This window comes from Protopterus annectens, chromosome 12.part0 (assembly GCF_019279795.1).
Source record: "Protopterus annectens isolate FY-2018-M chromosome 12.part0, PAN1.0, whole genome shotgun sequence".
Classification (NCBI taxonomy): domain Eukaryota; kingdom Metazoa; phylum Chordata; order Ceratodontiformes; family Protopteridae; genus Protopterus; species Protopterus annectens.
In genome coordinates, this window is record NC_056746.1 from 1,105,511,603 (window position 1) to 1,105,583,691 (window position 72,089).

Genomic DNA, 72,089 nt, shown 5'->3' on the forward strand with positions numbered 1-72,089 from the left:
TTTACAAATCTTGTTAATCAGTACAGAAACAGTGGCAACTCGTATTATCCATCTTCCTGGATATGTTAAAAGCTTTTGTTACCATTTCCCATCAAAAGTTACTTAATGAATTAGCCACCATTAATCTCTCCCAATCAACAGTCACTTGGTTTCATAGCTACTACTCTGAATGTTAACAGGCAGTGAAGTGGCAAGATGAAATTTCAGCCCAACTCCCTGTCTCTGTAGGTGTCCCAGAAGGCTCAATTCTTGGGCTATTTCTCTTCTCTATATTCACCAGTAAACTCAGTTCTGCTTCCAACCAGGCCACAATTGTGCAATATGCAGATGATTCCACTGTCATCTGCGAAGCCCATACCCTCCCCAGAACACCTACTTAGAATTCAAACAACTTTCACAGACAAAGAGCAATATCTCGCAAAAAAACAACTAATGCTAAACCCAAACAAGACAAAACTCATGCTTTTCACTAATAACAGATCTCCATTGCCTAAACCTCTCTTCTACATCCCTTATTTTAATAATATCACTATTTATCACTCCCTAATATATGACAAGCACATAGCCCTTGCCATTAAAAAGATTATCATCATTAATTACAAGAAGCCAAAAAAAACTTTCTTACAATCAGAAACATTGGAAAACACTTTTTGAAATCCTAGGACAAAATTGATTTATTACCAAGGGACTTCACCATCAATATTACTTTATATAATTAAGGGAAACAAGGCAATTATTATAGAAATACCCACAATAACAGTGTACAGGTCATGGCAAACACATATAAGATGAACATTAAGGTGACATCAGTGTATATATTGTACATAGTGCAAGACAGAATGTTTATTTAGGTAGACTAGAATATCTGGCTGCAATGTTTTAATGTCACATTTTCAATATGTTGTATACTATCTTTATGTAAATGTCTGTTTTACAGCTCATTAAGGGCAGCTTGATTATTAGACAATTCTGTACAATTGTTACCCTAACATTGATGATTTATGTTATGTATATCGTATTTGGATGACTGAAACCTGATATTCCAAGTAGCTTGTATGTATATTTTCTGTGTCATTCTTTTCTTGTATTTAAATAGAAGCGAAATGCAATAAAAATTATATTTGAAAAAAAAAAAAAAAGATTAGCACCAAACTTGGCAAACTGTATAGAGTCAAACCTTTCCTCACTCCATTCACTAGACAATCTATTGCTAGAACTCTCCTACCCACCATACTGTCTGCTTCTCCCATCTTCACTAATCTGAAAAAATCTGACCTAACTAAATTAAAGGCCTGCTACCACAAAATTGCAAGTTTTCCACTAACCTCCCCAACCAAACTCACCACTGCACAGCACTAAAACAAGGAAATTGGCTTGAATTGCCAAATCTGCTATCACTTAACCAACTCACTTATAGCTCACATTATTGTCCACCGACCCAGCAACTGTCCATCCCTCAAAAATCTATTACAGCTGTATTCTACCAACTGTACCCTGTGATCCTCTGATAAACTATGACTAAAACTCACCTAAGCCAACAATAGCTTTGGAGACTCTCTTTTCTCAAACCAGGTAGCAAAAGCCTGGAACTGACTACCCCACCTTATACATAACACTACTACAACTTCCAAATTCAAACTCCTACTCAAGGAGCACCTAAATAACAAGTGGCTTTACACCTGCACTAACCCTGGGTGATCTACTCTCCATCCTAACTACACTCACACTCCCACTTAACCCCCTAACCTAAACATTCCCCCATATTCCCTTATACCTTCCAGTTGCATCTTGTGTAAATATATTTTTATATTTGTAATAGTGTACTCTGCATGTATCCATTTGTAAAATCTCACTTGTGCTATATAGCTTTTGTGTACCTGTACTATTGTACTTTTGTGACCTTTTGTGAAGATGACTAACATTTCTCACACCTAGCATATTGTCAACCTTTGTCAAAATGCTTTTCACTATCTGATATGTAACATGCTGTTACATACATATGTTTTTTCTCATTGTATAACTAATCTATGGAGCTTTTCCCCCCTGGGCCTCCTCTGGAAATGGGCTACTAGCCCTGTCAGACCATCCCAGTAAACACATGTAAAATAATAATAATAACAGTAATAATAATAATAATAATAATAATAATAATAATAATAATAATAATTGATTACCCAGTCAAAGACACAGCGAATACACTTGCAGAAGAAATTTGTGCCAGGTATATAAAAGGCACAGACATAGTCAGATGGTGATAGACACAAGGTAAAATATCCAGTTTATTCTTACAGATATGATAAATGCTGGTAAAAAAAATTAAAAAATCAAGTTCCATGGGAACAGACATGCTTGGAGGTGTCCAATATATAATGAAGAAACACTAACTAAGCTTCTTTCAGTATTGTTAAATAAAATGCAGATATGCAGATATGTGGACACTGTTCTTTGGAAACAGGGTGTAGTGGTTCCTATTCACAAAGGGAGACTAACCAGTCACACGCAGACATTTAATAATATAAATGTCATTAGTCTGACCAAACGTAAGGACCTACTCCAGTTCAATAATGAATAATTATGGGGGTTGAGGGTTGGCATAACAGTTAAGGAGTTTTCCTCACAGACACAGGTAAAGGGTTTGATTTTTACCTTTGAGAGTAGGAGTTTGAATGGCTAGGCTTTAAATGGCCTAGAAGAGTAGCTAGCTTAGTACTTACCTTTGAAGCTAAGAACCTGTAATATTGTTTTGCTGGGGGAACAGCTTGCATTTTGTATCTTGTGGTATGCTTTGAAGAGGTAACAGCAGCACCTGATGAAGGGAAGACAGCGTGTATTGCTTATCTTGACCTTGCTAAGGCTGTCAACACTAATCCACATAAAGGAATAATGGACATATTAAGGGAATTAAATGTAAATTTTCATGTAGCTCACTGGGTAAAACACTGGCTAAGCAGCAGGCTTAGAGTAAGTAGGACTGGAGTTACCTGACTGTCATGATGGGGATTACAAATGGTGTACTATGGGGCTGTGAACTGGGGCAACTTCTTTTCTGGACCACTCTTCTCAGACATACATGTGGGAAATGGTCAAGGCAAATTCCAAACAGAGAGGTCCCAGTACCGACCCTGTGGGACACTACTAGTAATAGGCCCTATCCATTGGGTGACATAGGGATTTATGCCTAAATTTGTGAGTTTTTCTGTAATACCCAAGTGTGGTATTGTGCCAAATGCCTTTGTCAGGTCAAGGTAGGCAGTATGTACCATTTTGCTCTCATTCATGGCTCTAGTAATCTTCTTGAAGAAGTCCGCCAAGTTTAGTAGGCATGACCTGGCCTTGATGAAACTGAACTGGGATGGATCCAGTGTTTGAAGATTTCCTTTATCTTTGTTTATCAGGTCCACAATAATTTTTTCATTGGCCTTGCATATAAGACTAGTCAGATGTATGGGTCTGTAGTTCCCTGGGTATGTTGATTGTCTTTGTGCAGAGGGATGACAGCTGCAGTTATTTACATGCTTGTATAAGGTTTCTGTAAACACTTCTGCATAGGCCGTTGTGTTCCCTGAGTTTGGGGTGTTTGGCATTTAACTATATCTTAATAGGAGACAGTTAGCCTAGGAAAAGTTCTTAAAGGTTCTGAGATTTGCTGGGAATTCAGCCTTTATATTTATTTCAAGGTTTACTACTTTGTCATCTGATCTGACTAGTGTGGCATTACAGAAGCCCGGGGGGGGGGGGGGGGCAGCATTCGCAAATAGTTCTGAGTACCAGATACAGGATATTTGTTCCTTCTATTAGGTGTGCAGACTAGCTGTTCCAGGGTGTTTGCATTAACAAAATCCAGGAATCTTTGAGCCTGCCAATTAGTGGTTGTGTATGTTTCCCAGTTTATGGTGGGATAGTTGAAATCATGCATGAATATGGTGTTGGGCTAAATTGTGAGTGACTCTAGTACATTCAAGTATATGGTATGATTATTCTAAATCATAGATGTGGACTTATACCTGGCAAGGATATTGTATTGTACTTTACCTAAGATTATCTGGACATAGAGTAGCTCAAACATGTCATATTGTTGACCAATCTTGAGGTGTGCTTACCTTTTATGTAGATGGATACACCTCCACCTCTTGTCCCTTTTTGTGCAGTAGCTGGTCTAAATGTGTGGACGACATTATAACAAATGTCAACACTCTCCAGGGTGATGCGTGCTTTCAGGGAGTGGAACTTCTTTTTGAGACTCCTAGCATTGAGCAGAAACACTTTTAGTTTATCTTGTATAAAGTTTACTATGTTGGAAGGTTTATCAGATTGGCATTGCCTAAAAAATGGCACTGTAGGGGTGGATAATCTTTTGGCCAATATCCAAAAGCCTAGTTGGGACAGGTGCAGATCACCTCTGGCAAAAAAGCGTGGTTTCTCGATCATGTTCTCCCAAGCTGACAAATATTGGACCCTCTTAGAATGATGCCAGTAACTAAGCCAATTGTTAAAATTAATCATCTTCTGTTTATATTGTGGTATCATCCTTGGAGAAGGTAGAATGATGCTCAGTACTAAGCTCATACCTGCCTGGGACACATAATCTGTCTGTCTTCAAATATTCCATGGAGGTACGTCTCAGGTCATTAACAGCAACATGGACTATGACAGAGTCATACTGGTATTTATGGTTTAATGTCCTGAGTGCATGAGCTGGCGGATCCTTGCCGCTGATAGGTAATTGACCATGACTATCTCCTTGTTCAGCCTGGTGAGGAGGGCACCGGTGCATCTCACAATAGATTATCTAATAACCGATATATTCGTTTGTGTGGCAGTTTGTCTTAAGAGGTTAGAGGGCGAGACATTGTGAGAAATGGTTGTATCCATCCTTGGGAATGTTGTCTTTGTAGCGTGATTGGGAGGTTGCTGAGGGCAGTGTATGGGAGGCCTTTGTGGTTCGGGTAGATTGCCATTTAAGAACCTCAGAATATGTGAGTATGTGTGTCTGAACCATATTAGGTGTATTGTGTGTTCTACTGGCAACCTGTTTGGAGATATTATTGTCTGCATGTGACAGCTTTGCCTCCAAAGACAAAGTGTAATTACATCTCTCGCATACTGTGTCAGTCTGCTTAAGAAGAAGGTAGCTGTCAGTAAACATGAGATAATTGCTACATTGTCTAAACATGCACTTTTCCACCTGGCTGGCTACAGAGACAGTAGAAAAGTGCACATCCATGATTGTGGATCCTGTTGTTTGTGATTTGTGGAGGTGGTGCTATCAAGGTTTAGGTTTTTTGGCTGGGAAGAGAGGTCTTGGACCGATCGTAAACTTTCTTGGGGGAATGCTTCTCAGCAGGCAAACTAGCTGTTATACACTCAGCTAAATACTTGAAAAAATAGCAGAGGAAGTTTTATAAGGAAAGTTACAAGTCTAGGTGCCTACTTCTACACAGGGCATTGTAAACTACTACTGTACGGCTCAGCACAGGTTACAGGAGATGAGTCAGAGCAGAATCCAATTAATAAACAGTAAAAATGCAATGTGAGTGTGTGTGTGTGTGTGTGTGTGTGTGTGTGTGTGTGTGTGTGTGTGTGTGTGTGTGTGTGTGTGTGTGTGTGTGTGTGTGTGTGTGTGTGTGTGTGTGTGTGTGTGTGTGTGTGCGTGCGTGTGTTTGTGAGTGTGTGTATACCAACGCTTACAGTATGCCAAGTATTTCATTTGCAGATTGAGCTACAGGCTATACAAGTGGTGAGACAAACAACATCAGGGAAACACACACCAGTTGGTGGTTACACTCTTACAGAATGAAAGAAAAACTCTGAGGGAATTTGAATCCGCAGTCCTCACCTCTTAACATGTAAAGCACTTCATCTGCAGGTTGAGCAACAGAAACAGGAAGACAAACACCATCAAAGCACACAGCAGTTGGTGGTTGCACACTTGCAGAATGAATGAATACCCCAACAGTGACCTATCAGCACACCACTGTTGGGCTCTAGTCTTTCATCCACAGGCATAGCTACCATTGTAATTCATTACAGGGAAAGGCAGACATGACTGACAAAGTGTGTGATAACACAATGAGGAAGGGGAACACAATGGTAGAGGAGACATCAGACAGTAGGAAGACAATACTGAAGGGAAGATAGAACAGCTAACAAGGGTAGGCATGGACACCACAGGGAGGAGAATATTAGGATAAGGGATAGGATGGATTGTGGTGTCAAGAGCTGCAGTCTCTGCCAGCTGCAACCCACTGAGGATTACTCACCACTCTGGCTGCAATCAGATGGTGGAAATAGTGCTGGACAGGGACATGACTCAACAAGTTCCTGGAGAAGATTCTCCATCTGGCCATTCCAGAAATCCAACTTCCTGTTAATATTCTTCCCCCAGTGTCTGCCATGTACCAATGGGTGCTAAAACTGCCACCTCTACTGACACTACTATCAGTGGCTACAACTGTACCAGGATCTGGTGCAGGGCTACCTGAAGTGGGTGGTGCAGGTAGGGCAAGAGGTTTGGAGGTGACTGTGGCAGTCTGTGACCTGGGTGTGCTGGGTGCTTATGTTGGTGGTGACACTGTTGCTGCTACCTGTGGGAGGCCAACAGGCCTTGCAGGAAGGATGGATGCATGTTATGATGCTGCTGTATGTAACAGTAAAATAAATGGACAAAAAGAAAAAATAAGCAAAATAAATGTATGTAATAGAAAGGATAATGACAACGAGGGTGGGGAGTGAGAAGAACAAATACAATGAAAAACTGAAGCTGGTATATATTTTCACCATAATACACTTAAACATTATATTCTTAAAGGACCAAAAAAGCAGTTTTCAGTTTAAGAAGGTTGTTAGCATGCACAACTAAGAGGGGAAGGTGAACCAACAGTCATAATCACCTATATTCTGACATCTAGACCATTAATGTAATAAGCTGTTTGGACCAACCAAAAGGGGTCAGTTCTCCACAGATGCAGTAATGATGTCTGACACAAATGTACATATACAAAAACACCGTGCTACACAGACATACATTTCACTTACAGGTTATGAGCAAAAAATAAAAATTATATTGAGAAATATGTCCACCCACCAAAAAATGTTGCTCATACATATTTCTCCCATCTAATGGCGTAGTTAGCATTAGACATAAACTTCAGCTGAAGTATTTCATGATAACACAAATAGGATGGAATGAAACCCCCCAGGCATCCTTACAATGTGTGAGTATAACCCTTACACCCTGACCCTGCTGCCCATGTATATGACAGGATACATGCACAAGCACAGTAATAGCATTCTACAGTCATAGTGCTTCCTTTGACTTATGGAAGTTATCACAGAACTGGCAGTGATGTCTGAGGTACACTGTTTGGGAATGAATCACTACTACTGAAATGCCAAATCCCTGTACGTGACCATTTGTGCAAATTTGCTTACCATGGTGTGACAAAGCTTTCTGAATATGTACCTTTATTTTAGAAATGGAGGCTTAGTTTTTATCTTAAGTTTGTCATATAGCTCTTAAGCAGTTTAATCTTGCTTATATGGTATACAATTTGTGGCACTTAATGTGCTGAGGCTTTGGGAGATCTCTGAGATAGTGTAGTTTGTGCCGTTGTAATCACACTAGAAATAGTAGCTGTCATAGACAATACCGGGGATTCAGGAACATCACTCCTATGATAGCACCAAGCCAGCACTATAGGCATTGCATATGTGGTGAGCCTCAGTGCTTATTACTTATATATATGGACAGGCCACTGTGTGTGATGAGCATTTCCTCCTCATGGCTACAGCATAGACCCATGGCAGGATTATGTTAGATCACCTTGTGGCCAGATTGCAATACAGACAGCTTAGGTAAACATTAGATGTTCACGAGCACCTTTGGTAGTTGTCATGAGTTCGTGTGCACAAACAGGAAAACAACATTGACAATGTCGATGTAATGTACAGCAATATATATTTGCAGAGAAATGTTCCCTGACAAGGAAAATGTCATAGGATTATAGGATCATAGGATCATAGGAGGTTACTAGGCTAATGGCCCCATGGCCCTTACAAGCCTAGCCAAGTTCAACCCATGTTTCCAAGGGGTGTCTGGTTTAAGCAGACACTAAAATCAATGCACCTATTGCCCTCATCCAAGAGGGATACAGGTGGAACCCTCGGGGTGAATTTCAAGTTACCCATCCAAATCATCCAAATTACACTTAAATAGGGCCAATGAGGGGCTTCTTTGTTTGACATGAATAGGAAACTTGTTCCAAAAGTGGGGCAACCTCTGTGAAACACATCTGTTTCTCCAGCAAGTTCTGTTGATATCACATACCAGGTTAAGAACCTTTGACTAAGTGACCCATGTGCCATTTGACTTGCGAATGTGCAGTAGTTCCATTAAAGCTGGGTCAGAGATTGCTCTGTATGCAAGGCACAGGTTAACTCTGAGCAGTCTGTATGACACAGAGTAAAGTGACAATGAGTTCAATCTGTCCGCATAAGACAGATCTTGAAGGCGATGAATTTTCTTTGTAAGGAACCTTTGTGGTTTCTACAATTGTTGCAGGTGTTTGTGTACTCTATTGTTGGCCTGATGAGGGAAGAGTCCATGGAGGTTATAAACTCTTTTTTTTTCTGGAGGCAATGCCCTTACTTATGAGATGAGCAATATAAAATGCCCTTCTTATCACTGTGGAGACATGGTGATCGAACTTAAGGTTGCTGTCAACCTGTGTGCCCAGATCTCTCACAACTGACTGTGTGCTTAGGGCATTGCTATTGATGTGTTAGTTTGCAGGAGCATCACCCTTGCTGAAGGGGATGATGATGCATTTTTTTGCATTAAGTTTAATACCTTGACTTTGGCACCAGTCATTAGTTTGCCTAAGAACTTCTTGCATGATGTTGACATCACTAGAGGTTTCAATGATCACTCCCAGTTTGCAGTCATCAGCAAATGTTGTCAGCCACAGTCCTTTAGTTTTAGGCTATACTTTGGAGAAGTAGATTCCAAACAGTAGGGTCCCAGAAATAATCCTTGTGAAACACCACTGGTTACAGGTCTGCAGGAGGAGGTGGAGTCTCCTATTTTGACCAGATGAGTTCTGTCAGTGAGCCAGTTTGCAACCCACCTGACAATATATGGATTGATACCCAGCTGGGTGAGATTATTAATGATGCCTGAGTGGAGGACTGTGTTAAAGGCCTTGGCTAAGTCTAGGTAAGCTGTGTGCACAGACTTGCTCTCGTCTAGGGTTTTGACTGTCTTGAAGAAATCCACCAAGTTTAACAGGCATGATCTCCTCTTGGGGTCAAGCATTTGGAGATTTCCTATATCTTTGTTAATAAGGTCTCTCTCTTTTTTTAATTTGTCCAAATCTTTTGGGTTTCTATTACCATGACGTGAATGGGCCCCATTCCTAAGTCAAAGTGCGGTTAAAGTTTATTTTATTTTATTTATTTATTTATTTCCAGTTTGATTACTGGGGAAGTCCACTGGGCCAGAACGTGCCCATTTTCAGTGGAGGCCCGGGGAGAAAAGCTCCATAAGCAATGCGAAAACAATCTAAGTTACGTAATATTGAAGGTAAAAAATACATGTATAAATGCATTCATACAGTTAGTAAAAAAAAGCAAATGCATACAGTATACCTCATAAACATCATTAAGGAAAGTAGATAAAACAGATTTTCAGTAGTTTCCCATCAGAGCAGCAAGTTTCAACTGTCTGTAATATCGAGATCTGAGGTTACTTGATATTTACAATATTTACATACAAGGAGTAGAGAGAGAGAATTACTTAAACTGAGAAGTATCTTAAGTTTGTTTTAGGAGCAATAGAAAAATAATAGTTCTAGGGTAGTGTGACGTGAGGAGTATAGAGGGTTCAATGGGTAGTTATTTAAATTTAAGTGGGATGAAAGCAGGAACATTTATGTTTAGAAGACAGGCAAGAGAAAAGTTGGGTTTTGAAAGATTCTGAGTTAGATGTTGTTCTAAGTGAAGGAGGGAGAGAGTTCCATTTCCTGCCTAGAGAGAAGGAGAGAAGGAGTTGGCCAGCAGGGTGTTTGGGTTTGTGGATAGAGATTAAATTTTGGTGTTCAGATCTTAGAGATCTATTTGTGATGTACAGAGGAAGGATGTTTGTTAAGGCTGGGCATTTATCAGGGTAGAATATTAATTTGTTAGCAGTGGTTAGTTGGAGATAGTCTAGGTGGTTAGATAGTTCTAGCCTGTTCAGAGTTTGTAGGGAAAGGCAATGGTGAGTAGAGGTTTTAGATTTGGTTGCAAATTTAGAGATTTTATTATAGCAAATTTCGAGTTTAGAGGAGTTGGAAGAAGACAGGTTAGTTAGGAGTGGAGCTCCATATAGTAAAGATGGTAGAAGATAGGTACTTGCTAAGGTATGCCTAGAGGAGTTGGAGAGAAAGCAGTTGTTCCTATAGAGCATACCTAGCTTTTGGTGGGTTTTCTTTATGTTTTGTTGTATGTGGATATCAAATTTAAGGTGCTCGTCTATGGTGATGCCAAGGAGTTTTGCAGACGGGACCACCTCTATAGTAGAGTTGGTTTGGCTTAGGATTTTGAAAGCATTTTTGTCAAAAGGGAAAGCCCTGGAGGGAGGGAAAAGAAGAATTTTAGATTTATTAGAGTTGAGAGAGAGATGATTTTGGTGCATCCAGTTCTCAGTAGTGGAAAAAGCTATTTGGGTTTTTGTCAGTAGTTCAGGAAGGTTAGAGGTGGCACAGACTAAGGTAGAGTCATCAGCGTATTGGATAACTGTTGTGTCTGGGATGGCAGTGTGAAGGTTATTTATGAAGATGTTGAAAAGCATGGGTCCAAGGATGGATCCCTGGGGGAACGCCAGTGGGTGTAGGTAAGAAGGAGGAGGTAGAGTTTTTCCATCTGACAGCTTGAGATCTGTCTGATAGGTAGCTGGAGAACCAGGATAGAGTATCAGGGGAGAGATGAAGGTTGGCTAGATGAAAGAGAAGGTGTTTGTGAGAGATGGTGTCAAAGGCTTTAGAAAGATCTAGCAGTACAGTGGAAACTAGTAATCCAGAATCCCTGGCTTGATTGACTGTTTCTAAGAAGGATAATAAGGCAGTAATGGTGCTGTGGCCAGGGCGGAAACTGTGTTGGGTGGGTGTTAGGAGGTGGTTCTGGGTTAAGAAAGGCATGAGTTGGTGGTGGACACATTTTTCTAGAATTTTTGATATAGGTGAGAGTAGGGCAATTGGGCAGAAGTTGGAGATATTAGTATTTTTGCCTCCTTTATGAAGAGGTAGAATGTAGGCTGAGCGCCAAAGAATAGGAACGTATGACTATTTTAAAGATCTATTAATTAAGATGCTGATAGGGAGAGCAATACCTTCAGCAGCAAATTTAAGGAAGGAGGAGGGGATGTTGTCAGGGGCATTAGAGCATGGCTTTAGTTTGGATAACAGCCTTTTTATAAATGTGATTGAAACAGGATTCAGCTGGAAATTGAGAGGACAGTTAAAAGGGTTGTTAGGTGTAAAGGAAAGAGAGTTGGATGTATTATTGTTTGGAAAGGATTTAGTTAGCTTAGCTATAGATTCAGTAAAGAATTTGTTGAAGTGAGAGCTTAGTTCTGTGTCAGTTATACCAGGGTCAGGGCAGGGGTTATTCCTGGATCCTGGATGGAGAAGGGAATTAACTGATTTCCAGAATTGTTTTGGGTTCTTATTATAGTTGGACTGAAGTTTATTGTAGTAGTTTTTTTTGTCCAGGGTGATTAGTTTTTTTGCTTGGTTGCAGAGTTGGTTCATGAAATTAGTATTGTTTCAGTCTTTGATGTCAGCCAGAAGTGCTCTTTGCAGCACCCGTAATGTGCCCAGTAATGACTCCTTCTGCAATTCATATGGAGTTATATGTATTGGTAACATATCTAAATATGATTGTAAATTCTTTTTTATAAGACCCGTTGCTCCTACTACTATTGGAACTGTCTGGGTATCTTTTTTCCACATTGCTCTCATTTCTGCCTGCAAATCCTGATATTTTATGACTTTGACTTTGTTTCTGTCTGTACACAAGACACTGTAGTCACTGGGTGTAGCAATTTAAATGATCAATGCTACTTTTGTCTTCTTATCATGGACCACTATATCTATTTTTCAAGCATCTATCTTTTGAACTGTTGGTAATGGGTGATCCCATGTGATGTAAACCATCATTTTATATGATGCTTTGTGGTTCACGTTTCCAGTGTTTCTCAGCTACTTCAGTGCCATAATGTTTACACAATCCCCAGTGCAACAGTCTTGCTGCATTATTATGCCTTTCAGTATACAGTCCTTCTGCCATTAGTATGTCACAACCAGCAATGAGGTGTGGGACTGTTTCCAGTTCTGTTTTACAAAACCTACATTTGTCTGTTTCTCCCACATGTTCAATGGGCTTTGTAAACCAATGTATACGTAGCCCACTACCTTGGGCCACCAATATTAACCTTTCATCTTTTGGTTTGAATTTGCCTCTCCTTAACCATTCCTGCATTCGATTCTGATCAACATAAGGTTCTTCCAGAAGTTTTCTATACTTGCAACTATATTTATGCATTTTCCACATTTCTTGCCTTTTCATCTGATCTTTCACCTTATATTCTTTCGTTTATTTTTGGCAAATTCAGTTGCCGTCTGTTTTTTTTTATCTGCTTCTGGTTTGATTTCCATTCCTGCTTGACGTCAATATGATTTTGCTAGATTAAGCAGGGAAGTCAACTTAGATTTACTCTCCTCATGTTTCAAAACTTTCACTATGTTTGGGTCCTGTGAGGTCAGCAGATATGTGTGCAGTCCCACAATTGCAGATACATGTAATCAATTTCAAGGATGCCCATACCTCCTTCAGAACAGGGAATATATAATCTTGGTATGCACTCATTTTTATAAATCATTTGGTGAGCATGAAGCATCCTTCTTGTTTTCCTAACTAATCTGTCCAGCACGTTTTGGGGCCAGTCAATCACTCCAAAACTGTAAGGTAGGACAGGAAGAGTACATTGGTTTATACCTTGAATTTTGTTCCTAGATGTCAATGCTGTTTTCAGGATTAATTTAAGTCTTCTAAAGTATTCCTTACTAAGTTTTATTCGCATTTGTTCATGTTTTATTGTTGAGTTGTTATACAATTCCTCTTGCTCAAGTTCTTTTATGTCACATTCTTGTCCTAAACTTGATGTTTTCTTGGTTTTGTAGTTTTCCTACTTTATTAAGATCAAGTTACATTCTTTATTTTATTTATTTAACATTTGTTTCTCATTATGTCCTGTTTATGTCTCTAGCCCCTGCAGAAATTAAAAGGAACAAACAGATGCACAAGAACAGACTAGAATGCCTAAGAGAAGACCAGAGTAAGTATACATGATATCACGAAAGATGTCTCTATTTGCATATGCATTGAAAATAACTAGGTATAATTTTTACACAGCTGTACCACATCTATCAAAGTCCAACTTGGAACTAAGCTAATTTTCAGCGGAGGCCTGGGGAGAAAGGCTTCAGATGCATGTCTTTGTAATGTGGGAGGAAACCCACACGAACGCAGGGAGGACATGCAGACTCCACACAGAAGGCACTCCAGTCGAGAATTGAACTGGAGAACCTCTCACTGTGAGGCAACAATGCTACCGCTGCACCACTGTGCCATTACATTCTTATATCATCTGAAAAAGTTTTTGACTACTTGCAGTTGTGCTTTCAGTTCCTCATCTGATGAGCTATACAGTTTTAAATCATTAACAAAGAGAAGATGAGAAGTCTTTACATTTTGTTGTTTTCTAGGAGCTAAATTATAGCTGTCATCTAATCTGTTAAGTAGACAGCTTAATGGGTTAAGTGCAAGACAGGATAGTAGAGGTGACAGGGAGTCACCCTGGAATATCCTCCTTTGGATATTTATCCCTGGAATAATAAATTGTCCTTTATCATGGCTTAATTGCAAAGTGGTCTGCCACTATTTCATAGTCACTGCAATGTAGTTGATCAGTGTAAGATGTATCTTATACATTTTTAAGCACTCTTTTATCCATGGATGTAGGATACTATCAAATGTTGGTTTGTAGTCATTTCATAATCCAAAATATAAAAAGAACACAGTTACATAAACTCACCAAATTTATTTGCAAAGCTTTTGGGTTTCCCCTTCCTCAGTGCTATAATAAAAACATTTCACATTTCAATTAAAGAGTAAAAAACAATTAATCATATGACACAACCAACCAATAAAAAACATTCCAATTAACAAATAATACACTCTCAGTTAATGCAGCTTATGCTGCTTCTTGATTAAAACGGGCCTCAAACTTACTGCACTATTAATCCCTTGGTTGGCTGTGTCATATGATTAATTGGTTTTTACTATTTAATTGAAATGTGAAATGTTTTTATTATAGCACTGAGGAAGGGGAAACCCGAAAGCTTTGCAAATATATTTGGTGATTTTATGTAACTGTGTTCTTTTTATATTTTGGATTTTGGACTTTGGTTATCGAACACAGTGTACCACAGTGATTCTCTTTGTGTTAGTTGTAGTCAATTCATGCCATACTTAGATTTCCCCCTTTTTACAATTCTCCATTATGACTTTATTTTGTTAATAACGTCCATGATGATTTTTTCCATAGCCTTGCAGACAAGGCTGGTCAGGCTAGTAGGTCTACAATTTCCGGCATCCGTGGATGCACCCCCTTTGTGCAAAGGGATGATGGTAGTTGTTTTCCATTCCACTGGTATAAAGCCAGTGCTTAGACTGTGATTGAATAGAGTGCCCAATGGTGATGCTAATTCCTGTTTTAATCCATGTAGAACACAGCCCGGGATGTTGTCTAGTTCCATAGAGGCTCTGTTTTGGCCTTGGAGAGGGCATTTAAGACCTGCTCCTCAGAGATACTAGGTGGGGGCCAGGTGTTAGGAATGCTTTGGGGTATATGTAGCAGGGACAGAGAAGTGAAGTTTTCACTGAACCTGTCAGCCAGCAGGTTTGCTATATCCACAGGTTCTGTATATGTAGTACCATTAACTACGACTTTAGTGCAAATCTGGGCCTTACCTTTGAGGTTACGGATGTAACTAAAGAATGCCTTGTTGTTATCCTTAGTTAGGGAAGCTAATTTGGATTCATAGTTAGCTTTGGAGGACTTTAGCAGGAATCTGATTTGCTTGTTTAAGTTGGAGGAGGGAGTGTTTCCAGTTTTGAGACCATTCCTTCCTACTCTTAGACAGCAATTTCTTTATCCTATTGTATAGCCTGTTGATAGTAGTTGTCCACCAGGCAGGTTTGTTTTTCCTTGCAGATCTTGGATGGCTAAGAGTGGATTAGAGATTTCACTATAGCAATAGAAACCACAGAGATGAACATAAGAGTGCAAAGGGAGTTGCCCAAAAAACATGTTGGCAAAACAGAATTGAGAAAATGGTATGACAAGATGTGAACTTAGAATAACGTGAAACATAGGCAGGAGAGGTGAAATACAGTACAGTAAGTATGATGCACCAACCTGCATCAATCCAGACAAATGAAAGTGTGAGCAGTGGGCCTGCACTATAATCTTAGTGTCATTGAAAAAGAAACTACAATACAGTTAGGGCAGTCAGCTTGTAAATGCAGTCCGCATTCCAGTATGCCCACATTTTGCTAGCAGGCAAGTCACTAAAGCAGTCAGGCTAAAAGTAATGACAAATCCCACATATCAGGGAAATGTAGCACAGGAACACGCTGATAACAAGAAGAGAGGTCTGAAGGGAATTGAGCCTATTACTTTCCTACTGCTATTCTCCCTGGCAATGCATTAGCTAGAGGAGCCAGTAAGTTGTCAGAGTGAATGGGGTCATAAGATATACTTATCAGGGAAATGTTGAACATATACAGACTGCAAAGTGAGCATTGTAAGACAGCATACAACCCTCAGTGGATTTGAACCTATCCCCTAACTAGTGCATTGACGCTGTGACATTTAAGGAGTTAGAAAAAAGGCATTAGGGGTACTTTATTTCAGACTGGCATGTTTATGCACAATGACGCACAACTCATTTGTGCGACCGATAAGCACGTGACAAAGATTTTTCTTTATTTTTGCCATGAAACTGGAAGTGTCATTTCTTTGTGGTTATATATGGGCATTGATGTTGCCCTCTGGCAAGTGTCACATGATGTATGAATGCACAAAGATGATTTTTTATATATATAAGCACTTTGTATGTGTGTTGTGTTTATCTAATTTTTAATCAAATTAAAGTCTGGAAATGGGAGTTTAGCGCAAGTGAAAAAAAGGGGAAGCAAGCAGAGGCAGAACACAAGATAACTAAGCAAAGAGCAGGATGGTGGTAGAACAGGGACATACCTCTCAACTTCTTAATTCAGTAATCCTGGTAATTCACAGCAATATTTGTAATTGTTTACTGTCTGATATCATCACTGATTTGTCAGAAAACTATATGTTGTGGGATGAACAATTGGAGTCAGTTGTGTACATTTGTCAAAAATCTTGGAAGTCGAGAGGTATGCATGGGAATATTTTTCTGCAGGACAGGTGCCTTTTTTTTTTTTTTGAGAAGGGAAAATTGGAGAGGGTAGTCAGGGAGGTAAGAGAGAAGTAAGAGAGAGAGATTAGGTCACAGGAAAAGACACACATGACTGACAGGGTGTGGGGTAACACAAAGGGGAAGAGGAAACAATGGTGAAGAAGCAGACAGACAGAGGGAAGACAATGGTGAGAGGAGGATTGTACAACATGCAGGAATGGGTATAGACACAAAAGGAAGGAGAATATCTGGTTTGGGGAAAGGAATAGGTGTTCAGAGATGCAGTCTAAGCCAGCTTAGAGCCAGTGCAAGTTACTTGTTACTATGGGAAACATCACCATTGTGTCCTGCCTCAGAAATTGGAGTCAGCACTGAGCCAGGCTCGACTCAACTAGTCACTGGAGCATGCCCTACAAACAGCCAATGCAGGCATTCAGCCTCCTGTTGGTTATCTTCCTATAAGGTCTGCCAGAGCATGGCCTACAAACAGCCAATGCAGGCATTCAGCCTCCTGTTGGTTATCTTCCCATAAGCTCTGCCAGAGCATGGCCTACAAACAGCCAATGAAGGCATTCAGCCTCCTGTTGGTTATCTTCCCATAAGCTTATCTTCCCATAAGCTCTGCCATTTCCTGATGGGTGACATAATTGTTGCCTCCCTTTCAGTGCTACTGGTGGGTATCACCTGGTGCAGGGCTACCTGACACATATAGTGCAGGGACAGCAGGAGATTTGGAAGCAACTGTGGCAGGCTGGGGGCAGATGTACTTGTTACCTCTGGTTATGGTAGCTGTGGTGGTGGCTCTACTGCTGCCACCTTTGAGGGGCAACAGGTCTTGCCTGTGCATTAGGTGCAGTTGCTGTGCTGCTGATTATAGTAGTAACAAAAGATAAATGTATGAAAGAAAAAGGATAGTAGCAAATATGGTAGTGTAAATGAAATACAAAAACAGTAACTGTTGCATTCTTAGCTATGTCAATACTGATACAGTAAAGCATGAAAACCTTTTAATAGTAACACTTACAAAAGTATGTCATCAACCTGTTTGTTTGCTTATAGCATATGGGAGGGCTGTAAGGCAAAAGCCATGCTCACATGTAGACTGCCATAAGAGGAATACTAAACGCAGGAGCTATTTAGCAAGACAGCACCTCTTTGCTTGTGGTCAGTGATGATATCTGAGGTTTGACAATAAGCTGTGCATATATAATAAACATGCTGATCACACAATAAATATATCTAACACGTGATAAACAAGTGTCAGGTAATTCTACTTATTTATTGTGAAGTGCTCAGCAAAGTACTACATAGAGATATCTACATATATGGACATTGTAGTGATGCATTGCTATTACTGGGATGACAAATATACTCTGCTACGATAACAGAATTTTCTTTTGGTTGAGAAATAAACTCAGAGTCCTCCTAACAATCTCAGTGGACATAGACTTAACAAGATGAGCCACTTGTCCACCTATACAGGGAAGGGCACACTTCTAACACTACACAGTCATACTAATTCCCTTCAGGCATGCCAGTACTGATAGATGTGGTACTGCTGTGTAAAAATTATACCTAGTTATTTTCAATGGATATGCAAATAGAGACATCTTTCGTGATATCATGTATACTTACTCTGGTCTTCTCTTAGGCATTCTAGTCTGTTCTTGTGCATCTGTTTGTTCCTTTTGATTTCTGCAGGGGCTAGAGACATAAACAGGGCATAATGAGAAATTAGATGGTGGCATACTTTGTCAAGTTATGTGTTTAACTGAAAGATGTTATACTTACAGAATTGAGTTGGTGACTGCATTCTAAGTTCAGCCTGCATTGGCCGAGGAGTTCAGGTTTGAGTCAAGTCAAATGGCTGTAGTGATGATAACACCAATCCCCCCATGTGTGAGAAATCAGTAGCATGGGAGACAGCCTTAGCCAGACTATTTCAGGCATCATTTTTATACTGGGACCTAGTATAGCCTTCCTGCAGGAGCCTATGGCTGTAATGTTTATGGAGGATGTCCAGAAAAATCTTGGGCGCCTCCTCATACCATTCCTGTGCTCTAAAAGAACTACCCTCACTTTCTCCAGCTATAATTGTCTCACTTTGAAAGGCCTCAAGAAAACGGCATAGAATTTGCATGCAAAGCAGTCATGTGTCTCAGCCTCTGTGCATTAATTGGCAACTTGCTTATGAGACAGATGTCAAACTAATAAAACATTGGCACTGTATCATTATACTTCCAATGGTACATTAAGGTGTGAAAGATGGCAGTCCTCAATCTTTCTGTTTACTGCTGAGAATACTCACTGTACAGTGACTCAATCTTCAGATGGTTAATAATAGGATGCTAATTCTCTCAGTCCTAATCTGTTATGAGCAGGGCTGCCTGCAGGTGCTTTGTTGTGTATGTGGCTTCATGTAATAATCTCTGTGATGTTGATCAAGTTTCCTTGTCACACAAATTGTACAGTTCAGAAACAAAAATGAGATGAGCCCAAGTTATCATAGTCAATATACCCTGAGGGGGGAATCTGCACAATAAAAACATGACACGAAGCACAGATCTTCACCAGAAATGGAAGAAAAGAACTACAAAGTGAATGGTGTTTGAATCCTATATGTTATCTCAACAGCTTGTTGCTAAAAAAGAAACGTGCTTACATGTGGTAAGTGGCACCGTTTGCACCCACTTCTTTGTCCATGGGTAGCTTTTTACATGTTGTTTAATGCAAGCCTTGAAATGATGTCAGTTTGTCAGTGCGTCTATATGTATTGGCCAAAGCTGGATTGCAGGTGTAATGTTCATAGTTGCTTGCAGGTTGTTAAATTAGATTATAGCAACAGTATTGTTCCATACAGTGTTGTACTGTGTTGTACCTTAAATATATGTACTTAGCCACAGCCATTGTACCACTTATATTGTAATGGCCATGTGCTTGTTAAGTTGTCTGCTTGTTAACTTACAGTCATGTGCTTGCTTTTTAGGGGTGGGGGATGGGGGGATTGCGCTTAGGACAGAATAATGTCTGACATTCAGGTAAAGATTGCCTTGAGTATGTATGTGTGTTACTGTATATCCGACTAAAGTGTGCTAGATGGCCTAGTGGTATAACATTAGCATTAGGATTTCTAAGACACATTTATGACCACAACTGTTAATTCCACTGTTTTCCATATTACCAGAGCTACGCCTAAGAAACAAATGCGGAAAACCACATCCATCCACAAGCCCAAGTTTACGAATGCTTAAAATTAGGTAGTACTAATGGTCTTCCATCTCCTGCTAGCCCTTCTGTAACCATGTCTGGCATGAATTTGTCAACAATGTTAATGCTGAGTGTGGCCAAGATTATAATTGTGATATGGCCTGCCACTGGATGAGTGATATGATCCATAATGCCACTCACAGAGCAGAGTCTATGACATGGGAATGGAAAGTACAGGTGGTGGGCCATCTATTTTGAACCACCCCTTACAGAGATGGAGCAGTGACTGGCCTCACTTAAAAGTGTGTACCACTTCCACAGAGTTCCACAGTGTAAGGTTGGATGTCAGGATAGAGCTGGATAGGCCCCAGAGAATTTCAACTCATGATGTCCCAGGTATGTAGTCCTACTATCACTATTTGCCCCAGTTTTTACCTGTTGGTCGAATTATAGTTTATAATAGCTGTCTCACTTCTGGCACATGGGTACATCTGACATCCAGATACAGCATCCATCTTTAGAAGGTATGGGCAGGGTTATAACTCAATACAATATTTTTATAGTTTTAAGGTTATATGTTACATGTATAATTATGGTGCTGAGTCATACTTACACTGGATGTTTTTGTTTTGGTGCTTTCACAGTTGAATCATTTTCTGGCACTAGCACTGTAAAACCACCTGGTCTGATGTTGGAGGATCTTTACCCACTGATAAGGACAGCAGGGATGAGTTGGCATAGTCAAGGGGGTGGAGTTTGTGTTGGACACAGGAATCATGATCCCCTCACATCCCCTACTATGGACACAGTCTCATTGCCTATGCATAAGCAGGACACACTACCATCTGAGAATGGACAGGTTGATGGGGACACTATAGATCAAAGACATGTTGTGTCCCCCAGTAGAGAGATGTCTGAATATGTCCGTAGCACTTGTGAGTAGGAAGTCCACATGAGGTGTGTGGCAATGATGCTCACTAGAGGTATGTTTACTGTCCTCTCTTGAGATTAGCGTGTCAGTAACTGACACTCAACATATGTGCAGGGCCATTGTGGAAGCACAAGCTAGTTCCACCAGAGCCTTGGCAGATGTAGTGAGGTGATCCAGACTGCCCACACTGACCTACAGGAGTGCATAACCCATATATGTGATTCATTGAATTGACTGAATCATACACTGGATGTGATGTATCTTCTCTGAGTCTTCTGTCAGGGGTGAGGGGTCATTCTCATGGCTGGTCATCTACTACATCCTTGGAAATTAGCGAGTCTGGACATTGACATACAAGATTCTGCAACCACAGTGCTAGCACTTCCACTGCAACATCAGTAGTGTATGTGTCTACACCCATGTGAGGTCATCCCAGTGGTCATGATCATGCTGGCACATCGTCCAGCAGATGTCAGTCACAGTCAAGTAGCACACCAATATCTAGCGTAGATCATGACACAGCCAGAACCATTGCTGGAAGAGCCAGATTTCATGGGGGTGGGAGGGTCATGCACAGGAAGATGAACCCTCTGTTATGCCTACCCTGGACCTGTTCAGTAAGCTAAGGTGCAGTGGTATGCCATATTCTGAGGCTGTGTCCCTGCAGAGAGACACACACATAAACACACACACACACACACACACACACACACACACACACACACACACACACACACACACACACACACACACACACACACACACACACACACACACATACCTACAGCACCTCAGCACACAACTACTGGCCCTGGCCCTACTACACATTAATCAACACTAAATCCGGTTACCAAACTATCTACAGACACTTTTTTCTGTAACTACACCTCAGCACTCTTTCCCTATGAAAGACATGCACTGCTGTAGTTCCCTGCTCATCCATGTAAATGATGATAACTATGCCCTATGCTGTGTACATCACTATTTGGATTACCAATGACTGAGGCACAGAGTGGCCAGCCTATGCATAGTTAAGCACAGTCTGGTATTTTTGCATGCATCACTTTTACTGTTTATCTGCTTAACTCTTGTATAGTTATATTGTAAAGATATGGACAATCCACTGCTTCCTTGCTAGTGGCATAACATATTGTGCCTACCTCTGTCTAGCATGATCACCTCCTGCTGCTGGCTCCTCCTCTGACTTTTCGTCTGTTTTAGCTGCCACTTCCCGTGGTGTTGGGAACTGTTGTCACTGCAAGAGGCCACCCTGATGTAATTGCTAACTAACTATAATATTATTACATAACATTACACACCTGGGAAGTATTTTTGCACACGTGACAGGGTCATACTGTAGGGCACCAAGGGATGTATCCAGGCAGTAAAACCATGACTTCAATAGCCCAAACACATGGTCTGTGATGTTTCTGGTTTGCATAAGGGCATAGCTGTTCCCATGGCCAGTTTGTTTATGTGGATTTCTAATTGTGGTTATGATCCAGAATTCCAGGGTATATTCAGCATCCTCCATAAGATGCCCTTGTGGGAAGTCACCCTTCTCAAACAACTGATACAGGTCATGTGTGCCATACGTGTGAGTCATGAAAACTGCCTGGATGGTCTGTAGACACATTGTAGATGATATCCTGTGCATTACACATCCCCTGGTAGTCAGAGTGCTATCCTTTTTACTTCACATACCTCCTTCCCAGTTCACCAGGTGGGGCCTTTATTTCTATGTGGGTACAGTCTATGGTCCCAAGTACCTCATAGAAGTGGGCTATAGTGTCAACATCCCACATGGTGTTTTCTTTCTCCTCAGAGGTATGTGGGAATCACGTGTTCCCCTATGTGATGAAGCATAGTATCAAAGAACTGACAAAGTATTTTTTAAACAGCTTTATTAAATTTTCACTTTAGACATAGGCAACATACCTTAACAGAAAATAAAATAAACCATTTTAACATTTTCCATTTAAATACAATATACATCACATATATTTTCTTTGCTACTATTATCAGTCCAACACTACAAAAATTGCTAAATTCCTGCCTTCCATTAAACTTCACACCTCCTCCTCCTGAATGTTATTCTGCATGTACTATTCCCACGGTTTTCATTTACTTCTATGTAATTTGCTCTTTCCCTTTTCCAGTTATTTTATCTTTTTTATAATATTCAATATCTCAAATACATTTGGTGTAGACTTTGATTTCCATTTTCTAGTAAGTGGCAGCAGATTAACTTAAACTTAATAAGGCCTTATTAGGTATAGGCAAGTCATATCCTGTATCCCAACTCAAAAGAATCATTTCCTTACTTGCACCCATTTGCTCACCCAAAATTTCTGATAGAGTAATCTGTAGGGAATTTTCAAAATTTGCCAACTCAGTACACTCCCAAAACATATGTTCCCAGCTACCTCTTTCTTCTCAATCATACCTCTAATATTTCTTTGAAGTCTGTTCGGATATAAAAATACGTATGCAAACACTTACAAGAAAAGATACTAAACCTTCTGGACTTCATGGCATACTTGGGAGCCATGCAAATGTCTGTCCATTGTTTTGTTACAAATTGCTTTTCCAGTCTGTCTTCCCAATCTTTTCTAACCTCCTCTGATTGATTCTTATAGCTATCATGTAATATTTTATATACCCAACTAATTATCACTTTTTAGAAGCTGCATCTGTTCTAGACTCAAATAAAAACTCTACCAGAGAAGGTATTTCACTTAAAATTCCCCTAACCCTTACTCTTTGCCTGTTCCCCTAACCCTTACTCTTTGCCTGTACTCTGAGTTTGAGCCTTGGTAGAGAAGGCAGTCTCTAGCCTGCAATCCAAATGCCTTCTTGGCCTCATGCCACTCTGTTACCTTTCGCTCTTGAGTTATTTGCTCCAAATATCTCGGTTCCTTTGTTAAGTTTCTCTAGTAAATTACAGACTCCTTTTGCCTGTTTTATGTACCCCTACTTGCAGTCATCCCTACTGGCAAAACCTCCTTTTTCCATTCTCGTAATGGCTTAGTTTTTAGAATACTTGCTGCTATTTTATGAAAATAATATTCTGTATGGTTATTATTCTCCTTAAAGATCTGCATCCCAAAACCCATTCTCTTTCTATTTCTTGAACTCCCCCCTTGCTTCATCTTCATTATCCCTTTCTACTATGAATTATAATCTTCTGCTTCTATTATGTACATGAGCCCTAACTGTGTAGCTCTAAAATATCCCTTTAAATCGGATAACCTTAAACTATCTTGTTCTTTTCGTAAGATCAGCTTATACCAATTAGCTCTTGCCCCATTTCCCTCCCAGATAAATTCCTTCAATTCTTTATTAATTATTGTCCACAGCCTCTCCTTGGATTGATAAAAGTATGCCTGGCCTGTATATAAGACTAAAGGGACTAAAACATTTTCACTCCTTATATCTTACTATCCATATTCATAAAGAAACTAACATTTTTATGTCTTGCATGTTACTATGCATATTCATAAATAATAATTTCCATTTTCTCAATTTTTGTATTATCTTTTGTTTAGTCTCTTCCCACATAGCCTTAGCTGCCATAACAGAAGATTTTTTAATCCACACTCCTAAATACTTTATTTTATCATGTCCCCATAAATACGGATATTGCTGAACCAATTTTTGTGTGGGTACGTAATTTACAGCTATAGCCTTTGTTTTATCTTCATTAATTTTATATCCTGAAAAACTTTAAACTGTCTCAAAATGTCCGCAACACTGAGATGTAATTTTCTGGATTTATCAGGTACAAAATAATGTAATCTGCAAATAAACCAACCTTTCTTCATTACCATATCAATGATATCATTGTATTTCCAAATCTATTACTTTCATTGCCAATGGCTCTAAATATAAAGCAAATAAAAAGGGAAAAGAGGATACCCCTGTCTGGTTCCTCTGTTCAAACACAGCTTACCTGAGAGGAACTTTAATTCTTGCCTCTGATCGTTCATATATCCTGTGAAGATATGTGAAGGCTGTCAGCCTAGCAAGTTAGAATTTTGTAGATAATTCTCTCATTTGTAAATAGTAATATACACCACAGGCTCGTTCTCTTAAATGTGAAAAGACTGTATTGGATGTTGAACTGCAAAAATGTAACAACAGTGCACTCTGCTGTAAGAAAACTGATGAGTCAAGCATTTTATAACTGTTTTGATCTCAGGGCTCGGAGGCATGGTGTCTGAACCAGCAGATGTTTCTATTGTTTTGAGACTAGAGCTAATTGCTAGATTTTACATATATAATATCTTTAATTGCTTTAGTTTCCTGACCAGGTGCAAGCTTACTAAGAAATGTTAATGCAGAGTTTCTGTTAGCCTGGGAAACCAGAAAATTGTTACGAATGATGTAATCTAAAATGAGTCAGCAGGATGTATTATCAGTTTAAAGGACTTTCTCAGAGACAGAGACAGAGAGCATTTTGCATTTGTTTTCAGAAATGACCACTCACCAGCACTTGCTTTGCTCTGTCTGTATGTAAATAGGATCTTAGACTTTAGTGTCTGTCCTAGAAATAGATAGAAAATAGTAAGTTTAGTCTAGCTGTTTTCTGTATATTTATGTCAGACTATTTTACAGTATTATTTTAAGCATTTTCCTGTGATCTCTGAACTCTTGACTAACACTGTGTTGAATTGAGGAGATTTGTCTTGTGTTTTCATTATTTATTAAATATTTTAAATGTTTCAACTGTGGCTGTTTTGTAGAGGTAATTTAAGCTCTAGAGTACATTGCATGTATATAGTAATACTGTACAAATCCACTCCAAATAAGTCTTGCTGCTCAGTCACACTTATCATTTGGATAATAATATTGCACAGTAATAATTGGACACCCTTTAGTAAGGGCCTTTTTAGTAGCTGATAAGTAAGGGTCCTGGTGGCAGTGATTACTACCTTATAGCCTGGACAGAAGGGGCACAGCTAGTGAACCTGTGTCAGCCATCCCCAGGAGTATATGTGTGGTTGTATATAAATCATATCTCAAAGTGTGTGTGTGTGTGTGTGTGTGTGTGTGTGTGTGTGTGTGTGTGTGTGTGTGTGTGTGTGTGTGTGTGTGTGTGTGTGCAGCTACTTGGGCAGGGACATGAAGCACTGGTTGGACAGAGAGAGTGCTAGGAGGACTTGGCTTGGGACCCAGGCTAAGGACCCCACTCTATAGCTGTGCCATTGGAGAGTCTTACTGGTGTTCTGGAGAGAAAGGGTGAAACCAGCCCCAGACTGACTGTGATCTCTGTGTGCTCTTAAGAGAAATTGTACTTTACTGTGTGTGTATTTGTTATCCTTCCCAATGTGGATGCCCCTCACTGGTGTTAGTGGTGAGGACTGAGGCTCCTTCAGTGCACAGGTGTCATATATTAATTGGCTGGCAGTGGTGGGATACCCACACCACATATTAATTGGTTTGCGATTGGCTTGTAGTGGTGTGGATAGTGAATTCCTGTAGCTTGTGTACAGTGATCACTGAAGGTGTTTTTGTACTCTAAATCAGCCACACAGTGAATATTCAGAGTTGTGATCACAATTCTTTTAATTGCTTTTGTTAGCTTAGTTAATAAGGGAGAGCAGGCAACCATGTCAACAGAGGAGTATGGCAAGCTGTCAAGGAGCCAGTTGGCTGAGATGTGCCAGGCTAAGGGATTGGTGCATGGAAACCTGACTAAGGCAGACATGATTTCAGCTTTGGTCACAGGTGGATCAGAAGACAGCAATCAGGAGGGCGATCAGACTGGCCGTGGAGATGTACCACACTCAGAGAATGGACAGCTCAACCTTTCTGCAGAAGACATAAAAATCCATCTGGAGCTAAAGAGATGTGAGATGGAGGCCAAGCATTTGGAAACAGATGCAGCAGAAAGACTGAGATGTCTACAGGCTGAGGAGAATGAGAAACTGGTATGCTTGGAAGCTGAGGAGAAGGAAAGGCAAAGGCAGCACAAAAAGGAGATGCTTTCTCTTTGCCAGAGTCATGGAGGTAATGGGGAAGGGAGTAACCAGACCCCAGAAGCAGAAAAGATCAGTAAATTTCTTCCGCAGTTTACAGAGGGGGATCATTTTGATAGGTTCATACATATGTTTGAGAGGGTATGTAAACAGTATGATGTTGACCAAAGGCTCTGGGTACGGTTCCTAAATCCCTTACTCCATGGTAAGGCTGTAACTATTTTGTCCAAAATGTCTGACATTGACTGTTTTAATTATACTGCTGTTAAGCATTGTTTGTTAAAATTTTTTAAGCTAACACCTGAAATTTATAGGAAAAAGTTTTGTGAGCATAGACACAAGGTAGATGAAAGTGTGTGTGAATATGTTGCTGAACTTGAGCACTTATTTTCATAGGTGGGTGAGTGGATGTCAGGTCTCCACTTTAGAAGGGGTGGCAGACATTTTGGTGAGGGAACAAGCCCTTAGCAGTTTGCCTGATGACATGAGGATCTGGTTAGCTGATAGACAATGTGTTACTTCAGAGGAGTTGGGGAAGAAGGGAGACCTATACCTAGCAAGGCAGGGCATCCCTGCCCAAGAAAGGGACCCCTATACTGCTCATGGGTCTAAAGGAACCCATGGTGGGCAGCCCAGACTGCCCCAACATAATCTGCCAGTAGCAGGGGAAGCCACTAGTCCAGGTACATGTCCAGGACCTAGGGTTAAATGTTTTGAATGCAACCAGTGGGGCCATGTGGCATACATATGTCCATGGAGGAAAGGTGGGGAACAAAAGGTGATAGAGCTAGTCAGTGAGAAAGACAAAATGCCAATAGTAGGTTGTCTTGGGACAACAAGGATACCAAACTATCACAAAAGGTTATATCCTATTGTAGTGAATGGGACAGAGGCCATTGCTAACAGAGACACAGCCTCTGACATAACCATTGTAAAGCCTGCAGTGGTTACAGGGGAGCAGTACCTGCCTGGGCAGTCAACTCCAGTCAGAGCTTTAAGAGAGACCCCATTCTAAATACCTTTGACTAGGGTTCACCTTGACTAGGAGGGTGGAAAAGGAAACCAGCAAATAGGTGTGTTTGAGGACATCCCTGCAGATGTCCTGATAAGGAACAATTTTGATAATGCAGTACCATGTGCTCATGCAGTTACATGCAGTCAAGCTTGGAGACAAGCATGTTGGTCTGGTAGCCTGGGGGAGACCCAGTCAGTCCTGATACTTGCAGCCAGTACTGTTGAGGTGGTTACTTCAGGGAGGGAACTACTCTGTAGCAGCGAGATTGGAGGTGAGTCACAGCTGCTTGTGGGTACTGATGTTGCCTTGGACAGAGTGACTGCAAAGGTAGAGGTGAGTAGTAGTACCCAGGCTGACAGTGAGGCACTGCTGTCAGAGGATGCCAGACTTCCTGTGGAAGGGGAGCTTGGAAGGGTTACAAAGGGAGAATTGAGACAGGCTCAGCTCTCAGACCCTACATTACAAGGCCTGAAGCAGGTAGCTAGTGAGGCACATGATTCTCAAGGGAAGGGGAAATTTGTATACTGGGACAAAGGTTTACTGTATAGAGAGTGGATCCCTGAGGAAGGGCTAGAAGGTGAGAGGATACAACAGTTGGTAGTGCCTAGAGCCTACAATCTGGCACTTCTAGCCATAGTCCATGATATTCCCTTAGCAGGTCATATGGGTATAAAATGTACAAAGAAACATACTATGCAGAACTTTAATTGGCCTGAAATTTCTAGAGATGTAACAGGGTACTGCAGGACCTGTGAGCAGTGCCAAAAGGTAGGCAAAGCAGGAGACAAGGTGAGAGCTCCTTTGATGCCTTTGCCTGTGATTGAGGAACCATTTCAGAGGGTAGCTATGGATATTGTGGGGCCTCTGAGTACCCCAAGTTCCACAGGGAAAAAGTATATCCTAGTGGTAGTAGATTATGCTACAAGATACCCTGAGGGAGTGGCTTTACCCTCCATTGAGGCAGAAAAGGTGGCAAATGCTTTATTAGAGATTTTCAGCAGGGTACGTTTCCCAAAAGAAATACTGACTGACAGGGATGCCAATTTCATGTCAGACCTGTTGGCTTGCCTGTGGAAGTACTGTGCATTGAGTGAAGCACCTGAAGACCACCCCCTACCATCCCCAGACTAATGGTCTTGTTGAGAAGTTAAACTCTACAATCAAGTCCACGCTATGGGCATTTGCAGACCAGTTTAAGAGGGAGTGGACAAATATTTGCCTCATCTGTTGTTTGCTTACAGAGAGGTTCCCCAGGAATCCACAGGTTTTTCACCCTCTGAGTTGCTGGATGGGCATATGGTGAGGGGACCTCTAGATTTAATTCAAGATGAGTGGGAAGGTGAGTGTAAATCCCACAAGGAGTCTGTTGTGGCATATGTCCTAAATCTCTGGACAAGGCTCAGGGAACTCATGGGCTTGGCCCAGGAGAACCTGGCAGAAGCCCAACAACAGAAAAAGGTATGGTTTGACAGGAATGCTTGAGTTAGAGAGTATGCTGTAGGGCAGCAGGTAATGGTTCTCATTCCTGTCAGACACAAAAAGCTGGAAGCAGCTTGGGAGGGACCCTACAAGGTGGCAAGAAAGGTAAGTGATGTTAACTACATGGTAGAACTGCTAGGCAGGAGCACAAATTGTGCCATGTTAACATGATGAAACCTCACCATGATAGGGAGGCCCTTGTGCTGAGTATTTGCAGTGGATTGCAGGAGGAGTTTGAGGGAGATCTGATGACTGATCTCTCACTGAAGCTCGGACTGACACCTCAGTGGAAGGGGTAGCAATGTCCCAGCAGCTATCTCTTACCCAGGTTTGAGAAATCCAAGCAGTGTTACAGGAGTTTGGGGATGTGTTCACTGGGAAACCAGAGTGCACCCACCTGGTGTAGCACCAGGTGGATACAAGACCCCAAAGGTCTATTAGGCAGGCCTTTTATATGGTGCCTGAGAGAGTCAAACAAACTCTGAGCGAGGAGATACAGGAGGTGTTGGAAGTAGGGGTAATTCAAGAGTCCAACATTCCCTGGGCCTCCCCAGTGGTGCTGGTGCCAAAGAAGGATGGCAGCACCAGGTTAACACAGAGTCAGATGCTTACCCCATGCCTAGTACAGATGAGGCCCTAGAGCAATTGGGTGGGGCTAAGTATCTTACTAGCATTGATCTTACCAAAGGTTACTGGCAGGTGCCTTTGACTCCCAGTGCTAGAGAGAGGTCAGCCTTTGTGACTCCTTTTGGCTTGTATGAGTTCACAAAGATGCCCTTTGGGATGAAAAATGCCCCATCAACTTTCCAGAGGCTGGTAGGTCATATCCTAGTAGGAGCAGGAGGGTTTTCCCTTGCTTACCTAGATGATATTGCCATCTACAGCCATTGCTGGCAAGAGGATCTTCAACATGTCAGGGAGCTGCTGGGCAGACTACAGAGGGTAGGGTTGACCATTAAGCCAGCAAATGTCAGGTGGGTATGGCAGAGGTCTCCTATCTGGGACATTAAGTGGGGAGTGGTAAGATCAGGCCAGAACCTGCCAAAGTGGAAAGCATTCGAGCATGGCCTGCACCTGTTACCAAAAAGCAGGTGAGGGCATCCTTAGGGGCACCAGGGTACTACAGAATGTTCGTCCCCAGTTATAGTACCATAGCTGTGCCCCTCACAGACTTGACAAGGAAGAACAGGCCAGATAAGGTAGTGTGGACCACAGCATGTGAACAGGCATTCCAGAAGCTTAAAGAAGCTTTGGGAGGACCCCCTGTGTTAGCCAGTCCAGATTACAGCAAAGAATTTGTTGTGCAGGTGGATGCTTCAAACCATGGGGTTTACTGGCTGTACTTAGCCAGATTTCTTCAGAGGGAGGAGAACACCCAGTAGTTTATATCAGTCGTAGGCTCCAACCCAGGGAGGAATGCTATACAGCTGCAGAAAAGGAATGTCTAGCTGTGGTGTAGGCACTGCAGAAACTTCATCCTTATCTGTATGGAAGAAAATTCACTGTAGTGACAGATCACAATCCCCTAACATGGTTAAACAGAGCCAGCCAGTAAAATGCCAAGTTGCTAAGATGGGACCTAGGGTTTCCAGCATATATGTCAGAACAGCTCTCAAGACAAGGAATGGGGTAGGTATACTCAGATAGACCTAACCTTCTCAAGCAACGTTTTTCAAAGGTCACTTGAAAAACTAGCTTGAGTTCTCCGGGGGGGGGGGGTATGTGAAGATATGTGAAGGCTGCCAGCCTAGCTAGATAGAATTTTGTGGATAATTCTGTCATTTGTAAATAGTAATATAAGCCACAGACCTGTTCTCTTAAATGTGAAAAGACTGTTTGGATGTTGAACTGCAAAAATGTAACAACAATGCACTCTGCTGTAAGAAAGCTGATGAGTCAAGCATTTTATGACTGTTTTGATCTCAGGGCTCGGAGCCATGGTGTCTGAACCAGCAGATTCTTTCTGTTGTTTTGAGACTCGAGTTACTTGCTAGATTTTACATATATAATGTCTTTAATTGTAAAATTAACATTCAACTCCTATATTGCTCTTCTATTCAAACTACTACTTACAAAAAGTGCTCTGACTATTATCTACCTTTTTTCTTCATTACATTATTCTATATATATTATACTTGAAATTATGACAAAATGTAATCTGTATATTCCCAAAATTCTCCTGTAGCCTGCTAGCTGATTTGCCTTGTTCCAGCCGTATAATACCTGTTAATAATGACAAAATGTTATATCTATTTACTGGAGCTTTTCTCCCCGGGTCTCTGCTGAAAAAGGGCTTTGGCTCAGTCAGACATTCCCGGTCAACAAATGTAAAATAAATAAATAAATAAATAAATAAATACATAAATAAATAAATTGCTGTAGCTTCCTGTCCAGGTGCAAGCTTACTAAGAAATGTTAATGTATAGTTTCTGTTAGCCTGGAAAACCAGAGAATTGTTAAGAATGATGTAATCTAAAATGAGTCAGCAAGATGTATTATCAATTTAAAGGATTTTTTTCAGAGACAGAGAGAGAGGGAGCACTTTGCATTTGTCTTCAGAACTGACCACTCACCAGCACTTGCTTTGCTCTGTCTGTATGTAAGTAGAATCTTAGACTTTAGTGTCTCTCCTAGAAATAGATAGAAAATAGTAAGTTTAGTCTAGCTCTTTTCTATATTTATGTCAGACTATTCTACAGTATTATTTTAAGCATTTTTCTGTGATCTCTGAACTCTTGACTAGCACTGTATTGATTTGTGGAGATTTGTCTTATGTTTTTATTATTTATTAAATATTTTTAAACCTTTCAACTGTGGCTGTTTTATGTAGAGGTAATTTAAGCTCTAGAGTATATTGCATGTATATAATGATACTGTACAAAGCCACTCTAAATAAGCCTTGCTGCTCAGTCACACTTACCATTTGGATAATAATATTGCACAGTAATAATTGGACACCCTTTGGTAATGGCCTTTTTAGTAGCTGATAAGTACGGCTCCGGGTGGCAGTGATTATTACCTTATAGCCTGGACAGAAGGGGCACAGCTAGTGAACCTGTGCCAGCCTTTCCCAGGTGTGTGTGTGTGTGTGTGTGTGTGTGTGTGTGTGTGTGTGTGTGTGACTTGGGCAGGGACATGATGCACTGGTTGGACAGAGAGAAGACTTGGCATGGGACCCTGGCTAAGGACCCCACTCTATAGCTGTGCCAGTGAAGAGTCTTACTGGGGATCTGGAGAGAAATGGAGAAACCGGCCCCAGACTGACTGTGATCTCTGTGTGCTCTTAAGGGAAATTGTACTTTACCATGTGTGTATTTGTTATCCTTCCCAATTTGGATGTCTCTCACAGGTGTTAATGGTGAGGATTGAGGCTCCTTGATTACTGGGCCAGTGCATGGGCATCACATATCCTTCTAATTAGCCTTATTATTGTATCAAGTAATGCAAATGCTTGCAATGCCCTACTCATAATATCCAAGCTTACTCTTTGAAATGCTTTATCTGCATCAACACCCACCAACAACAGAGGTATTTTCTTATATTCTGCTTCCCTCTGGACCATCGTTGCTTTATTAATGTCATCAAATGTTAGCCTTCCCATCCAAACAGTGCACTGACTCGTATATATCAATTTTGGTAACACATTTGCCATTCTTTTACATAATATAGACAAACACTTTATAATTGTGGTTTAATATTGAAATAGGTCTATATGAAGCTGGGTCTAAATGGTCTTTGCCAGTTTTAGGTAACACAGCAACCACAGCTTTCTTTCAATATGTGGGTGCTTCCTCTCCTTTTAAAATGCTGTTAAAGAAAATCTTCCAGATCTTTATCACTTTCTGCCCTCCTAATTTACACACTTCTCCAGGAATACCAACTGTTCCTGGAGACTTTCCTGAAGATTGATTATACATGATTGTTTTTATCTCATCAACTGTTAGTTGTTGAGCCTTGTTTACCTCTAACCTTGGCATAATTAAGTCTTACATAAATATTGCCATTTCTACTCTTTCTTGATTTCTATATTCCTCTGCTTTATATAATTTTTCATAAAATGTATGTAATGTTTCTAAAACCACTGCAGGATCTCTGGTTATTTTTCTTGTTAAAAGTTCCCTAAGACTGGTGACAACCCTTTTAATATTCTGTTGCCTAAGTTATTGTGCTAAAAGTTTTTGTGTTCAGGAGTTTTTATCAAAAAATAGTTGCTTAACTGCAATCTTTCAAAACTCGTGCATATTATCTAGATACTCCCTTATTTTTTCTTTAGCACTCTGCTCTTGTTCCATGAGTTATGTCTTATTCAGATATACTTTAACCTTTGTCAACCCCTCTAGGTAATTTCTATTACTTCTTAACCATATCCCTTTCTCTTTTATTTCAACCCTATTTTTAAATGCCATTTTCATTTTAGCCCAGTCACTAGCTACAACTTCTGAAGATATTTCTATCTTCCCTAATAACTCTTATATAATTTCCATTATCCATTCCTTAAATTCCCTTTTAACAGGTAGATGGGAAAGTCCCAGTTTCTTATTTTTACTTCATTACCTTGCATTTTTATTTTAGTTTTTTATTGATGCATGATCAATAATAGTTATTGGACACGTGTTGAAGCTTTCAATTAAATGCACATGTTCTGCAAAATATAATTTATATCTAGTCTAGCCCAGTTATTCTACCATGGGAAATAGTATGTAAATTCTAAATTCTTACTACTGAATTCATATCTTCCATACCAAATATTTTTATAAATTTCTTCAGAAGTCTACTCTATTTTGTTATATTTTTCCTTCCAGGTCCCCCTGACACATCCTCACTATTGCAAACCAAATTCCAGTCACCACCTACAAATAGCATTCTCTGCTGAAAGCTGATTATTTCTCCCAAAATGTTCTTAAGCTCCATAATAGCAATTTATTTATTTAACATTTGTTTACTGGGAAAGTCCGACTTGGAACAGAGCCAATTTTCAGTGGAGGCCCGGAGAGGAACGCTCAAGATGCATGTCTTTATAATGTGGGAGGAAACCCATATAAATGCAGGGAAGACATGCAGACTCCGCACATAAAGCATTCCAGCTGAGAATTGAACTGGAGAATCTCTTGCTGAGAGGCAACAATGCTACCACTGCACCACTGCACCATCAGTGAGTTTTCAGTGGAATATAAATACATGCCATTGTAATCCCCCTCCATTGCCAGCAGCCACTTGCTATCACAAATCTACCATTTTTGTATTTTTCCCCCTAATCTATCATTGTTGGAGCTCCTCTGCTAATTAATATAATTACTCTCCTTATCCTCTGTCCCTGATATTCTGCTGAATATCCATTCTAAAATTCTCTCTTTATCAAATTCACAAGCTTATTTCTTTCCAAATGTGTCTCTTGCAGCATTGCTCTTTTCACTCTGAACTGCTTAATATAATTCAATAATATTTTATTTTTTATCTATACTTGTAAGGCCATTCATATTCCAGGATAATATGGATAGTATAGCTATTACAGTAAAATGCTATTGTTCCCACCTATTATACATGAGGTTTTTTTTTTGAATCCTATTTCCAACCTTTTGTGTTACATGCATATACTAATGTTTGGAAGGCTGATCTTTTGTACAGTTGTTTCTTCTCATCTCCATATTCAAGACTTTTTGTTGTAATGAAAACCCTCAAATAAAAACTAAATACAAAATACCGTCATCCTATACTAACTTGGAACAAACATACAAAACTATGTATATCTTCAAAACATGAAGTTTAGCCCTCCAGAAGGGAAAAATTACCCCAAATTGATGACTGCAGCTACAGGCATTATCTAACATAAAATTAAGGTTACCTGTGCTAAAGCTTACACTACAGTCTGCTCCCACTTACACTGATTTCTGTATGTTCTTTTCTTACTGCTCTTCCCTCTCCGATATAAAAAACAGCTTTTATGCTTTCATGAAACATTAACTTTTAGCCCTAAGAAAAAAGTGTACTGGCTATCTTTAAATAAAACTAATATGTACACTTTTCTGTTAGCTACATTAAATTATTAAGGCTGCTAGGGAAGTTATTAACTCTTATTCACATCCCATAATTTCAAACTTAATTTTTCACCAAACTGCTTGCCATTGTACCTTTAAATTTTGTATTTCCCTCAGCAAAGAATGCTTAGAATTCTCAAGATTAACTGCTTGCACTTGCAGACAGCTTGCCTCTATAGAAATGTTCTCAGTAATGAGTCTTTGTAAATTTCACTCAGAAAATAATACACAGTTGACCCCAGCTGCAAACATCTCTACTCATCTAACTTTTGCCAGTGTAGAAAACAAGCACACAAATATCTTTGCTGTTGTAAGAAGCTTTGCATTTTCATGGCTTTCATAATTTTGTCTTATTTTTAAATCCTACATGCTTACAAAAACACTTGTTTACAGCTTAAGCCAAAGTAGTAATCTAGACATTCACCCTTGTAAAATAAAAAGAGAAAATATCCTAATTCTAACTATAATATAATCAGTGAACTTGCCTAACATCACAGCATATGAACATTAAACTTGGATTTGTCCAGTCTTTCTTCTCTTGTTATGCAGTAAAACCTATATTTCTTACAACTAAAAAAGTACTTGTTTACTTTAATATTTTTAACACATACAACAGTCACTGAAAAGGCTTTCCCTACATTTAAAATACCCCTGCCTACACACTACACAAAACTATTTTACTGTACAGTTTATATCATGAAATGTGTTATACAAATACTGATAAGAACAAAACATGTGTTACATTTAGTTCCCCCTTTTAGTTTCCTTCTGAACATAAATGACCCCCACACCTGCCCTAACTAAATATACCAACTCCGGATAGCACTGCACCAGGGAACAGGGCATATATGTTTCATTTGCCCAATAGTACTTACATTCAGTGAAATGTGATTCAATGAAATTAGTTTTCAGTGATTTGAGGATTCAGCGATTTGGTGTGAGTGTTTTGAAATTCAGTGAAATGAGTTTTCAGTGAATCAAAGTAGACATATATATATATATATATATATATATATATATATATATATATATATATATATATATATATGGATCCCCTTTAAATCATCAAATTACTATAACATCAACTCACATAACAGTGGGAAGACATCAACGAAAGTTTAAAAGAACAAACTCCTGGAACAGCAAATTTCACCGCCAGGAAACTAACCACTTGGCCACCATGGTGAACTTTGCTCTTTTCTCCACTTTAGTGCGATCTTGGAGTTGATATATTTAGTTGGGGTGGTGTGGGGGGTGAAGGCCCCCACTTTGGTGGGTTTAATTTGCTTTGTATTTTGTTTTTGTCAGTGGTGGCCAAGTGGTTAGGTTTCCGGAGGTGAAATTCACTGTTTTGGGAGTTTGTTATTTTAAACTTTTGCTGACATCATCTCGCTGTTTATATTTATGAATATTTATGAAAATGAGGAATATACATCTTGAAAGCTAACCTATTAGTTTACAGCTGTAACATATGGTATTGGTTCAACAAACAGTCCTCGGTCGGAAATTTATTTAATATACATGACTTATGTACTGTCTCTGGGAATATTTATGAAAGTTTGATAGATTTTCCAAAAGTTAAAAACTATCTTGATAACTGACAATTAAGATTCCAAAAGTCCTGCTTTAAATGATGATTTTATTCATTGTTTTTGAACTTAATTCTCTTTTAATCTACATGAAATACAAAAATGAATGCCTTCGGGAGATGGCCTTTCACCTGATTGGTCATTACTAGTTTTAATAACCAATAGGAGATGAGTGATTTTGAAATGTATTATTGGATGAGGTTTTATATTTGTTCAAATTCTAAGTGATTTGGGTATTTAGATGCCCAAACACCCTTTAGATTTACCGTGTTATGGTTAAGTTTTCTAATATTATTTGCCTATGTTGTTTGCTAAAATGGAGGCATTCTATGAAGTTAAATGAGAATATATTTGATAAATGCCATTTTATTGGCACAGGAGGCAGTCATGACTACAATTTTTTTTCCTAGATGCAAACCAGATGCCTCTTGATTGAAATTTTCTATTTTTTTTATTATTTTTATTAACCAATTGGAAATGATTGTCTGATCAGCTTCTTATTGGCTCAGGCTCTTTGCATGCACCAATCTAAATGTCTCACAGAGACATTTGGAGAGATATGTATCATGGTGATCCGGATGATTGCTTTGAAGATTGGTTAATGTTAATATTTATTTAAATGTGAAACTTACATGTTGGCTGCCTTCTTTAATGGATACTTAATGCCATCTTAATTACTATTTGTTTGGAAAGCAGTTATAATTCTGGGATCTTTGATAATGGATTGCATTAATACTTATCATGATTTTCTATGATTGGAGATCGTGGAATGCTTGGAATGTGAAACATTATTTTAGAAGCTTTTGTTTTCACTTTAATGCAAAGATTTTTGCCAAGGATTATATTCAATGAACTAGAATAGCCATAATTATTGATTGGTTATTTCTTCTTTAATACTGTTGCTGTATATTCACAGGCAGTATACGATATTTCAAGAAATCTTATTGTTTTTTGAGAAATGATTTTTGGCCAATAATAAGCTGGCTAACTTTATTTTGTGATTGGTTTTCCCTGATAATGCTGGCCAGTTATATTTCTTGGCTGAATATGGAGGAAGGAGATGTTTTAGATATTTTCTATTGGCCTTTATGAGCTGAAGTTTGACCCATGAACTTTCCTTACTTTTGCCTTTCTGGTGTGCATACCAGTGGCTGGACATTAGTTAATTGGAGATTGAGATGCTTCCTTATTGGTTGCCAGTATTTTAAGTATCAAATTAATGTTTTAGTGATTTGATCTGAGCAAGGGTTGTAAGATCCCAAAAGCACTTATTTTTATTTTTTTGTTTTATGCTTTTGACGTTTTATGTTTTTTAATGATTAAAGTGGATAAATAATCTTCAGCCTGGTCACTGCTGTGATTTTTTGGTATTACACAGTTATAATTGTTATACTTTGCATCTCTTTGACTGTTGCTCCTGGAATCTTTGGATATATATATATATATATATATATATATATATATATATATATATATATATATATATATATATATATATGCATATAGATGCACACACACACACACACACACACACACACACACACACACACACACACACACACACACACACACACACACACACACACACACACACCACTAGGCTGTCTGGAATTAACATGACAAATGCTAACATCATTGTGAATTCCAAATATTTAACTCCTTTTTCAAGTTTATATATTATTACATGAAACACAATGATCCATAACCATATAACAAAAAGCAATAACACAATAATACTAAATACTTTACAGGTAATACAGATTGATAGTATATAGCAAAAACTGTGACACTATAAACTAAAAATATTCCTAAGGCTTGCAATATCATAACATTGAGATCTTCTGCCTAGATGGTCTTCGAATGTAACTAAATTATGTAAAATACCTTTTTCTCATCCCATTTGGACATTATTTTGAAGAGTTTTGATCTATGATACAACTCTTTTGCTGTTGATAATGCTGCTAATGGAAAAATGTCACCATGAACTGATGTACCTTGTTCTAATAAAGGTCTTCTACTGTGTCCAGTGGTTGAGGAGGAGGAAGATTCATCATCTCTCTCTCTCTCCTGACATATCCGCTTCTACCTATAAGCTCTGCTAAACATTTATTAAATCCCTGCATTAAATCTTGTACATGCTTTAAGACTGCACATATTGTTGTTTTGCCTCTCTCTTTTTGACAACATTATCTTTATTACCATTTTTAGTTTTTGCAAAAGCATCACACTGTCCTGGCAAATCTGAAATATCACACTGACTGACTAGAATTTGTAATGTCTGCACATCTTTCGTACCCTGCTGTGTGATGACATCCACAGGAACTACTGCAGTGGGTGATGGTGGAACTGTAGGTTGATGCATCTTGCAATGAAAATATCGTATCATAGCTTTACACACAATAGCTGTATTTTTGACATTATGCTTAGAAAAGAAAGATTGAGCACTTTGCTTAAAACTGTCATCTAGCCAGTCTATAACTTTGTTAAATGCATCTTTAGGGAATAACTACACAGACAGTTCTAAAGAGTATTTATACTTAGAGGCTTGACTTGTTAAAAAAATTAATACTGGAAATTTATGTTTACAGAGATTTTTGCACACTTCATTGTCGAGTGTTAAATTCAGCAAAGAATTGAAAAATAGTCATCTGTATGGTTTTGTCTCCTCGAATTACCATTTTTTTCATTCCAGAGAGTTGCTTTATTGAGGACTTTTTGGATCTGTATACTCAACTCTGAGATTTCTCTGTCAACTGGTACAGTTAGTTTCATCAAGTAGTGGTGCAATCACATATGCCTCTTGTACTAGCTGGCTCGCCACTGACAGAACTACATAAACTGATAACTAACTTTAAATTGTATTAAAAAATAAATTATTCAAAGTATTTTTCCTTTTAACTGTTTATTTTATTGTCAGGCAACATAAATTCAAAGCTATATTACAGAAACTGAACTCCAGCAGGGTACTGTAAACTTTTACCTCACTGTCTAATCAAGCAGTTATATATGTCAGCAGCGTTGTCGCCTCACAGTAAGACGTTGTCCTGTTCGATTCTCAGCTAAAGCGTCTTCTGTGTGGAGACATGTGTGAATGGGCATACCTTTGTTGAAGGTTGTGCATCAGAGCTGGCAACTCGGTATGTAAAAATCTACTGCCAATCATTAGCGTACCGGAGTTCCTCTGTGGCGACCCCTAACCCCTAAGCCGAAAGATATAACAACTTGGCTAAACATGTCTTTTGTTCTGTTAGAACACCAGTGGGCTGCAAGTCTGACTGGTGTACTTAATCCCAACAAATCTATTTTTATATTACTTTGCTGGAAAATACAAGTACTTTATTGTACTTTACATTTAATTGTGAAAAACAACATTGACCTTTGACACTTCCAGTCATGCAGGAAGAACGGAAAATTACTTTTAGCTATACAATAATTTAAGTTCATACAGTCTGGAAATATTATAATTTGTGCCAAACTCCCATAGTCCAATGTTATCTAAACTTAATGTATCTGGATATACATTAGATTAGACTCCCATGTTTCAAGGATCTTGTAATAACACAATGCAATTATAGCATCTGTGATGGAACAATTAACTATTCATGTACATATAGTTTTCAGAAGCACATATAACAAGTGTAAGAAAATTGAATCTGAATACAAAATGGAGTAGGGGAAATCATTTTATATGTATGCAAGAGGTATCGAGATAGTTAACAAAGTGGCTGCTACCTTAGCCTTATAAACAAAAGGGTTGATGTTCAATTCCCGGTATTAACTTGAACTTTGATGTTATTTTATTTTATGTGCATTTATCACAGATCTATTTTGAATGGAAGAATGGCATTGTAAAATCACTCCCCCCAGAAAAAGGTATTTCCAATCCATAAGATTTTTAGACCATTTCAATTTTCTCTACCCTAGGAAAGATTCTGGAAATTTTCTATATTTGCAGTTCACTGGGTACATCAACTAATAACACCTTCTCTCTCTCTTAAAAGCAACATTGGGTCTGGTTGAAGTATATGCACAGCTATCTGGACACTCAGCAACAACATTCTTCTTGGAATGGACAAAGGCTTAATTACTTCAGCAATGTTTATTAACCTCACCAGAGCCTTTGATCTTGTTGATCACTCAGTTTTCCTAGACCATCTCACTGAAATACTCATTAGTGATGACACACTGACCTCATTCAAAACTATCTCTCTAATTGCCACTTCTCAGTTAATTTCAGTTCATCAACCTCTGCATCAATTCCTCTGCAGAAAGGTGTCCCTCAAGGATCTATTCTGCCACATCTCTATTTTTCTATCTACATTAGCTAACTTCCTTTTGACTTACCCCATTTTTCTCTCCTGCTTTACACTGACGACATGATCTAATTTTGCCAACTATTCTTTCTCTTCTCTTGAACTTGAGCCTTATTCAACTGGTCAATGAAAAACTATTACTACTAAACTCTTCTAAAACAAAAACAATGCTTTTAACCACTAGGCAAAAGTTATTATAGCTACAGGCCTCTAAAAATCCTCAGTCATCGTAACAACATTATTGAAAATGTCATTTCATTAAAATACCTAAGGATTTGTTTTGACCCATTCCCCATTTTCCAACTTCATCTGGACTACACACAAAAAAAAAATCAATTCTCTCCTATTCTGGGCTAATAGGATATAGGATCTCCTTTTTTCTCTCCAGATCCTGTAGAAATGCAATAGGTAAAAGTATCTTACTGGCTTAGCTAGAATACTGCCTCCTGCTAATTGCTGTATCTTCTAAAAGAAATGTGTTCACCATTCAGTCCATTTCAAATGCCATTTGCAGATTCATCACTTTCTCTCTGAGAAATGAACACCACTTTGAAACTATTGAAAAAGCTAACTGGCTACCTGTGAAACAACATGTTGAATTTCTAATTGTCTCTCAACTATTTAAACGTATCAAGAATCACACATTCCCTCCACTAGCTTCCAGACTATTTAGATGTGCACCAACATACAACCTTAGACATCTTAGCCAATTATATCCTCTCCTCCAAACCTCCAAACTAGTCTTCACTGCATAGACCATGCTTTCTCAGTCCTTGGTCACAAACCGTAGGAATCTCTCCCCTCTTTTCTTAAAGATCATTCCTGTTATCCCATTTTCCGTTCATAAATAAAAGCACATTTCAAGATCCTAAGAAATTTGACTGCTGTCTCTCTCTGGTCATATATTAACTTCTTCATTCCTTTCTTCTTTCTACATACCTTAGTCTGGCTTATTTTTGATTGAGATTCTCTTAGCATGCTAACTCTGATTTCCAGTCTATATATAATGCATGCACCTAGTGTTTTTTTTCACTCACTGTGTATGTAATGTAATTTATTTATTGCTTTTATTTTTTAACTCACCTATGATATTCACTTTGTATATAATATATGTATATATTGAATTCTGCCATTCACTAATGTCATGTAACTGTTGTGTTTTCCCTGGGATGAGACTGAAATTGGTCCATTGGGATTAGTGCTCTGCTTGGTTAACAAATTCAAAATTAAATACAAATAAAATAATATATTAAGCTATAGGAAGTGTAGTGCTTGTGAGTTAGCGTGTGTGTTATTTGGTGTAAAGTGAACATGTGACTTTGCAACAAATTTTATTTAAATTTGTATGTGTTTTTAAATGTTTGTAAGTTCTCCATTTGGGAGTAAAAGGACAAAAGTGGTAACTAATTAACTAATAATCCATCTTGTTTGGGGTTACCTGCTGGAGGGGAATGTTTGGTTATTTTGTACTTATACAAAATTTTATATATATGTGTATATATATATACAGATAGATAGATAGTTACAGTCAATAATGTAGAATGCTCAGAATATCAAACATTTCTTGTATTAGAGCTGCTGGCTTTGCTAGTGTGAGTGCTTGTAAGATCTCTGTGCAATGGGGAGTGGGAATTTGAATTTTCTTCAACTACTGTGATTTCATACCAGGTGTATATAAGTTTCAGGGGATGTGGGAGATGCAGGGAGCTAGACTCCAACATTAAATCATTTTGTTAATTTTTGTTTGTATTTTCAATGTTTTGCATTTGATCTTTTGGAATCGATGTTTTCCACTTCTACATTTATGTACACACACACACACACACACACACACACACACACACACACACACACACACACACATATATATATATATATATATATATATATATATATATATATAGGGGTCTACCTGATATTATCGAATTCTCACTTACCTGAAAATTATATCCGCAAGACCACTTTGCTGAAAACTTATTTTAACGGACAGCCAGATCACTGAAGTTGTACTCCAGGAAACTAACCATTTGGCCACCATGGTGAACTTTGCCCTTTTCCCCACTATAGTGCAATCTTGAAGTTGGTACATTTAGTTACGGGGGTGTGAGGGGATGAATCCCCCACTTGGGTGGGTTTGATTTGCTTTGTTCACTTTTTTTTCCATGGTGGTGAAGTGATTAGATTCCCAGAGTATATCTTCGGTGATCCAGGTGTTCATTAAACTATGTTTTGGCAAAGTTGTCTCATGAATGTAAATTTTCATGTAAGTGAGAATTCGCTAATATGAAGTAGACCTGTATATATATTCTCCAACTAGCAATGAAAAAAACATCAGTAATTCAGCTTTATTTTGTGGTAACCACACTGACATCTTCAGCAGTGCCACAGCTAATTTTACTGGAAGGGTATGGCAATGTTTACCTTTGAAATTGAATGAAATCTCTATCATTAAGAAATAAAATCATGTTATTCTATAATGATTTTTTTTAAGTTTCTAGATTGATTCTTTATTTAAGAGCAAACATTACAGAATGACTTAGAATGTAACATTTTGAATATCTTATAGATAGTGGATATGTTAAAATAATGGAGAAGGTTATTTTGTATAAATTATTTTAAGAACTGGAAAGGTTCGGACATGAAACCATATATTAGCATGCATATGTTGAAAATAGTTCTATAACCACGTGTAACATAGTGTTCTATAACAATACAGTAATGGTTATAAATGAAAATGCGCTGTGATATAATTTATAAAGACTTAAATTCAGCATTTGATAGGGTCATATACAAAACGCTGATCAATAAATTAGAACAATTAGTGCATAAATATCTAATCAGAACAATCCAATACACTTGCAGAAGAAGGTAAGTCCACTCCAAGTACTGTAGTTCCTTTTCTTTAATATAGCACAAGCAAAAATAATAAAAAAAATACAGAATATATATTGAAATAGATAATAAAACAACTGTGAACACAAAGCACGTTTCGTCCCACCTGGTGGTGAGACTTCTTCAGGTAAAGACATCCACTAAAACCAGTGCATTTAAATACAGTCTATGGTGTAAGCGTGTTGTTAGTCAGCCAATGGGTGAGGGCTATTCCCCACACACCGATGATGCTATGGGGGTCCACTCAATAAGTAATTACTTCCTTTAAGAGTTTCTTTCAAAATACCCTCTGGAGCTATTAAAAGGCAAGTAAGTATACACATTCTCTAGCTATGTCAAATATACAACAGTTGTCTCAGTACAAGCTAACATGTACGAATTCTTAACAGAAGTCATTTAGTAATGCATAATTCAAATGGTGGGTACCATGCCATGATGTATAGACAGGGATGTTGTTTGTACTTCCATGTATCCATATTTAATTGTTACCCCAATATTATATATATTTTACATTCCAATGTTTAACTGTAGGATGCCATGCCATGCTGCATAAGACAGAAAAGTGTTCTGAACATTTTTATGCATTTTTATTTTTAAACATTAGTACATTTTACTACTTCTTTATGCCTCACCATTCTGTTATATGCATTTTAAGCATATTTATACATTTTTAAATATTTTGAATATTTTCAGACATTTTTAACAACAACAGTTTTAAAAGGCTCTCATATATTTAAATATTTTTAATAACTGTATGTTTACATATTATGAGTATGATTTACTATGTCACAATATGGAACAAGAGAGTGTGTATACTTACTTGCCTTTTAATAATTCCAGAGGGTGTTTTGAAAGAAACTCTTAAAGGAAATAAGTACTTACTGAGTGGACCCTCATAGCATCATCAGTGTGTTGGGAATAGCCCTCATCCATGGGCTGACTAACAACACGCTTACACCATGGACTGTATTTAAATGCACTGGTTTTAGTGAATGCCTTTACCTGAAGAAGTCTTGTTCCTTATTAAAGAAAAGGAACTACAGTACTTGGAGTGGACTTACCTTCTTCCGCAAGTGTATTTGATTGTTGTTTGGTCTCCTACTTTTCCTAGTTTTATCTAATCAGAACAATTAGATATTGACGTACTCTTGCTAAGATGGATAGCTGCATGGTTTACATATAGCACACGACAAGCATCATACAGCAATTGGACATGTGAATTTCTAGCTTACAGTCAGGGTGTTCCACAAGGCTCTGTCCTAGGCTCATACTTGTTTGGATTGAATCTTTCAGATCTATCTTTTTCATCATAAGTGTTCTACAGGCTGTATGCAGATGACTTGAAAATGGGTAAACTGATTACATGTGTTACATATAGGGCACGTTGCAAATGAACTTGACTAAATTGACCATTTGGGCACCGGATAATATGATGATTAACACACCAAAAATTACATGTGAGACTTTTAAAATGTGAATATTTAATACAGCACACAGTGATTGAAACTGTAGCTAAACTGTAGCTTCATTTAAGGAAATGGGTATACGGGTAGAGCTATCATCGGGTTCCCCTCATCATAACAACCAATTGGTTAATGACAGTTATAGAACTATAGGTTATATAAAAAGATTTATAAAGTCTAGAAAATCAGAAATGATGAAATCATTGTGTGTTAGTTGCATTAGATCCAAACTTGAGTATGGAATAACAATATGGAAACCTAGAAAAACAAGCATGTGTAAACTGGAAAGAGTACAGAGGAAATTTATGTAGGACATCCAGGGATGTGAAAATTTACATTATTATGAAAGATTAAAATATCTGAACTTGTTCAGTGTCTCATATAGACATTTAAGTGGAGATGTTATTCAGCTATTTAGGGCATTTAGGGAGAACAACCTCAGATAATATTGGGGGTTATCAAAAAGTAGCAGAAAGTAATCAGACAATCTGTGAAGAAGATTATATATGAATGAAAGTTGTACAAACTAATTATCTGAGGTAGTAGTTGATACATGGAATAGACTACCAAATGGCATTATTGCAAGTCCTAGTTTAGATATTTTTAAGAACAACCTGGGCACCTTTTTACCCATGTGTATAGTGAGTTATTTAATGAAAATGTAGTTTATCACCATTGATGTGAAATATCTGTTTTTTTGTTATACCCTGCAATATTGGATTAGAATAGTTTTCTGAATTAATGCCTGGGATTCCATTGATTTCCACTTGGAAGACACAAGTTTTGACATGATTGATAGAAGTGGTGTTATATAACAATTTTGTACTTTTTAATGGGGAAACGTACCAGCAGAAAACAGGAGTGGCCATGGGACAGCTTATGCAAATTTAATCATGGCGTACTGGGAACAACATTTTGTTTTTAATTCAGTATTTAACGAAGGTTGGAATTTATATTTGCATTTCCTAGATGATATAGTTATTTTTGGGTAGATTTTACTGATAAATTACAACAGTGTATTAATTACATTAACACAACTACAGAGTTTTTGAGATATACTTATACTTATTCATATCATGAGCTTATTTATTCAGATGCCAAGATTTCCACGGACTGTCAGTCATGTAAGTTTGTTTCATCTCTTGATAGGAAGCACCATTATTCCAATTCCTTTCTACATTTCTCTAGCTGTCATCAATATTTTCAGTAAAAATCTTTGCTAAAGGGACAAATGGTCCATTTGGTATGAATGATATCCGAGGACATAGAATTCTTCCAGGAAAAAATATTCTGATATTTCCTAACCTCCTCTGATACTGCCAAAATATTTCTAAGCTTTGCAAAGTTTTTGTGTGCTGTGAACATTTCTCAGGGTTGGTGAACTTATTTCCAAGGTTTGTTGATATTGTAGGAATTCTTATTTCTGTTGTAAAGCATTTGTTACTCCTAAGCCTAAAGAGGAAAATCAGAAATATTGTAAAGTCTTCTAAAGCAAATTACTAATCTAAAAATCACATCCATAGCCAAGGATAATTATAAGGCATTCTTTAACCATGTCTGAAGTCTAAAAGGAATGCTCATCTTTGTGCCGAACTGGTTGTAGATGGGATCACTCATATAACACCAGAAGATATCACTACCTGTTAGCTGATAGATTCAATGCAAACTTCACCCCCTATTCCCACCTACCATATTCCATATAGGGTTGCCACCTTCGTTCATGGCTAAAACCGGAGCCAAGCCACACCCATCACATCACCAGTAACCCCGCCCACCCCACCCCCTCTCCCGCCAACATACCGCCTATTTTGTGATGTCACAACAGCATCACTCAACGAGAACACCCTCTTTTTTCGTTCCCGCAACCTGCTTTTGGCTGATTTGCTATGCTTTTCTGTAAAAAAAGCATAGTAAATCAGCCGATCAACGGGAACGCCCTCTTTTTTCATTCCCGCTGCCTGCTTTTGGCTGATTTGCTATGCTTTTCTGTAAAAAAAGCACAGTAAATCAACGATTAAACTCTGATAGTCTGTTTCCTTTTTGAAACAGAATACCGGAGTTTGTACAGTGTTTTCCGGACTACCGGAGAATCAGTTTGATTTCCTGATAGTCCGGAAAAAAACGGAGGGGTGGCAAGCCTGATTCCATAGCATACTTGACACCAGTCCTCTGCCTAGTATCTCTAGAGAACAGTTCATCTCTGCACTCGCCAAAGCCAAAAACATGGCCTCAATGGGACCAGATAATATCCCAGATTGTTTACTAAACAATCTGAAACAACACCAAGCAGACCCAGTTGGTGCTCTCTTTAATCATAGCTTGAGAACAGGCTATGTTCTTGCAGAATGGAGATCAGCAACAGTAACTCCTGTGCACAAAGGGGGGGGTCATCAACTGACCCTGGGAACTACAGACCCCTAAGTCTAACCAGCCTCATCTGGAAGGCCATGGAAAGAATTATCATGGACCTTATCAAGAAGGACATAGGCGACCTCCAAACACTGGAGAAAACCCAATTTGGCTTTGTTATTTATTTATTTGTTGACATTTGTTAACCGGGTTGGTTCAGCTGGGCTTGTGGCCCATTTTCAGTGGAGACCCGAGGTGAAAAGCTCCAAAAAAGCACAAACAGTTAACAGAGAATCAAACATTTGAGTCAAAAATATGGTCAAAATCAGTTATACAAGAACGTTAGAGAGACAAAGCAGAAATGCAAACACATGATATATACATATTAATATTTTTACAGACTAAAAAATATATTTACATATTTACAAAAAGAGATAAGTCCAACAGTATTGCTTATAGAGTTTAATAAGTATCCACAGTAGTGGAGAACTTAGCTGTAATTGGAGGGACTGAAAAGGCATATAGTAGGGCTGTGGGGAGCTTAAGTAGGGGCTTGACAAGGACATATTTTGGAGATGAGTAGATGAAGTTTGAGTTTTTTTTTAAAGCGGGATGGGTGAATGATGGAACAAATGTCTCTTGGGAGTTTGTTCCAGGCTTGGATGACGGAATGTTTAAATAGGAGTTTTCCAGCTATTTTTTGGGGTTGATAGATTTGTAGTAGTTGCTTATTAGAGGTACGGAGAGTCCACAGAGGTGTGTAGATAGAGATGAAGGAAGAAATAACAGGGCAGGATGAAGGTTTGTAAAGAATGAAGTGTAACATTTGAAGATGTGACAATAGTAGAAGATGGAGGAATTCTAACCAGTGGAGAGTATTTTGGGCAATGCAGTGATGTGTATTGTATGGAGCATTTGTGATAAATCTAGCCATCTTGTGGTAAGTTTGTTGGAGTTTATTTAAAGCAGTAGTTTGGATGTTGATCAGTACTGGGGCAGCATATTGAAGGGAGGGGAAGAGAAGAGCTTGTGCAAGGGAGAGTCTGGCATTTGTAGTTAGAATTTTTTTTTTTGCGCTACAGTAAACCAAGTTTCTGGTAAGTCTTTTTTATACTTTGGAGTATGTGCAAGTTGAAGCTGAGTTCATAATCTATGATGACCTCAAGGAGTTTAGTGTGAGCTTCAGGTTGGATAACAGTGTTATTAGAGGAAGTAATAATAAAGGTGGATTTGAGGTGAGAGAGAGATTGGGGGATAAATAATAAGAGGTTGGTCTTTTTAGGGTTAAGAATGAGTAGATTCCTGGACAATCACTGTTCAGTGGATAGGAAGGCCTGTTGAGTAAGAGTGTGGAGATTGGCGATATTGTCTGAGATGGAGATGAGAGTCAAGTCATCTGCATATTGGATGAGGGAGGATTGTTTACAAGAAATAGGAGGGGACCCAAGATGGAACCTTGTGGTAACCCACAGGAGAGATCATGCCTATTATACCTGGTAGACTTCTTTGAGAATGTCACCAAAGCCATTGATGAAGGTAAGACAATGCACACAGCCTATCTTGACCTTGCCAAGGCTTTCATCACAGTTCCAAACTCTGGCATCACTGAGAAACTCTCCAAGATCGTGATTAACCCTTAGATTACTATATGGGTAGCCAATTGCCTCACCGACAAAACACACTCTGTCAAATTTGATTACTCCATCTCCACCAGTAGACCCGTCACCAGTGGAGGACCACAGGGATCTGTGCTGGGCCCCTTAATGTTTGGCATCTATTCATCAGAAGTCCAGGCCAAAGTAGACGGCCTTTGGCTTACCAAGTTCGCTGATGATTGCAAACTGGGAGCAATCATTGAATCCCACATTAATGTCATCTTATTACAATAAGGGCCAACACAAACAAATGATTGGTACCAAAGCCATGGTGTAAAACTAAATGCAAAAAATGCATTATTATCCCCTTTGGCAAAACAGAATTCCTGACAAATTACAATATTGATAGCACCCCCCTCCCCAAGTTCTAACCCAGTGGCACCCCCCCCTCCCCTGAGTTCTAACCCAGTGGTGTGAGATTTGGGAACACAGGTTGATAGCAATCTGAACTTTGACCACCAGGTTTCCACAGTAGTTAGGAAATCCTTCTACATAGCACACCTCATAAGCAAGAGTATACCATCCAGGTCAAGGGATGTTATAATTCCACTGTACTCGACTCTCATCAGACCACTAATAGAGTATAATGCACCCTTTTGCATGTACCTCACCAGACACCTGCAGCAGCTGGAGAGACTTCAGGGATTTCTCACTAAGAAAATACAGGGTCTCCAACCCATGACCTATGTGGACAGACTGAAAGCCCTATCACTTTACTCTGTATCTTATAGGCTACTGAGAGGTGACTTGTGTCTGGCCTATACAGCAATCTCCAACCCTGCCTTAATGGAAATGCTGCACATCTGCAAGTCAAATGGCTCAAAAGTCACTCGCTCTAGGGATCTCAACCTAGCTTGTGACATTAACAGAAGATGCTGCTGGAGAGACATATATGTCTCCCAGAGACTGCCATTTCTCTGGAATAGACTCTCTATTCATGTAAAACAGAGCTCCTCATTGACCCTATTCAAATGCAACCTAGATAACTGGATGGGAGACCGCCAATTCACCCCTGGGGTGGCACCCATGTCCCACATGGACAGGGGTAGCCGGTGGTAATCATCAACCTGCTGTGTTCATAAATTCGTTCTGCAAACTACCCACAAATGAACAAATAGGGATACTTGGGATTAACATGGCTAGCCTTGTAAAGACTCTATGGCCACTGGCCTAGTAACCTCCTATGAACCTATGAACTTATGAAATATATGCGTTAAAGAATATGCTCATGAGGATAGGGTATCCTAATATCTTGTTGGTTTCAGTTGCTGTTAAAGTAGTTCAGAAGAGGAACTCAGGGAAGTACTTGCCATTGTTGGTGAATGGGGACATCCCACAGATTAATAGAGATTTGCAGCTAGAACACTGAAGCCCGGACAGGGCTTTATGTCTATTTGGGATATTATTAACAATAATTAGGATATATTTTCCCTTTCCAGTGCCTTTAGCAAAATTGTGGAAAGTGTCCCAAAAGTGATTTTAGGAAAGGGTTAAATATCAAAAAAATGTTGGAGGGTCCTAAACCTGCCTTGACAGTTAGAAATAAAAGATATGGTTGTTAATAAGTGTAATATGTGTGCAATGTGGGTTTAATTCAGAAGTAGACTTAATGTTTATAGCACACTTTCAAGCTGTAGGCATTAAATGTTATGCCAGTTGTGGTACCAAGGGGCAAGTATATATTATAATTTTCAAGGATTGTAATGCTTTCTTTTATAGGGGAAATTAAATGTAGTTTGCAGGAACGTATATATGAACACAATTTTAATACTCTAAAACACTTAACTTTTATTATTTTTATGCACTAATAAAGTGATTGCTGTTAGCTACCCAATTCCTTGGATATCTTTATCAGATACTGGGTTAGTTTTAGAAGTTTTGGCTTGTTTCATTTTGTTGTTTACAACTCGGACACTTATTATAGGAATAACTGTTTTGATATATTGGTATTAGATGAGTGTTATTGCCTGTGCCTGAAATATTTGTATATATGTATGCATGTTAAAAGCTGTTGATAAAACTAAGGGTGAGTTTATAATTGGAGATGTTAAGATGGTAAGGCTATTTATATGGTACCTGGAAAATTTGTATTTTTTTTCGGGGGTGGAGTGGTTCCAGCAATACTCTTGCTATTGCCTTCCTATTGAAACATTCAGGTCTGGCTTTACCACTCCCTGGACTGACACCTTTCCAGGGGAAACAACTCAAGAACAGAGAAAGAGTGACTACAAATTCTATCAAAAGACAGAAGGAGCCATACAGTGATCCCATTGCACACTAGTCCTTGGCGCTTTGTGAGAATATTTGGTTGCCCTAATCACCTCCTTCCCTCTGTCAGTCAGCAGATGTACCTGAGCCTGCAGTGTTGGTATCAGTGACCAGGTGAGTATTCCTTCTTACCCGTACATCCTTTTAGAGTACATTCGCTTCTTGGCAGACCTGACAGTTTTGGCTCTGTAGTTCAAGATACAACCACTTTCTGCTGCCATATGATGCTTTAACAGTGGGATTTGAACCAATCTCTCTCCCTTGAAAAGGGTGAGTAATCACTGGCCCCTGACTGGCTCTTCAAACATGTGGATCTGCTTTTCAGGTCTGGTTCATCTATTTTATTGCTGGCCTCATACTGTAAAAAAATAAAATAAAGACAAGCAGAAATGTAGTTCTGGCTCTATAACTAATGTTTAGTTCATATGTGATCATAAATAATGCGACTGTTAGACTGTAGAAGATTAAGACAATGAGCTGCTTCCTGTAGTCAGGGGTGCAGAGTTTGATTTATTCCACTTCTGTTCGCTTGCTTATGTCTGAGCAAGTCACTTAACTAAGCAATGCTGCCAGGTCAACACTGAAAACAGATACTTTGTCTAGTAGGCTTACCTTGTTGACAAGCAGATAAAACTATTTGAAATAGAAGCATGTTTGACCAAATAAGTATAATTATATTCTGACAAGTTACACCAGCATTTTGGCTAGGATAGGATCATTCATTTGAATGAATTATTTATTTTATTTATTTGTTTCTTAACTGGGTAGTACGACTGACCCAAAGACCCTTTTCAGCTATAACCAGTGCCTGTAAGGCCCAAAAAGTTCAGAAACAAAGGGTTAGTTCAAAGCAAATGTGCCTAAAGAGAATGATAAGTTCACTCATTTAATTGTGATACAAAAAAATCACAAATAGGTACTTACGTAACAGCAGTCTTGAGTAAGTTAAGAATATCTATAATAGAGCAGTTAATATGATATGATCTAACTGAAGCTTCCAGATTTCTAGCTTTGCAGAACAGGAAATTAAGTCAGTAATACATGAGCTCCTTGGTTTTCAGATGATGACATATTCTCAGTCTCGGATCCCGTTTCTGATATCAGGCACCATCAATATCCTTGTTGTAACTGTCTTGTTCTTCTTTTAACCCTCTGCTCTTTGCATTTATTGTTAAAGCTATGCAACTGATTAAGTTATTATGTAGTTTACTTCATCCCTGGATTTGCTCTAGTAAAAACCCATCTATCAGCAGTCCCATCAGATGGCACAAGATGTAAACATACCCATGAGATACCCTTAGCAAATGCACAATATTAAAAAAAAACACTAAAATACACTGCATGCAAGTTAGGTTATGTCTGTTATTATACTGCTATCACATCTTCCACCAAGGGCTTATTAAGAAGAATAGTGTTACTGCCTTGGCACAGAAATTTAAATAAAATTGTTTGCTCTGAACTTACTCAGTTAAGAAATTCTAAGTTGCTGGTGCAATTTTTATGATTTCCTTTTGCTACTTGCTAGGGCAAAGGATAGTCTTTCAAGGGTCAGGGCCCATAATTACAGTACTTGTCAATCAATGAAGCTTGCACAAACTGGCACCTGACCTCAGATGAGCCAGAAGTCTCACAATCACCCTGTGGTTGATGCTTGTGTAGTATTTTTTTGTTTTGTTCCCAGTTCATATTCTCCTTATCCTGCATCCAGTTGCTGACCAGAAGGGTCTGTTGATCTAGTTTGTTTCCTAAGGCACAGAGGAAGCGTTAGCTGCATAAATCCACAGCCAACTCATTGCCAACCAACTCAAATGACCACTTGTGCCCAACGTGCGGCAGAGCTTTCCAAGCCCGCATCGGACTGATGAGCCACAGAACGACACACCGTACTCAGTCAACCGCCTTGATGTGATGTCTTCGGTCATCATCGACAACAATGGATGAACAACAACTAAGTGTATAATGAAACAACCTCATGGGCTCATCATGCTTCATAAATCTTATCAGTGCTACTCCTGAGCCATTACAACCTTTTCAGGTCAGTTCTGAAGAGTCTGGCCTTCCCTTCAGACCACTATATTGTGTCACTTTACCAGGCATTGTAGATAACAGAAAGGTAGCATAGAACCTTAGGGCTACCATGCTAGTCCCACTCTGATTATGAACATGCAACTAGGGGTTGGAACAGAATTATGAAGGGAGTAGATCTTTTACGTCAAAGTTTCAGGAAAAATTAGCATAAATCTTTAGGAGGCGGGGCTCTTCAATAGCTGTATTTTCCTTGTCATCTAATTAAATTAAGATATAACCTATAGTTTAGTTGTATGGCATCATTTTTAATTAAATATAATGTCTTATGAAAAAAAATAAAAGGATCCTTTAAGGAGAAAGAAGGTGGATAGGGGGCAGTTATATTGAACTATAGGAGCCCTCACTCACATTCTCACAGGTCTGGGCATTTCCAATTTACTTGTCATTCTGGAGGGTATGTTATCTGATTGATGGCCAGCATGCAACAGCAGTACAGGCCGAATCAGTCCTAAAACATTACAAAAGTGGCAATATTGGCAGAAAAGAATAAATAAATAAATGCTCACTGAAAGCCAATGCTACTGACATGCCGATAATGCACATATATAGAAGTGCTGTACCAATAAAAACAGCTTGTTTTTATTGCTTTACAGGTTATATTGAAGTGTAGCACTCCCTCAACTTTCCATGAGAAAAATAAAGGGAAAAAAACATTGTACATGGAAAATAAATAAATAAATTCATACATAAATAACTAAATAAATAAATAAACAAAAATTGTCTGGTTTTCTTAAGTGAGGGAGCTGCTCCCTCCTCTACCCGCCCCCTTTTCTTTGTATGCAGTATTTCCTGAAACTTGCATGAACACTTGTTGGCCTTCTCATGTGACTACAAACTTTCTTCAGTTATCGAAAATGTGAATTGTTGTATGGGGTTGAGAGGAGCAGTAGTCCCCCTTACAAGAAGCTTGTCATGTATGCATTTACTCCAGATAATTTTGTTGTATTATTCCTATTTTTAACAATATGTTTACTATTTATGTAATACTTTGCCTTGTTATGTAATGCTGGGCCTGTGTAGAGGAGGACCATTCAAATATGTGGGCAAGTTGAATTTATATATAATGTGTGTGTGTGTGTGTGTGTGTGTGTGTGTGTGTGTGTGTGTGTGTGTGTGTGTGTGTGTGTGTGTGTGTGTGTGTGTGTGTGTGTGTGTGTGTGTGTGTGTGTGTGTTTATATTCATATATGATAGGAGTTAATTTTCCTGAAAACTCATTTGACTGAATCACAGTTGACTGAAAATTGTAGTGTTGTGCAACCATGGCGTTATTGTATTTAAACATGGAGGTGTGAGGTGCGCAGGTCCCCGGCTAAAAGGAAGTTTTCAATGTATTTAGACATAATAAAGTTTTTAATTCAAAAGTATTTAAGGTATGTTTGCTCTAACAAAGTTTTGTGTGAAATGCATTTCTTTTGCCAGCAGTGATTCACTGTGTGCATGTTTTCTCTTTTCCTCCCATGTAGTAGACTGTGAAGTTAGTATATTTAAGTAAGGGGGAGTTGGGAGGCAAGGTCTCCCACATGTAGGGAGGGGGTGCAGAGGGGGCTTGTCCCACAGCAAAAAAGCATGTTTGTAAGATATGCTTGGTGTAATAAAGTTTTTTTCAGTCAAATATTATTATGTGAATTGAATTATTAATCAAATATGATTTACGTCAAATATGGTCAGTCAACTGTGATTTGGTGAAATGTGATTCAGTTTTATATCTATATATATATATATATATATATATATATATATATATATATATATATATATATATACACACACACACACACACACACACACACACACACACACACACACACACAAAAACACAGAAATATATGTGTGTGTGTGTGTGTGTGTGTGTGTGTGTGTGTGTGTGTATACACATGCACACGAGTGAGAGCTCACTAGAGTACTGCACTGATTAAGTCTAAGCATTTGCAGGCTTAGGACAGGCGACAGTATTCACTAGTAGAAACAATAAAGTATAATACTACAAAGAAATCAGGTGGAAGAAATTAATATAGTAGAAATGATTAAAAAGCAGCAGCAAAACTACCTTATTTTACAATAGTTTATAGTATAGTGAGATTGTCAAAAAAGAACAATATCAAGTTATTTAAACAAGGCAAGTGCCACCAGAATGGATCAATTATGGATTGGCTATAGAAGAAGGAGTATTTAAGCAAGAACTGTTTATACATATGCAGAAAAAAACTGGGCCAGGGAGTTTAAAAGAAAGGAAGGTTAGTAATATGGTCACTTGCAATGAGGAGAGAGATTTAGGTGATGTGCTGTTTATTTGGGTAGGAGCATTTAGATGTGGTGTGATATAAGGCAGGGTTTGCTAATGCATATTCCTGGTACCTCATATTTGCTTATTTTTGACATTCTTTATTACCTTATACAAACCATAAGGTTACACATCATATTTACCAAGCCTCCAGTCTATATAACTAAAACCTAAACTAATCTGCAACCTGCTTCTTCTCTTCCTTCCCTCTCCAGAGGTCTACACTGGATACCTTTATTTAATTATATGTATTCTTTTGTTCATCAAGTAAATGGAGTGACCCATAATTAGCTTATGTCAGTCTGACACAGACCTAACCAAAATGAAAATAATGCAAAATATATAAATGAAACCTGCAGGGATAATCTATGAAGTCTGGAGTAATACGATAGAACAAAACAACATTAATATCATCACATTAACTGTGCTACTATGGTATACAGGAGGGGAAAAAAAGGTCTAAAGATGCCTTTCCTGTGCTGATGCCTTCTGCTTCTCAGCATCTAAGAGCTGGCACCCCTTATTCCTTTAGTAACAATCAGATTCATTCTTTCACCACTGACTCCAGGCTGGGGGGTCTACAGTCTGGCAGCTCTGTATGTAGAGGTTTGTGAGTAAGGATCCTATCGCTGTCCTTCTGTGCTCTGTACATGCAGGATTACCACTATCATCTGTAATTTCTCATTGAAATTCTTTTGATGATCCTCAGTGAAGGTTATGGTTATACTTATTTGTTAATACCCTGCTTTCAGCTCTGAATATAATGGAAATACAGCTGGGCTTTTTTTTTTTTTCTTCTGCTTACTTGTAGGCCTTCACTACTCTACAGATGTTTATCACCTATCAGCCTTTTATGTATATATTATGTTTCTTGTTAACACATTTTTTAAAGGGCTGTCTGCTCCTGCAATGAGGAACATATTTAGTAGCTGATTTCCTTGGAATTTCCTCTCTGGCACAAACAAAGCATTGCATATTATCACCGCATTCACTGTTAATCACTGCCTGTTATACAGGGGCAAATAGCTTGTTGGAGCTTGAATAGGTATTGTTCTGTATTGAGGTAATCTGACAAAAATTCTGTTGTTTAAAACAGCAGGTGGGAATCAATGTGTGAATAACCTTCCTTAACCTTCCTAGAATGACTCAGAGTGCTATCTAGCAGACATGTTACTGGCACTCCCCCATGCAATGCACATTTTATTACCATTCACTTTAAACACAGACCCAGTATCTGTGGTTTAAAACCACAGTGGCTAACTGCATTTTAATGTGGCAGGATGGTGTTTGATATCTGATTCTGATTACCACTGATTATGCTGGCTACATTTATATTCTTTGAGAGTATGCATAAGCACTAAACAGATTCTTTAACACAGACACACGCATGCAGAGAGAGAGAGAGAGAGAGAGACAGAGAGAAGAGAGAGATGGGGAACTTTGCAGGTGCTGTGTAGAGCATTTTTGGCTAACATCAAGGACTGAAACAATACTAATTTCATGAACTTTAATCATACTTTGACTTGGGAATGGAGTCCATTCCCATCATGGTATTAGAAACCCAAAAGATTTGGAGAAATTTAAAATGGAATAGAAATAACCATGCAAACCTGTATGAGTGATTTACTGTATGGTACTTCAGGTTTAATGCAAATGCCTGTAAGCTTCATGGTTGCTCATTGTTAAGCTATCTGCTTCACAGTCCAGGGTCTTAGGTTCAGTCCTGATCTCCAGTCACTGACTGCATGAAGTTATCTGCAGGAGTCCACCTCAGTCTCCTTTGGAAAAATAGGTTCATAGGAGATTACTAGGCTAGTTGCTCAAGAGTCTTTAAAAGCTCAGCTATTAATACCTGGATTTGCCCAGGTTTTTGATACCTAAGATACAGAGAAAGGCTTAGGTTTGTACCTATGTCTTTGGGTATTTTACAGATTGCCCGTGTCCGTAAAGGACATAGACACCATCCCAGGAGTGAAGTTATGATTCCCCATCCTTTGGTCCAAATTGCATTGTATTCCAAATAAAAGGGCAATCTCTGAGATGCATATCTGTCCCTTTAGCATGTTTTGTTCACGTCACAGGTCAGATTTAGATCCTTGGATCTGGTAATCCTTATGCGGTGTGTTTTGTGGATGTGTAACAGATCCATCAGGTCCAGATTTGAGAATGCCTTGCAGATTAAGCAGAAATCACTCTTTAATAGTCAGTAGGAGAGAAAGTAAAGGGATAGGGCTTTTAGGCGAGCCAGATAAGACATGTTGTTTGCAACCTGCAATTTTTTTTTTTTTGGTAAGGAACCTCTGAGGCTGCTCCAGTTTTTGCAAGTGCCTGGCAGGTACATGCAAAAGGTGCACTGTACTCAATTCTCGGTCTGATGAGGGCTGATATAGTGGGACTATAACCTCCTTGGATCTGGATGCAATGATCTTACTTATAATTTGTGCCGCATAGAAGGATTTCATTACCACCATGGACTCATGGTGGTCAAAGTATAGGTTACTGCCTATCTATGTACCTGGATCACTCACCACTGGTTGCACTCTTAGAAATGTTCTAATGATGTTGAAATTTGCAGGGGCATTTGACTTCCTAAAAGGTATAAGTATGCAATTTTGTTTTTGTTAAGTTTTAGGGCATGATTCTGGCACCATTTATTTGTCTGAGTCACCCTGCACTACTAGGCTATAACTCATTCCACACCTTTTGGCCCCAGAACATGGACCGAAGCTCCAAAGGCGGTGTGTCTCCATATTCATAAAGGATATGCACACCTCCAGACTAGTAGCCCAGCATAATGCATTTGAGATACTCCAGGTGCAACTAGCATTGGGTAAGATGGCGATTCAGGTCATAGCCTGCTATACATCCCCAACCATGTCCCTAGACTCTCACTCCACATTCCTAAGCACCCTGGAAACTATTAAGATCCAACCCAACACTCTCATACTAGGCAACTTCAACTACCCCTCCATCAACTGGGAAAACCACTCATGTACCAATGCACTGGTCCAATGCTTCCTGAAATTCATCAATTCCAATGCCCTGGACCAGCTCAATCTTACCCCCACTAGAAGAAGCAACATCCTTGACCTGGTTATTACTAACATGGTCAACCATTGCTCTACACCAATAGTCAATTCCTCCCTGGTTAGATCCGACCACAAACTAATCATCATGGAAATCCACATCTCACCCACACCACCCACAAAGTTATCCACCATGAAAATCTTCTCCAAAGCTGAGTTTGGACTCCTAAAAACAGAGGTGGCTAACTTTATGGCACCCATGCCAATGGAAAACAGCTGCATGACTGCCAAATCATACACCAATGCACTGTATGAACATGCACATAAATGCATCGAACTAGCCATACCTAACAGAACCAATACACTCTCCTCCAAAAAAGGAAGACAATCTGGTGGTCCCCTGCCATTAATAAACTCTACAACAGAAGAAAGAAACTGTTACAGAAAAATGTGAAGTCCCAAGACTGGAAAAAAACTCCCTTATTAGCCTCAACAAAAAGTTGAGATCCCTCTTCAAATCCTCCAAAGCCAGCTATGATGGCAGAATTGCAGCAGACACTAAAAACAATCACAAAGCCTTCTATAGTTATATCAATAACCTCCATGACAATACCCAGATTTGCTCTGAGTTATTGCACAATGGTACCTCCTATACCGAGCCAACAGATATTGCCAGCATACTGGCTGACAGATTCAGTGCCAACTTTACCCCCCCTCCCCAAAGGACCAATCACAATACCAGAAGAATGTCAGGCACCCAGCATTCCTGCAGCACAGGTTAAAGTTGCATTGTCCAAGGCCAAAAATACAGCTTCCATGGGACTCGATAATATCCCTGGCTGTGTTCTACATGAACTACAAAGCGAACTGGCACCACATCTGTGTGCCCTGTTCAGTCACAGCCTCACCTCAGGCTTTGTCCCTACCGAATGATGTACTGCTACAGTCATCCCTATCCATAAAGGGGGAGTGACTACAGACCCTGGGAATTATCAGTCCATTAGCCTGATGAGGCTGATATGTAAAGCTATGGAACGCATCATCATGGACCTGAATAACAAAGATATAGGAAATCTCCAAACTCTAGACCCCACGCAATTTGACTTTGTGAAAGGGAGATCATACTTGCTTAACCTGGTTGACCTCTTTGAGTCAGTTACCAGGGCTGTGGATGAAGGTAAGGCAGTGCATACAGCCTACCTCGATCTGGCCAAGGCTTTTGATACCATTCCTCACTCAGGAATTATTGATAAACTCACCAAACTAGGCATCAACCCCTATATCATTAGGTGGGTTGCAAATTGGCTCACAGATAAAACACACAGTGTGAAAGTAGCTAAGTCCAAGTCAGACTGCTGACCAGTCATGAGTGGAGTCCCACATGGATCGGTCTTGGGTCCTCTCCTGTTCGGCATCTACTCCTCAGAAGTCCAGGCCAACACAAAGAGACTCTGGCTGACCAAGTTCGCAGATGACTGCAAGCTGGGAGCCATTATTAACTCACCAAGTGATGCAGACATCTTACAGAAAGGCCTCACTGAGACCACTGACTAGTGTCGAAACCATGACCTTAAACTTAACACCAAAAAATGCGTTTTCATTCCCTTTGGTAAAAACTCAGTTCCCACTAATTACCACATCAATGGCAGCCCACTGAACACTGAAGGCATTATAAGAGATTTGGGGATGCAGGTTGACAGCAACCTCTCCTTTGACCACCACATTGCCAATGTGATCAGAAAGTCCTTCTATGTTGCACATCTCATTACCAAGGGTTTTGCATCCAGGAAGAAAGAGGTCATTGTCTCTCTCTACTCTTCCCTCATTAGACCAATGTATAATGCCCCATTTGGCATGTACCTCACTAGACACCTGGAACAGCTGGAGAGGCCACAGAAGTACCTCACAAAGGGGATCCTAAGCATGAAACACATGTCCTACACAGACAGACTCAAAAGACTTCAACTATTCTCTGTCTCATATCGCCTACTTAGAGGTGATCTCTGCTTGATTTACAAAGCCATATCTGACCCAAATCTGTTAGAAATGCTACATCTAAAGAAATTCCAGTCCCTCCACACCACATGCTCCAGAGACCTCAACCTCATTACCACAGTCAACAGAACATGCTGGAGGGATAGGTTCCTCACCCAGAGACTGCTCATGCTCTGGAATAGACTTATACATGTCAAGCAGAGCACCTCTCTGTCCCTCTTCAAGAGAAATCTTGATGAATGGATGGGTAATAGAAAGTTCACCACAGGGATCACTCCAGTGGCTTTACTTGATAGAGGCACTGGGAACTAACATCAGGCAGCACGATGCTAGGGCACTTCCATGGGCTAGGCTTGAAAAGGCTCCAGGGCCATTAGCCTAGTACACACCTATGAACCTATGAACCTAAGAAGCAGACTTTTCTGAAGGATAGCTACATTATTTCGGGATTCAGTGATTTTTTTCCAACTTGCAGTCAGACTACATTCATGCTAATTTACTATTTTGATATCCCTGTATATTGTATATGTCCTTGCTCTTGTGGTTTGGGTCATGGCTGCAGATGTCTCATGATGATTAGTTTACTTATTCATTTAGTTAACAAATGAGAAAATGAAAACAATGTATTTCAGAAAGCAAATATATAAGGCAATACTGTACATGGTATGCAAGGTTGCCACTTTTTCAAATGCTCAAAATGGGACATTTTTAAAGGGCAATTCATGCACGCAACCAAAGTAAAAGCTTGGTATTGTAGAATTTGAGCTCTTAATGCGTTTTGTGCAATATGTAGATATTTCAGATACAAATTGATTGTTTTATATAGCTATTAAAGGAAACTTAGGAAATATATATATTTTCCCTAGAATCTCAGAACATAGCCACTTTTCATGTTTTTTTTTTCACAGGACAAAAGTGCGCAAATAAAGAGTGCCTCATATGAAGAAGGACAGGTGATAATCCTAATGGTGATAGGTTGTAGTACCTTCAATGATACAGGCTGTAATAACCTCTGACTTCAGTATTTCATATAACTTGCATTTGAGAAGTCATTGTGAGAATGAAATAACTTGCATCCGAAAATTTGTTGTTAGACAGAAGTAAAAAAAAGCTGATAGGGTTGCTATGACCCCATTTTGATACAGGTGTGCAGACCTATCTGGCTTCATCTTTGCAATGATATAAATACGTTTGAGGATTTTAATGGAACAGGTATCAGGATGGGCCTTCATATGTACACATTTGAGGAAAGGAAAGAGAGGGAGGATAAAGTAAAAACTTGCAAATATTATTTATTTATTTACTGATTGATTGATTGATTGATTGAGTGATTGATTGATTGATTGACATTTGTTGACCGGGAAAGTCCACTGGGCCAAAAAGTCCCATTTTCAGTGGAGGCCCGAGGAGAAAAGCTCCACCATTGCAGACAATTTTATTGTTCAGTTTGTACATTACAAAATGTATTAGAAGTAAAAAAAAAATAAACAAAAGGCTCTAAACAATTGCTGACATTCTTAAATGTTGGAATCAGACATTATTAATTCCAAACAATTGTTGACATTCTTAAATTTTGGAATCAGACATTATTAATTGTAACAGAGTCACAACTAAGGAAAAACATTGACATAATGCTGTCATTCGCCTGTTAGAGCTTTTCAATCAGTATGCTTTGGACTAAGAATTTTATGTATGAAACATTACATGAAGTATTTTATGGATAGTAAAAGTTAAATTAAATAGAACATTTTATTTATTTATTGACATTTGTTAAACAGGTTAGTCCAGCTGGGCCAAAGATCCATTTTCAGGGATGACCTGAGGAGAAAAGCTCCAGTTACAGTTTCCATTACATAACAATTCAGTTAATAATACATAAAAGTGTAGTTTGAAATACAATTACATATAAATTGTCTACGTACACAGTACAAATACATATAAATACACTGTGCAGAATAAGAACAAAATAAGTAAGGTAAATCATATCAGAAAATGTCAAAACAATAATTTTTTTTATACATCCTCAGTGAAATAATACTGTCAGAACAATTTATCAAAGTTTGAAGAGAAGTAAAATTGTGAGATGTGAGAGATGAGAATGCATTGTATAAGGTGGGAGGGGTGGCAGGAGGTAGATTAAGATGCTAAGGCATGAGGGAAAGAAATTGGAAAAGATAAGGGTATGAGATTGTGGTGGAGTTAGGTAGGGTCATGACATAAACAAGTTTTGGTGTTAAATAAGTGAAGTCTGAGTTATTTTTTAAAGTGAATGGGGTGGGTAATGGAGTGTATGTGTGTTGGAAGTTTATTCCATGCTTGGGATATAGAGAAGTTGTACAGTAGTTTACTGATAGTTTTGCTTGGTTGGTAAGTGTCCTGGAGTTTCTGGTTTGAGGTGCGGAGTGTGCTGTTGGGGATATAGGTTGAAACTAAGGAGGAGAGAGGAGGACAAGGGGATGGTTTGTGAAGTATGAAGTGAATGATTTGAAATTGTGATAGAAGGAGTTGTTGTGAAAGTTGTGCAAGGCAATGGTGTGAGTTATAAGGGGAGTTTGTGACAAATCCTGCTATCTTGTGGTATGTTTGTTGGAGTTTGGCCAAGGTAGTGGACTGAATGTTAGTTAGGACTGAGGTGGCATATATAAGGGAGAGGAGAAGAAGAGCTTGTGCCAGGGAGGGCGTAGCACTAGAAGTCAAGAATTGTTGGTTGAGGTAAAGCAAGACCAATTTTTGGTGAGTCTTTTTTATGCCTTGAAGGATATGTAAGCTAAATTTAAGTTTGTCATCAATGATGGCACCTAGAAGCTTGTCGGAGGATGTAATGAGAAAGGTAGATTTAAGGCGAGAGAGAGAATGAGGAAGGAATAACAGGAGTTTGTTTTTTTTTTGGATTTAGAATGAATAGATTATCAGACAGCCACTTTTCAATAGATAGAAAAGTGTTCTGGGTAAGAGTGTGAAGGTCAGAGATATTGCTGGAACTGCAGATAAGAGATGAGTTGTCAGCAAATTGAATTAGAGTAGATTGTTTGCAGGAAGTATGAAGCTCATTAGTAAAGATGTTAAACAGGAGGGAACCCAGGATGGGGCCTTCCTGTAGTCACTGGAAGGTAGGGTGAGCAGGAGGAGAGCCAACAAATAGATTGTTGTCTATGAGACAGGTAGCTAGAGAAAAAGGCTAGGCTGGAAGCAAATAGGTTGACATTAGCAAGTTTAGATAGCAGTAAAGAATGAGAGACAGTGCAGAAGGCTTTGGAGAGTTCGAGGAAGAGACAGGATACAAGGTGACTGTTTTCATAGGCCTCAATTACAGTATGCGTAAAGGATAGGAGGGCTGTATCACTGCTGTGGTTGGGGTGGAAGCCATGTTGAGTGGGTGTGAGAAGGTTCTGCTGAAGAAGATAGTTTAGGAGCTGTGTATGTATACATTTTTTTGGGTATTTTGGAGAGAGGCGAGAGAATGGCAATAGGCTAGAAATTAGATGGGTCAGTGGAGTTTCCCCCTTTATGAAGGGGGATGGTGAAGTAGGATTTCCAAATCTCTGGCACTGTTGCTTCCTGAATAGATCTATTGATTAATAGGGATACTGGGTAGGCCATGCATTCAACAGCTAGCTTGAGGAAAGTGGGAGGGAGATTGTCTGAAGAGGGAGAGCAGGGTTTAAGCTTCAGTAGAAGTGATTTAATATAAGAGGTAGGAACAGGTTGAAAGGTGAAAAGGTTATTGTTGTGAGGGTTGGGAGGGGTAGAGGGGGTATTTGTGTTGAAGTTAGAGGGTGTACGTTTCTGGACAGTGTCTATGAAGTGTTTATTGAGAAGGGTAGCAGTTTCTAGAGGAGTTTTGTTTGGGAAAGGGGAGGGATTGGAAGGGCATCCAGAACTGAGAAGTTTATTTACAGTAGTCCAGAATTTCCATGGGTTGGTTTTGCAGTTAATCTGTGGAGATTTAAAATATGATTTTTTTGTCGCTGCTGACAAGCTTTTTGACAAGATTATGAAGCTCTTTGTACTTTTGTAACAGGGGAGGTTCTTTGGTCTTAGTCCAGGCTTTCCAAGTACTATCATGTTTATGCATGAGGGATCTAGTTTCCTTCGAAAGCCAGGGAGCAAAATTAGATTTGATTCTAATTCTCCTGGTACGGGCAAGGGAGTTAAGGGTATCCAGGAAAATGTCATTAAATTTAAGCACTGCTTCACTGAGGGGGATCTGTTTGAGGATGAACCAGTCAATCCTCAAAAATAGAGGGGAATGGAAACTTTCAGAAAGGAAAAAGGATCAAGTAGTAAGAGGAAAAAAAGGACAAATATCTTAAGGAAGTTAATAACATGCAGGATAGCACTAATGCCAGGAGCTGAAACTGCACTAACAAAAAAAAAAAAAAAAAAAAAAAAGGGCCACACTTTAAAAATAGCGGAAGGAAAAAATTAGTGTGAGTAGGAAATATTTGACTTTTCATTGAGAAGTCATCGGATGTGTGTAAATGTTTAACAAATAGTGATGGATTTGGTAATAGCACATGAATTAATTTCAAACTGACATGAAAAATTTAGCTATTTTAAAAAGGATGAGAATATTAGGTATGGTATTAATTGTATTATAAAACAATTCAGTGTTGGCGGTAGAGGCAAGTGTATGTAATGTATAATGCATACACTTCATTTTCATGTGATAACTTAGATGATGGAGCTGTATCAGTTTGCTGACACCCAGTTTATTGAAAAATGAACTGATCAAAAGGTAAGAGATTAACTCACTTTCTGACATTATTTTTCTGTAGTAACATGTCCCCAAACTTCCATGCAGGGTGCCTCACCATGCACCACCATACTTAGTACAGTCAAGTCTAAATTTGCTACACCTTAGCTAGATCTATGATGTAGAAGGACAACATCTTGACTATGACACAGATGATGGGGATTGATTAATGGTCCTGGCACTGGATAAGTTGATTCGAACCAAGAGAAGAATGGACTAAAACTAACTGCTTACTGTTTTCAGTTGTGAGAGGAGTAGGACACATGCCCAGGAACAAGGGCTCCATTCAAATTACCTGGTTGAGACTAGACAGCCAGTGGAGGTTTTGCCTCACTGGGGCAGGATATCTACATGCGTACATCAGCAATGGAAGTGTGTCTATTCATACCCACCCCAAGAAGCATCACCTCATGCATAGAAATGGTAGAGTTAAAGTAAAAGCTGCAGTTCCCCACCAGGTGATGGTATTGCACACTTGACACTCAACTCTCACTGCTAGAAAAATGAATAGGCCACAAGACCCTTGCATCAGGGAATGAATGATGAGTAGTGTGGCTACATGATCAGAGGGAACTGGAGCCAAAAAATGGAAAAAAAAAATTAAAAATCTCTACACCTTGTGGAAATATACTAACACACCTATATAGCTCTCACTCAGTGAAAGTGTGACTTGGCCATGTGTTAGTACTCAGTTTCATGGATGTAGCTTAAATTCAACCCATCTACTTACTGTCTGTTTGTCTGTCTATCTATCCATCTTTCTATTTACATTTTGGTACAAAGTTGAACTGGTGAGCTGCAAAAATATTTTCAGCTGATGCCTGGGGACTGTCACAAGTAGTATGCTTACACTATGTAAAGATAGAGGCAATGTTAGTGTGTCATATGGCAGACAAACTACATAATGGATAATTCATTATAATAACATTGCAGATACTGAGAACTTAAAGTGGGCAGTAGTATATCACAGGCAACAATTTCATCTAATGACTTTCACAAAGTTAATTATTTATGACAGACTCAGACAAACAATTGATGATATACTGCTGAAAACATATATAGCGTGTATAACACAATAATATGTACAGGAAAGTAGAAGATAATGGGCCGAATTAAACAAATTAGAATGTGGTGTACACCTCTGTAACCTTTCCATATTTACATATTCAGCACCATAGTGGACTGTTCCCAGAACTATGCTAAATGGTAATGAGGCATTCTGGGGGAGAGGCATGTGCTAACTGCCTGCTGTAAGGCATCTACACAGCTGAGTAAGGCATTCTGGGGGAGAGGCATGTGCTAACTGCCTGCTGTAAGGCATCTATGCAGCTGAGAAAGGCATTCTGGGAGAGAGACATGTGCTAACTGCCTGCTGTAAGGCATCTACGCAGCTGAGGAAGGCATTCTGGGGGAGAGGCATATGCTAACTGCCTGCTGTAAGGCATCTACACAACTGAGTAAGGCATTCTGGGGGAGAGGCATGTGCTAACTGCCTGCTGTAAGGCATCTACGCAGCTGAGTAAAGTAACATGGAAGCTACTTTCCAGTCATGTTAATGAGTATGCCTAAAAGTTCGTGCTCACCAATTACAGTAGACATAAGTGCTGGGTAGTTTAGTGGTCAGGTAGTGCCATGAGGTGTGTATGTGTGAGCGTCTGCTTGGGGGGGGGGGGTCACAGTGTCAAAATCAAAGTCAAAGTAAACGTTATTGTCATACAGATCAACACAGAGGAAAAAGTGTGTATCACTGCACAAAATTTCAGTACTCAGGTTCGTACCATAAGAATGACGGTTTACAGAAGGAAGATAGATTAATAAAAATTTAAAAAGTACAAATAAAAATCAAAATAAAATACTAAAAATAAGTAAAGTAAAAAAATGTAAAGTTTTTTTTACAGCAGAAAAAAAAAGAAATACAACAGCAGGAACAGAGACAGTAGAAATGATAAGGATATGTAAAAAACAGTTCTATAAATAAATAAATAAATAAATAAAGCACAGATATAAAACGTACCCACCACCAATATATGCCATAAACTTACAGTTCACAATTTTCATAGTACAGATAGAGACATATAAAGTGAGCTATGGAGAGGGTTATGTAAATAATAATGACATATTACACATAAATAATGATGTCCTTATATTCACCTCTGCAGTATTCATTACTTATGGGAGTCCCTGCCATAAAGCCAGATGTCCAGCCAGTCTATCAAAGTCTACCATTGCTTTAAGGTATGCTGAACATTACCTACACACTCCTCATGTAGCGTAGGGCATAAAGGTGACGTTCAGTTGTACCATCCTCAGAACTTCTTTGCCGCCAGTCCGAACACTGTTTTTAACTGTCAGTCTGTTTACCTCTGTTCATTTTTTCTGTTTATTGGAACTCTGGTAATTTCTCCTATTCGCTGAAGTCCTCACCATTGCAGATAAGAACACAGTTGGGAGGTTTGTTCTTATTCATTTTTTTATGCTGTTTGGGGAGTTAATGTCATCCAGGAAGGGTAAATGTCAGTGTGGGAGACAGATTCCCCATAAAGACCACCACAAGTGCCTTATTTGCCTACGAGCTTCTCATGACCATATGTCTTGTTCTGTTTGTCAGGCATTTGTCCTAAAAACCCTTCGTAGTAGGCTTTCTTCCTTTTCACTGTAGCTTGAAAACCAGCGTCTTAAGCTGCTTGCTAAAGATACTATGAATGGAACTTCCTGCCTGAGGATCAACCACCAGGGAAGAAGAAGGTGAAGAAGGTTAAACCGGAATCTTCTGCTGCCCAGCCTCTGCCGGGAGTTTCTCCTGAAGTTATTACAAACCCAGAGACTCACCTGGTTGTGTTGTCAGATTCCTCTGCCACTTCTGGGTTAGAGGATGGCGAGGATCTGGCAAGCAGCACATCCGATGAGGCTTGACAGGTGTCCATTTCGGGCATTCAGAGGGAACTACTGTTGATTGCTACTGAGGGGGTCTAGGGGGAGGTTCTGCAGTTTCTTCTTAGGGAAGAAGTTCCTACTACGGTTGTGGAATGCTGTCCTGAGTCCTTGTCAGTTTTCTAGGACGGACATCCCCTTATAAAGAAACAGAAAACTAGATGTGCTTCTTCTGCTCCTAGGAACTCACAAAGTGAGTTGCAGGCCTTTACTCAGGGGTTATTTAATGCTTTACTGTCATTAAGGCCTCCTTAAGGGGTTTCGGTTCCTGCTCCTCCTTTGTCTCCTTCTTCACCTAAAAGGTCCAGGAAATTAAATTCTTCTTCTGAAGAGTTGGATTCTGATGAGGAATCCCTTACTTATTCTACTCAGATTCCTTCCCCTTTAGACTACAGGTCTGAGGAGGAGGTCTCTAATAGTCCAGATACTCCTTCCAAGGAAATTTCCTTTGGGGACACAATCTCTAGGATGTTGGAGTTTTTTAAGTAGGATTGTGCCCAGGTTTCGGATATCCATAAGAGATACTGTGAGTTACTGCAGTTGGAATCCCCTAAACCTGCGGCTATTCCTCCTGTCTTGCCTGCTTTACTAGATGCTTTTTCTAATGCCTGTAAAGCACGATTCTCTTCCTTCTGTTCCCAAGAAGTCTGATAGGTTTTATAGGGTGCCTGAAGACTGTTCCTTTTTGTTCAAATGTCCTGCTGCTGACCCCTCTGTAGTGTCTGTAGCCTCTGATAAGCCATCTCAATTGCTTCCTTCTTCCAAGTTACTGCCTTCTGACAAGGACAGCAGAATCATGGATAAGCTGGGTAAGAAGGTTTATATTTCTGCTACCCTAGCCTTTAGGGCTATTAATTATCAGACCCATATATCTGGGTATGTGTTGGCTCTTCTTTCTCAGGCTTGTCAGCTTTTTTCTGAACTTCCTGACTGAGAGTAAATCTTCTGCTCTTTCCTTGCTACAGACTTATTCTCAAGTAGTTTGCCATTCTATCAGATGTAGTTATGATGCAGCGGATTCCTCTTCTAATGCTGCTGCTTTTGGTTCAGTACTGAGGAGGTATGCTTGGCTTAGGTTTCAACCTTTGCCTGATGATATTAAGCCTAAGTTCTGGATGCTCCTCTAGATACTAAACTTTTGTTTGGGGAAGCAGCTGCTGGTTTGTTTAAGTCTCTTCAGAGCAAGGGGAAGGCCTTACAGAAGCTTAAACACGTCTTTGTTTCTCCTGTGCCTAAATTTCAGTGAAACTACCCTTCTTAGCTAGACTTTGTTCGTAGGCAATGTTGCCCTCCCGTTAAAGGTTAAAAGGGTGGTAAACGGGCTCCTCCTGCTAAGGCCACTCAGACTGCAGGGATTCTCAAGCCTTTTTTTCTGATAAACTGGGTGCTGTCTTACTATCCACCTGTTCCCAGCCACGTTCCTCTTTCTCTTCACCTTTCTCTTTCTCTTCCTATTTGGCTTCGATTCACCAAGGATTCTTGGGTTCTGGCAATCATTCATCAGGGGTACTTCATAGTGTGGAATTCCTATCCTCCTTTTATGGGCATTCTTCAGCCTCCTTGGGAACAACTTCCTTTTTTCCAGAGGTTCTTTGAGATCTCTTGTCTCAGGATACTATTTAAGAGCTGCCTGTGTCCCAAAGGGGGAAGGGGTTTTATTCAAGAATATTTCTAGTGCCCAGAAAAGAAGGTACTTTTAGACCTCTCTCATCTAAACACTTTTCTGCAGGTGTCTTGCTTTCGGATGTTGTCCCTTCAGACCCCTTTTCCTCTCTTGCTACCTCAGGCCATTCTGGTGTCTCTGGATCTTAAGGATGCTTATCTCCATATTCTGATCCATTCTCTTTTCAGGAGGTTTTTGCATTTCTCTGTTGCTTCCTGGTATTTTCAGTTCTGTGTTTTGCTCTTTGGCCTTTCTACTGCCCCAAAGGTATTCACCAAATGCCTTGCTCCTGTGATTGATTTTTGCAGGCTTCAAGGGATCCAAATATTCCTTACTTGGACGACCTGCTGATTCAGCCATCCTCTCCAGAGGTCCTTTTGCAAAATCTTCATTTTACCATTTCTCTTTTTCAAAGTCTGGGGTTCATGATAAACTTCAAAAAGTCTTCCCTGACTCCTTCTTAGGATCATGTCTTTTTGGGTTGCAGGATTCAGACATTGCCAATGCTGGCATCCCTGCCTCCTCCAAAAGCCTTAACTCTCATTTCTTACTTTCATTACAGCCAGGGAGTTTCTCAGAGCTCTGGGATTCATGGCTTCCACCAATCCAATGCTTCCTCTGGCCAGACTTCACATGAGGAAGTTCCAGTGGTTTTTGAAGTCAGTGTGGCTTCAACATGCATATCATCTAGACTTTGCAGTTCCTCTTCTCTCATATCTCAGGAAAGAACTTCCGTGGTGGATTCAGCAGTTATCTCTGAATCCAGGGCTCCCTTTTCATCCTCCTCTTCCCTCTCAGGATCTATTCACAGATGCTTCAGATGTGGGATGGGGAGCAACTTTTGCAAGGTTCAGGGAGTGTGGTCTCCTCATCAGCAGAAAGATCACATCGACATCAAAGAGATGAGAGCTCTTACGCCGGCTCTTCAGGCCTTTCATCCTCTTTTCTCTCCGGGGCCTCTCAAGGTATTCACGGACAGTACCACAGTTTTGTGGTATATCAACAAACAGGGGGGGAACAAGATCTTACCTTCTTTGCCAGCTGACAGTTTTGGCATGGGATCCGTCTGTCAAGTACCAAGTGACTCTTCGGGCAGTTTATATTCCTTCAGGTCAGAACATTGTGGCAGACACTCTGAGCAGGTCCTTCACTCAATCCCACATATAGATGCTTCACAGGGATGTGTTTCTGGACATTGTTCACCAGTGGGGTACTCCTCAAGTAGATCTCTTTGCCTCCGCTTTAAACAGACAACTTCCTCCATTTTGTGCCAGAGTCCCAGGTCCTCTGGTCTGGAAGGTGGACACCCTCTCATTTTCTTGGAAAGGGATGTTTCTTTATGCATTCCCTCCTCTTTCTCTCATTCAGAGAGTTCTGTTCAAAATTCAACAGGATGCTCCCAAAATCTTATTTGGGACTCCCTTTTGGCCGTGACAGCATTGGTTCCCTCTACTTCTGCATCTAGTCAAGGGCAATCATTACTACTTACCTCACAGGGTGGATCTACTCACACAAGACAAGGGATCTCTCATCCATCCCCACCTGTCTATGCTTCAACTGACACTGTGGGTGATAGGGTTTTGATCCATCATAGACACCTTTTTTCTGAGGACATGCTGCAGGTCCAGCA